Genomic DNA, 72089 nt, shown 5'->3' on the forward strand with positions numbered 1-72089 from the left:
ACATCAAGTCATTGTTGCAGTAGGTGGTGGTGGCGGCGGCAACTGGCTGGGACTTGAAGGATGCTGACTCACATCCAAGAATGCAGAAAGTCCGGCAATGAGTTCTGCTTGTTGATCCACAACTTATGCAAGTCTTTTTATCTCAACCTTGTAATCTTCAAACTCTGTAGCCAACTGAGGGGTAGGTTGGTTAAGCAGCCTGCTATAGCTCTTTCTTGGAGCTGGTCCAACTCCATAAATGAATCCAGCATTTCTACCTAGGACTTGTGCACAAATGTCAGCTTCTGTCAAAAAAATCGGAGCACCAGTATCATCAGGAGAAGCATCATCTTGTGTCTGCTGCGTTTGTGCTTCTTGTAGCCGAACCATCTCATTCTAACAACATGAAAGGTATAAAAATGTCATTATAAGATATTACAAGTATGTCAAACCAGTTAAGGAGTGATAAGTAAAACTTACATATCTTGATTCAGCTATAACATTATTCCATCCTTTTTTTTATGTCCAGTGTGTTCTCTTGAAAAACTCAATCTCACCAATTGGTTCATTTGGAGATGACTACAAAATAAAAAGAAAGATAATTTTACTTGCATGCTTAAACAAAGGGAAAGTCACCTTCACATTTGGGACTAAACCTTCTATATGTATATATATATATATATATATATGTATATATAGACACTTATATAACATTATAATCATAATCTCCAACTTCAATTCAACATCCCAATGAATCACCAAGATTCATAGCTTAGAAATAGCTCACAAACAAAGGTAACAACAAATCAACAGAATCACATAGAACTACTGCCAATATCAACAAAGTTGAAGCATAAAAGGTTTGTCGGAATAACAAAGGTAGTAATAGTAAATGTCCTTTTTAGCTGATACTGTTGACATTTTTGCCTTTTTATCATGGCAATGAAACTAAATAGTCATTAAAGCCATGGAATTCTAAGCTCAAACCCAATTCTGCTATAAATACATGACATATATTATAAACTGTCAAAGGACCAAAACTAGTAAAAATCCATTAGCATCCAATGACAACCAAATTTCAATAGACATAAGATGCATGAGCAAGAGGTTTATCCTTAAACTTGCTAAGTAAACACTAAGATATCAAAGATATTAATGCAATTGGAAATTTCACTTACCAAGCACTTTATGAACCGACTATTACCATAATATGGAAAAATAATAAAGAAAAAATAATCTATTCTCAAATATAACTAAAGTAATTGTTGAAGAATGTCAAACCAGTGCTGCCCTTGTTGCAATAAACGATCTTGATCCAGCATGATGATTATATAGCCTTTTAGCCCTATTACATTGCCCTGCTTTAGAACGTTTCTGTATATATAAAATAAATGGTTTAGAATATGATAAAATATAGACATGAATTTAAAAAAAGTTTGAGACAGTTTAAATAGTTCTAACTCACCAAAAATTCTGAACTCTCAAAATGAGCACACAACCACTCCCAATCTTCTTGACATCGTATTCTTTTTGGTCTAAATTGCAATGGGTCTTTGCCTTGCATCTTACACAGCTTGAAATGATTGTTGCAATAACTCCTATTGTTTTTGTACCTATCACGACAATGCCTCTCAACAATCTCTATCCATTAAGGATCATTCAGATCAATGTCAAACCGATCCTTATACACAAAAGGAAAATAAAACCTTGTTAGTTATTATAATACTGATATGGTATATTAATGATATGAGTCTAAGTTTTACTCACAGCAATATGTTTGTAGACAATTTTCCTTTCATCATCAGAAGCATATTTCCATCCCTTCAATCTTGGTGAAACAAAGTTACTGATACGAACCTAGGATGACCTGCTCCTAAACCCGTATTATATTAGCCCGGATCTTAATTAAGTTCAAGTTCTAATGGATTGGACCTCAACCCCTAACCAACCTGTGGTTAGAAACCTTGGTATAATGTAGACGCCACAATAGGGGATGGAAAACCTATTGATAAGTCAAGCTAAAACAACCAATTCTCTAATGGTGTTTTAGGTGTTCTCAAAGAACAAAGAGATAATTAATCTCATAAATATTTTCTTAATCAAATCAAAGTTTAAAGTTATATTATTACTGAAAAATAAGCCTTTAAATAGGCTTTGAAAGAAACAAAATAAACCCTAAAAACCCTAGGAAAAACCGGCCACACAAAGAAGAATTCTACCTTGGCCGAAACTTTCCTATTCCTAAACTAATTTGGATTAATTAATTCCTTTATATTGAATTTAGGAATTAATTAATTTACAATGAAAATAATAAAATAATAACTTTCCTAATCTTATTTGTCCAGAAAATAAATAAATAGAAACTAAAAATAATGGTAGTTTCCTAAAACAAAAAGTAGAATAAAATTAGGAAACTAAAATACTAGCTTTTTGACTAATTTGACTTTGACCATTCTTTGACCAAAGTGAGCTCCAAATCAGCTTCAATATGCTTTGTAGGATGCCAAATAAGCTTATTGTGAAGTTCCCCACGTTGCCCTTGCTTGGAAGCATGAGAAAAGCTTAATACAGTAAAATACAGTAAAACCCGCGGAGAATACAGCAAATCCGACCCTTTCCTTCTCCTTGCGCGCAAACCACCTTGTTGGTCGGCTTTGAAGCTGCTTTGGCTGGTTTCTATGACTCATCCTCCATATGAATTGAACCCATAAAGATGGGGTTCCAATTCATACAACCCGGCCTCCTTATTAGCACCAAAAACGTCACCCGACCCTGTTTTGGCTTCTATTGCTTGTATGAGTAAAACGGGCCTTGGTTCTTTAGATATGGCCAACCCCTCTTGGCTATGACTTATTCCTTGTATGAAGACAGCAAGATTGTCCTTGAACCTCTTGGCTTGGGCCCTAGTGATCGGTCCCACCTTCATTTGTAATGGGTCAGCACCCCAGCAGGTTGTTGGTCGAGCTGTCTCGGGTGGATTCGCATCAGTTACGCACAGCAATGCCAATCTGATTGGCAAAGGGTGAACAATGGTCACCATATGCATGCATATCCCCATCACTTACTTGGACGCGAAGTTTAGTATTGGATGCCATTGTTTTAAGAATTTCCAATCCTCGCGTAATGCCACATGTATTTTTCTTCATTAAACCTACAAAGTGAAATAATGTTAATTAATAATACTATGTAATATAGATTCTCAATTTACATAACATATATGATAGATTACCAACATACCATGGATACAGGTGTATCTTCAGTACTCTCATCTACAAGATCTATAGGAGAATGACCTCTAGATGATGTAATGTTTGGAATTGGTGTTTCCACATACTCTGGACCACTAGGTATTGATGTCTCACTAGGCGTTGCTGTTGTGGAACGATCTGGTGTTTGCATAGGTTGTCGACCTCTAGGAGATGGTGTCTCCATAGGCGATGCAGTCCTTCTAGATGATGCTGTCGTCCTTGGAAACCTCCTAGGAGCCAAATTCTCTCTTTGTGATGGTGTCCTCTTAGGGACTAAAGTCTCTCTTTCTGCTGGGGTTGTACTAGGAGACCTCCTACGGACCAAAGTCTCTCTTTGTGCTGGGGTAGTCCTAAGAGACCTCCTAGGAACCAAAGTCTCTCTTCCTGGTACATATCTTGATCTCTTAGGTGGCATATTTAAAGGAATATTTTGGCAATATTTGTTTCCCCTATATTACCATCCTGCAAGCATAAAAAATAATATCAATACTATATCTGAGGGATTGATTTTGTCAATAATCTTAATCATTCAATCCTTTTGTTATACGTATATATATATATATATATACATACATGTATATATGCATAAATGATGCAATCATCACTGATCTTGTGGAAATGTTATAGTCCTTTCTTATTCTATTTCTCAAACCCACATATTTATATATGTATATACATCTATATAGATGGAGGATGCCATCAGTATTCCAATCTCCACAAATTATGCACCATGCCTACACAAGGTGATAATAAATAATAATTAGACAATTAGTTATATATATTCAACAGGAGTTATTCTAATTTGATTTCTCCATTCAATTCCCAACATGCAATAATATTATATATTGATATTCAATTACATTTTGCTATGTTATGGGTGTTTATTATTAGACAAGTTACAGAGTGCATTATTCAACATTCAATAATTTAGAAGTTCTTAAAAGTCCCAATCCAGAAAAACCAAAATATAGTAAAAATCTAGAAACTGACTTATTTGTTTATAGGTTGGAAAACCATATTTACTTCTTTACCTCAAGTTTTTTTCCCATTTTTGGTTACCCTTTTTTTTTCTTTCTTTTTTCTTTTCTTTTTCTTTTTTTACATTTTGATTCAGTATCTCTCAAAAACAAAAAATCTCAAGCAATCAAATTACGATGCTTGTGTTTTTTTCAAAAGCAACAAAGTAGTTCAAGAAAATTCGAATCCATGAAAACTCGTTACATTATGTTAAGAACATAGGAAAAAAGATAAAAATGCAATTATGTATCAACATGTGGGAAAAATTTCTAGAACTTTATTGTTTGAAAATATCAACCAAATTGCCAAAAACCAATAACATATAGGGCCAGAGACTCCTCTCACTTAATATACCTATCTCTCACAAAACACCACAACAAACATAGAGGGAAAAAAAGAAGAAGTTATAGATGTCTTTTACCAAGAATAGATGTACTTCCTCTCACATCCCTAATAAATCCTTCAACCCTTCCTTTATCATCTCATTAAATCTAGTTGACTCTCTTTCATACGTGACAAAGAACTAACCCATCTTTCACCTACATTTCATGGAATGAGCAACTTAGGGAAAAATGAAGAAACAGAGAAAAGAAAAAGCACAGAGAGAAAATGGGAGAGGAAACACACCTGAGATGGAGCTTGAGAGAGATGCCAATCCAAGCAGTCAGAAGCAACGAAAGGTCAGAGAGGTGAGGCAATCCAAAGGGGGCAGCACAACTCTTGGAGAGAGTTTTAGAAAGGAAATAGGGCCGGTGCAATTTTATCATCTAAAGGGTTTTATAGGGATTATCCATCCAAAAATGGTTCTATGGGGATTGTAACCAAAAATACAAAAAATAAATAAATTGATCTATGGGTCTATATGGAGCATTATCAAACCATCCATTGGTTTTAGCTTTTCACCTAAAAAGGATATATTTGCAATTTGGTTGTAAACATTTAATTTTTTTATTTTTTTTTAGAAATGTCAATTTTGATATTTTGTATGATAAATGCTTCAATATAAAATATTCATATAATAATGTTATTAGTTATATATAAAGTATCAATTGTTAACTAAAATTATATGTGTGGACAGTGGTTAATATAACTACTTCACACAAATTTAATCAAGTATACAATTATTAAGAAACATCTATTGAAACAAGGTGGTTGAGTATACCATGATTCACACTTTGATTTTAAATTTTTTTTCTTATCATTTTACCCTAAACTCTATTGCCTACTATCATTAGTGCATAATGAATTTCATCCAAAAATATTGAAAAAATTGTCAAGTAAGTACAAACTAGAAGGGAGCAAAATGCAGCTTCATATAGGTTAGGGACTATGTATGTAATCAAATCTAAAATAATTATAAAATCTGTTTTTTTTTTAAGTAAATATTTCTTTACAAAATGAAGCTTCATTGTGGATTATTTTATTAATATTATTATTAACACCGTTTGTATCTATTTAATAGCCACTGACATGGTAGCTCAAACCATTAAATTACGAATTTCATGTTTCTTTTTCTTACATTTAGTCAAGGTTCTCACTTCCCGCCAAAATGGAAAAGCATGTGGATGGTTTCCCGCCCTTGCATTTACTCACCAAACATAGTTGGTCGCTGACGGCATTAAACTAAACCTATTATAAACTTTTTTTTTTTATATTTTATTATTTTATATTCTGTTTAGTGACCAATATTTTCATCACAAATAGAACATTTGACCACCCAAAATAATTTGGTCGTGGAATGCCTTATGCTAACATTATTTGCTATTTTTCCTTAAAAAAAAAATTTTAACTTATATTATTAGTGATTAATATATTGGTCCTTTATAAATACTTTTAGTGACCAACAGTGGTTGGTCGTTGAAACTTCATGTTCCCGCAAAAAAAAAAGGTGGGAAAGCTTCCCGCCCTGCCTTTTTAACCACCAAATAGTTTTTGGTCAGTGAAAATTTATATTTGTGACCAAATTTCTGGTCACCATAACAGGTCAACCAAAATTCTACACGTTTCTCTTACTATCGTTTCTGCGACTAAATATCGGTCATTGTTTTATTCATTCAGTGACCATTACTTTTTCGTCACTGACAGCATAGTTGCTAATTCCCATTTTTTTTGTAGTGAATCTATAGATAGATTAGCACCTGTAAATGATATACTTAATGTTTAAATTGTAAGATAAGGGAGTATATTTAGTTTCCTCTTGCTAGAACACTATTTTTTATTTTTATATTTTTGTTTAAGTTAGAAGGTATGACACCTCCTACTTTGCCATTACCATTAATAGACACCAACAAACCTTTGCTAATGACATCTGTATCTAGTTTTGTGAAAACCATTAATCCTAAAGCATTAGATGGTACTAATGAGTTAGTGACATTATTTGTGGACAATGGTAAAGCTCCAATGACAACTCATACGACAATGAATTCAATGATTACAACAACAACACATCTTATTCTTATGACACCTTCAATTCAAGAATCTACATCTCCCATTGATATATTGCAGAAGAAAAAGACTCCATGCATCATTATATTTGACTTTATAATTCTCAAAATTAAAATTTTGCTGGAAACTATATGCATATATGACTTACATGTGAACTTATTTTTTTTTTTATTTTTTTTATTTTGGGTAAGAAAACTTAAAAAGTTGAAAGAGTGATTTTTGTGTCCAAAATTTGTTTTTTTTACTTTTGACCTCCATGCCAAACAAATCCTAAGTCTTATGAAGCATCGTTCGGTCCATTCCCATGGCATAGAACACAATGCATTCCAATACCGTATTGGAAGTTCCATAGACTAGAATTTCCTAATTGCTATCACATTATATTTGTGTGTGAGAGGATATGTATCTATCTATTGTGTTGTGGTTCTCTGACCACTATAGAGAAGAAAATAAAAAAATAACTCTATTACTCTCTGGAAATAGATTGCAAAACACAAAAAACTTCTCTCTTGGATTCTCATGTGGAATATCTCTCTTTTCTATCAAACTCTCTCCTGGAGTTTTAACTCTTCTTTCAAGCTCTCTTTGGAGTCTTAAACACTACTCTCAACACTCCTCATTAGGGATGATATTGAGATTGCTTGGATTGATGAAAGCAATGGGGATGGAGCCTATTTATAAGCTCACAATGTCGGTTTCATGTCCACCATTTCCAACTGCTACTGACATTCACCACCGACCTCTGATAATTGCCCACAATTGTTGAGCAAGTTTTACCCCGGCAACGACAGCGACCATTGTCAACAATGGTGAGCTGTAGCAGTGCGACTGTGTTCACATTGGTGGTGTAGCTGGACTTCACAATTCTCCTCCTCCAACCGCATTTAAAACTGATGGTCATCTGCCATCTATTTCGGCTATGTCTCCACACAACTTCAGCTTCTCTTGAGTAACAACTTTTGTTAAAATGTCTGTTGGATTCTTCTTTCTATGGATCTTTACTAGTTTCAGCAATTGTTGTTCTATTATTTTGTGTATCCAATGATTGCAGATATCAATGTACTTTGTATGGGAATGATACATTAAGTTCTTGCTCAAATCTATGGCATTTTGATTGTCACAATGTATTTTGTAGTCTTCTTGCATGATGCCCAGTTTTGTGAGAAAATGCTTTAACCATAACATTTCCTTACCCACTTTTGCTGCGGCAATGTACTCTGCTTCTGTAGTGGATAAAACAACATACTTCTATAATCTTGACTGCGATGACACAGCTCCTTCTGCAAAAGTGTAAAGATAACCTGATATAGACTTTCTATTATCAAGGTCTTCGACCATATCTGTATCTGTATAACCTTCTAAGACTGGATCACCTCCTTCGTAGCACAAACATAGCTTGGATGTACCTATAAAATACCTGAGAATCCACTTGATTGCTTCCCAATGTTTCTTTTCAGGATTTGGAAGAAATTTACTCACGACGCCTACTGCATGGGTAATGTTTAGTCTGGTACACACCATTGCATACATCAGACTTCCTACCACTTAAGAATATGGTACTAATGCCATCTCCTCTATCTCCTCTTTCGATGAGGGGCAGGACTTCTTACTCAACTAATGCCATCTCCGCTATCTCCTCTTTCGATGAGGGGCAGGACTTCTTACTCAACTTGAAATGATTTGCAAGTGGAATGTCGATTGGTTTGGCTTTATCCATGTTGAATCTCTTTATCACTCGTCCAACATACTTCTCCTGAGATAGCCATAACCTTTTGTTCTTCCTATCATGCATTATTTGCATTCCTAAAATTTGTTGAGCTATGATACGAATCCACCCGAGACTGCTCGACCAACAACCCGCTGGGGTGCTGACCCAATACAAATGAAGGTGGGACCGATCACTAGGGCCCAAGCCAAGAGGTTCAAGGACAATCTTGCTGTCTTCATACAAGGAATAAGTCATAGCCAAGAGGGGTTGGCCACATCTAAAGAACCAAGGCCTGTTTTACTCATACAGGCAATAGAAGCCAAAACAGGGTCGGGTGACGTTTTTGGTGCTAATAAGGAGGCCGGGTTGTATGAATTGGAACCCCATCTTTATGGGTTCAATTCATATGGAGGATGAGTCATAGAAACCAGCCAAAGCAGCTTCAAAGCCGACCAACAAGGTGGTTTGCGCACAAGGAGAAGGAAAGGGCCGGATTTGCTGTATTCTCCGCGGGTTTTACTGTATTTTACTGTATTAACCTTTTCTCATACTTCCAAGCAAGGGAAACGTGGGGAACTTCACAATAAGCTTATTTGGCATCCTACAAAGCATATTGAAGCTGATTTGGAGTTCACTTTGGTCAAAGAATGGTCAAAGTCAAATTAGTCAAAAAGCTAGTATTTTAGTTTCCTAATTTTATTCTACTTTTTGTTTTAGGAAACTACCATTATTTTTAGTTTCTAATTATTTATTTTCTGGACAAATAAGATTAGGAAAGTTATTATTTTATTATTTTCATTGTAAATTAATTAATTCCTAAATTCAACATAAAGGAATTAATTAATCCAAATTAGTTTAGGAATAGGAAAGTTTCGGCCAAGGTAGAATTCTTCTTTGTGTGGCCGGTTTTTCCTAGGGTTTTTAGGGTTTATTTTGTTTCTTTCAAAGCCTATTTAAAGGCTTATTTTTCATTAATAAGATAACTTTGAAACTTTGATTTGATGAAGAAAATACTTGTGAGATTAATTATCTCTTTGTTCTTTGAGAACACCTAAAACACCATTAGAGAATTGGTTGTTTTAGCTTGACTTATCAATAGGTTTTCCATCCCCTATTGTGGCGTCTACATTATACCAAGGTTTCTAACCACAGGTTGGTTAGGGGTTGAGGTCCATTCCATTAGAACTTGAACTTAATTAAAGATCCGGGCTAATATAATACGGGTTTAGGAGCAGGTCGTCCTAGGTTCGTATCATTTGGTATCAGAGCTAAATTTTGTTCAGGTTTGATCTATCTTTATTTGGTTTATTTGTTTTTGTGTTATTCTGCAATTTTAGCATTAGATTAAGGTTGCTTCTATCATCATACACGTTCTGCATCTTAAAAAAAAAAAAAAAATTCATTCATAGTTGAATTAGGATTTCCTAGTTTTATCGTATTTTTGTGTCCTAATTTGTTGGTTGTCTTTTATCATTGTTCTTGTTAATTTGGTTTTTTGTTGATTTTTCTTTGCTGTTTTAGTCTTAGAAATTTGCATTCATATATTAAAAAAAAAAAAAAAAGAAGTTTGCGGCATCATTTAAAAAAAAAAAAAAAAAACTGCACATTGTGTTTATTTGAAGGTCACGGATTGGTGTTTGTTTTGGAGGTGGAATTGCAATTTTGGTAATTATTCTTGCTACTGCAGTTGTTTATGTTATGTGAGTGAAAAAAAAAAAAAAGAAAAAAAAGAAGAGGTAAAGCCGAATAAAAAAAAAAAAAAAAATTTCAGTTTGTTGGAGTTTGATTTGTTTGCTGGAAATTTGTTGGAGCTGCTGGTTTTTTGATTATTTATTCAATATTTGAGTTGCTGGGAAATTATTTTTGCTGTTGGATATTTGGATTTTGGGTGTTTAAATTTTTTGGATTAAAATTAGTTAAAGGAATTGATACAAAACTTGAATTACAAGAACAACAACCAACACTTTTCTATATTTTTGTTCTCCTTAATTCTTGTTCGTATTTGACTTTCTTTTTCTGGAATTTTAATCTTGAACTCATAATCTACTACCATCTGGTGCAGTTTTCAAAAATTCCGACGTTTTCCCATTATTTTGTGATTTCTTGTCTAGAAAGCCGAAAAATTAGGATTTGTTGGATTCTTTCGGTATTGCCTACTTTTTGCTACTGTCTTGTTGATAAGTTTAATTAAAACATACTAGTGATCTAATTGCTGTTTTGTGGGTGTTTTAATTAGAACTTTGAGATAATTCATTGAGTGGAAAAAGACAAGAGTGTGTGAGCTTAAAAGAGGGTAAAAGCCGAAACTAGTGTGCAAACACGAGTATCAAGACCTTGTTTGAGTGAAACACGTGAGGGAGTGAATATTGTGAGGGTATATTTTATTTTTGCAGTATTTTACTAACATGGCAGATTCTAGAATAAGAAGAGGGGATCCACCCTCGAGGATCAATGAGGAAGAGTCCGTAGCATTTCATGGCGATGACCGAGCTACCGGGAGTGGAGACCAAGTGGACATGAGAGCTATATTGGAATCAATACAGCGGGTTAGTGCTCAATTTGAGCATGTAAATCAAAGAGTGGGAAGACTAGAAGCCTCACAAGGAAGGCCGAATACAAGAAATAGGCAAGAATTCCATGGGAGATATAGGAGGGAATTTGATGAGGAGCCATTCGACGATGAATTTGAGGAAGGTATGGACGAAACCTTTGCTGTCCAAGATAGAGCTGGCCGTGGGAGATATAGGAGGGAAGATATAGATGAAGATTTGGGAAATATCAAGGTTAATATCCCACCTTTTATGGGTAAAAGTGATCCCGAAGCTTACTTGGAGTGGGAAGAGAAAATGGAGATGATTTTTGACTGCCACAACTATTCGGAAGGTAAGAAGGTGAAGTTGGCAGCAATGGAGTTTGGCCATTATGCACTCCAATGGTGGATAAATGAGCAAAGCACCCGAAGGAAGGTTGGTGATGACTTAATTACAACATGGCGACAAATGAAAGGAGCCATGAGGAAGCGGTTTGTGCCATCTCATTACCAAAGGTTGCTGCATCAAAGGCTTCAATCTTTGTCTCAAGGAAGTAGGTCCGTGGAGGATTATTACAAAGAGATGGAGATGTTAATGATGAGGCTAAACATGAGGGAGGATAGGGAGGCAACAATGGCAAGATTTCTTGGAGGGTTAAACCGTGACATTGCCAACCAACTTGAATTACAACAATACTTGGAATTGGAGGAGATGTTGCATGTAGCCATTAAGCTTGAGAACCAATTCAAGAGAAGGGGTGTTAGTACACGGTTTGGAGGAGTTTCTAGCAATGGAAGGACAAGTTCAAGTGGCTGGAAAAACAATTCCACTTATGAAAACAAGTTGAGGCCGAAATTAGGAGAAGAATCTACCAACCGGCCAAGAAGGGAGGTCAAGACCGAATCTGTCCAAGCACTTAGAGGTGAGATAAAATCTGATCCTAAACCTCAAAAATCTAGAGAAATAATTTGTTTTAAGTGCCAAGGAAGAGGACACATATCCAGCCAATGCCCAAATAGAAGAATCATGGTATTAAAGGGTGATGGTGAGCTGGAATCCGTAAGTGAAGAAAGTGGAGCTGAAACCGAGCAAGAGGAGGCTTGTAATGAAGATGAAACCGAACCTGTAGATACATCTAATGCCGAGTTAAGCTTTGTTTCAAGGAGAGTGCTTGCTGTCTACAAAGATGAAGAGCAGATACAAAGGGAAAACATCTTCCACACTCGCTGCGAAATACAAGGTAAAATCTGTAGCATGATTATAGATAGTGGGAGTTGTACTAATGTGATAAGTAATCTTGTAGTTGATAAATTAGGCTTGAAAACAATTAAACATCCAGAACCTTATAGATTACAATGGCTTAATGATAGTGGTGAGATGAAAGTAAACAAACAAGCCAAAGTAAAATTTAATATAGGTAGATATGAGGATGTAGTTTTATGTGATATTGTGCCTATGATTGCCGGACATATACTATTAGGTAGACCATGGCAATTTGATAAAGATGCTACTCATTTTGGTCGAGAAAATAGTATTGTTTTCAGGTTTAAAGGGAAGAAGACCAAGCTGGAACCATTATCTCCTAAAGAGGTTTACAAGGATCAATTACAAATGCAACAAAGGAGAGAAGCCGAAAAGCTCAAGGAAAGAGCAAGCATGGCACCAACGGCTTCACCATCCATTCAAGAAGGTAAGGTTGAGGTTGCTGACCAAGGTAAGGTTTCTAAGGTTCATATTGAGTGGAAAGACCAAGAAAAAGCCGAGAGAGAGGTGAGAAAAGAGAACAAACCCGAGAGCATACAAAATCCAGAAATTTCCGCCAATGAGAGCCAAACCGAGGGAAGAAAAAGAAAAGAAAGAAAAGAGAGGAAAAACCAGAATTTTTATTTGAGTTTAGGGGATATTAATAAGGTTATTGAGTGTAAGAAACCTTTGCTGGTCATGCTTTACAAAGAAAATTATTTTAATGATCAAACTAACTTTGAAGAACTTGAATTGCCAAGTTCTATTATTTCCCTTTTGAAGGAGTTTGGAGATGTCTTTCCAAGTGAGATTCCAAGTGGACTACCACCTATTCGAGGGATAGAACATCAAATTGACTTTGTTCTAGGGGCTGCCATACCAAATAGACCAGCTTATAGGAGCAATCCCGAAGAAACAAAGGAGCTGCAAAAACAGGTAAGTGATTTGCTTGATAAAGGATACATTCGTGAGAGTTTAAGTCCATGTGCTGTTCCTGTTTTGTTGGTACCTAAAAAGGATGGTTCTTGGAGAATGTGTGTTGATTGTAGGGCTATAAATAATATTACCATCAAATATAGACATCCCATCCCTAGATTAGATGATATGCTTGATGAATTGCATGGTGCTTGCATGTTTACAAAAATTGATCTTAGGAGTGGTTATCACCAAATTAGGATGAAAGAAGGTGATGAATGGAAAACCGCATTCAAAACTAAATATGGACTGTATGAATGGTTAGTTATGCCTTTTGGATTATCCAATGCACCTAGTACTTTCATGAGGCTTATGAATCATGTAATGCGTCCATTTATTGGTAAATTTGTGGTTGTTTATTTTGATGACATTTTAATATATAGCCGAAATTTAGATGACCATGTGGATCAACTTAGGCAAGTTTTGCAAGTTCTTAGAAAGGAAAGATTATTTGCTAACATTAAAAAATGTGACTTTTGCAAAGAAGATCTTGTGTTTCTAGGTTTTGTAGTAAGTGCTGCAGGAATCAAAGTTGATCAAGCTAAGGTGAAGGCAATCCAAGAGTGGCCGGTTCCTACTTCCATTACCCAAGTGAGGAGCTTTCATGGCTTGGCAAGCTTTTACCAAAGATTTGTCAAGGATTTTAGTACCATAGCAGCACCATTGAATGAAGTTGTCAAGAAGAATGTTGGCTACAAATGGGGGGAAGTACAAGAAAAATCTTTTAATTTGTTGAAAGAAAAATTGTGTAATGCACCTTTGTTAGTTTTGCCAAATTTTTCTAAGACTTTTGAAATTGAGTGTGATGCTTCAAGTGTAGGTATTGGAGCTGTTTTAATGCAAGAAGGAAGTCCCATAGCCTACTTTAGTGAAAAATTGAATGGAGCTGCCCTAAACTACCCGACTTATGACAAGGAGATGTATGCTTTGGTGAGGGCTTTGGAGACGTGGCAGCATTACCTTATGCCAAAGGAGTTTGTGATTCATACGGATCATGAGTCTTTGAAGCATATCAAGGGTCAAGGAAAGCTCAACCGAAGGCATGCTAAGTGGATTGAGTTTATTGAAACATTTCCATATGTGATTCGCTACAAAAAAGGTAAGGAAAATGTGGTTGCCGATGCATTATCCCGAAGGTATGTGCTCTTTTCTACCTTAGATGCTAGATTGCTTGGATTTGAACAATTGAAAGAACTCTATGAGCATGATAGTGACTTTGGAGAAATTTTTAGAACCTGTTTGAAACATGGATTTAATAAATTTTACATATTTGAGGGATATTTGTTTAAGGAAAACAAACTTTGTGTGCCTAATTGTAGTATTAGGGAATTATTGGTTCGGGAAGGACATGGGGGTGGCTTAATGGGTCATTTTGGTATTTTAAAAACTTTATCCTTGCTGCAAGAACATTTTTATTGGCCTAACATGAGGAGAGATGTTGAGAGAATTTGTGAAAGATGTGTGAAGTGCCGAAAAACAAAATCAACATTGAAACCGCATGGATTGTATAAGCCTTTGCCGATTCCTACCTATCCTTGGATAGATTTGTCGATGGATTTTATTCTTGGGTTGCCTAGGTCAAGGACAGGTAAGGATTCAATATTTGTTGTAGTAGATAGGTTTTCTAAGATGGCACATTTTATTGCATGTAATAAAACTGATGATGCATCCAACATTGCTAATTTATTTTTCAAGGAAATTGTGAGATTGCATGGAATGCCAAAAACTATTGTGTCGGATAGGGATGCTAAGTTCTTAAGCTATTTTTGGAAAATATTGTGGGCTAAATTAGGTACTAAGCTTTTATTTTCAACTACTTGTCATCGACAAACTGATGGACAAACCGAAGTAGTAAATAGAACCTTGTCTGCATTGTTGAGAGCATTAATTAGTAGAAATTTAAGGACTTAGGAAGAATGTTTGCCACATGTTGAATTTGCATATAATAGGTCTTTACATTCAGCAACTAAATTTACTCCATTTGAAATTGTTTATGGTTTTAATCCTTTGACTCCATTAGATTTAACACCTTTGCCTTTAAGTGAACGTGCTAATCTAGATGGAAAACAAAAAGCTGATTTTGTGAAGCAGATTCATGAGAAGACTCGAGCAAACATTGAGAGAAGGAGCGAGCAATATGCAAGGGTGGCTAATCAAGGCCGGAAATCAATGGTGTTTGAACCTGGAGATTGGGTGTGGCTGCACTTAAGGAAAGAAAGATTCCCCGAACAAAGGAAATCAAAACTCATGCCTAGGGGTGATGGACCTTTTCAAGTTTTGGAGAGGATAAACGACAATGCTTACAAGCTTGATCTACCGGGCGAGTATAATGTTAGTGCTTCCTTTAATGTTGCTGATTTATCTCCTTTTGCTGCAGGTGATGATTTTGATTTGAGGACAAATCCTTTTCAAGAGGAGGGGAATGATGCGAATCCACCCGAGACTGCTCGACCAACAACCCGCTGGGGTGCTGACCCAATACAAATGAAGGTGGGACCGATCACTAGGGCCCAAGCCAAGAGGTTCAAGGACAATCTTGCTGTCTTCATACAAGGAATAAGTCATAGCCAAGAGGGGTTGGCCACATCTAAAGAACCAAGGCCTGTTTTACTCATACAGGCAATAGAAGCCAAAACAGGGTCGGGTGACGTTTTTGGTGCTAATAAGGAGGCCGGGTTGTATGAATTGGAACCCCATCTTTATGGGTTCAATTCATATGGAGGATGAGTCATAGAAACCAGCCAAAGCAGCTTCAAAGCCGACCAACAAGGTGGTTTGCGCACAAGGAGAAGGAAAGGGCCGGATTTGCTGTATTCTCCACGGGTTTTACTGTATTTTACTGTATTAACCTTTTCTCATACTTCCAAGCAAGGGAAACGTGGGGAACTTCACAATAAGCTTATTTGGCATCCTACAAAGCATATTGAAGCTGATTTGGAGTTCACTTTGGTCAAAGAATGGTCAAAGTCAAATTAGTCAAAAAGCTAGTATTTTAGTTTCCTAATTTTATTCTACTTTTTGTTTTAGGAAACTACCATTATTTTTAGTTTCTAATTATTTATTTTCTGGACAAATAAGATTAGGAAAGTTATTATTTTATTATTTTCATTGTAAATTAATTAATTCCTAAATTCAACATAAAGGAATTAATTAATCCAAATTAGTTTAGGAATAGGAAAGTTTCGGCCAAGGTAGAATTCTTCTTTGTGTGGCCGGTTTTTCCTAGGGTTTTTAGGGTTTATTTTGTTTCTTTCAAAGCCTATTTAAAGGCTTATTTTTCAGTAATAAGATAACTTTGAAACTTTGATTTGATGAAGAAAATACTTGTGAGATTAATTATCTCTTTGTTCTTTGAGAACACCTAAAACACCATTAGAGAATTGGTTGTTTTAGCTTGACTTATCAATAGGTTTTCCATCCCCTATTGTGGCGTCTACATTATACCAAGGTTTCTAACCACAGGTTGGTTAGGGGTTGAGGTCCATTCCATTAGAACTTGAACTTAATTAAAGATCCGGGCTAATATAATACGGGGTTTAGGAGCAGGTCGTCCTAGGTTCGTATCAAGCTGGTCCTAAATCCTTCATATCAAAGGAGTTAGACAATTCATTCTTTAGCTGACTAATTTTCATTGTATCTTGTCCAATGATCAATATGTCGTCCATATATAGCAAAAGTGCAATGAAGTTTCCATATGAAATTTTTTGAATATAAACATATTGGGCTACTGCAGTCCTTTTATAGCCTTGACTCGCCATAAACGAGTCAAACTTCTTGTACCATTGTCTTAGTGCTTGCTGGAGGCCATACAAGCTCTTCTTCAGCTTGCAAATGAGGTTTTCTTTTCCTGAAATCTCAAATCCTTCTGGCTGCTCCATGATGATTTCCTCATGTAAATCATCATGAAGAAATGTTGTCTTCACATCCATCTATTCAAGCTATAGGTTTAGACTTGCTACTAAACCAAAAATAACTCTAATTGAAGTCAATTTTACCACTAGTGAGAAAATCTCGTCAAAGTCAATTCTTTTCTTCTAAAGAAAACCTTTGATCACCAATTGGGCTTTATGTTTTACCACCCCTCCGCTGCCATCTTTCTTGAGCTTGAATGCCCATTTATTCTTTAGTGCCTTCTTTCCTGTTGGAATCTTAACCAACTTATAAGTATGATTTTTCTGCAAAGATTCCATCTCATCTTGCATTGCTTGCAGCCACTTTTCTTTGTCTTGATGAGAAACAGCTTCCTGGAAACTCTCTGGCTCCCCCTCTTCAGTAAGCAGACTATACTCAGATTCTAGAAATCTCTTTGATGGAATTCAGCCTCTTTCAGATCTTTGAACTTGTATTCCACTAGTTTCAGAAAGTGTGCCATCATCTGACCGCTGTGATGATCTATAGTTTCTTGAGAGGATTGAGTCTCCCCCTGCTCAATGTCCCCTTCTTCCTCCTGGTCTGCTTCTAGCATATCTTCATGCACCTCGTTATCCTCCGTAACTATTTATGCTTGTGCTAGACTAGGAACAAAATGTTTGGCACTAGAACTACAATTAGGAGACATTGTGGGTTTTTCAATGTCTTCCATTGTCTGGTTTTCATAGAACACTATGTCTCTGCTTCTAATAACCTTCTTTGTTTTTGAGTCCCATAACCTATATCTGAATTCTTTATCTCCATATCCTATAAAGATGCATGAAATAGATCTTGTATCGAGCTTCTGTCTGAGCTCCTTAGATACATGTACATAAGCTAAACAATCGAACACTCTTAAGTGAGAGTAGGAGGGAATCTTACCTGACCACACCTTCTCCAGAATTTCAAAATTCAACAATACCGATGGTGATCTATTGATCAAAGAGCAAGTTGCACAAACAACTTCTCCCCATAATGGGTTTGGTAGTTTAGCCATATTAATCGTACTTCTGACCTTTTCCATAATTGTTCGGTTCATTCTATTGGCTACTTTGTTATGTTATGGGGTGCATGGGACTGTCTTCTCATATCGAATGCCATGTCTTCTGTAGTAGGCATCGAACTCCTTGGAAGTAGCAGAGACATTTCAACTTCTTTCATATTTCATGCTCTATCATGGCATGAACCAGTTTGAAGTAATCTAATACTTGATCTTTTGTCTTTAAGAAATATACCCACACTTAGGAAATACTTGTTGCCTCCTAGTGACTTCACCTCCATAGGACCACATACATCAGAGTGTACAAGACTGAGCAACTTTGATTTTCTTGATGCAAAGGAACTGAAAGAGACTCTATGTTTCTTATCAAACAAGTAGTGACTACAAGGATCTAAGATAGCATCCTTGCAAATAGTGATAAGCTTCTTCCTTACCAAAGAAGACAATCCTTTTTCATTCATGTGACCGAGTCTCTGGTGCCACAGATTTTAAGATGCCTCGCCTTCTACAATGTTGAGGCTGTCTGCACATATCTTCATATGAGTCTTGTATAACATTCGTTAAATGTATCATTGGGCGACAACTATGGCACCTTTCATCATTTTCCATGTGCCTTTGCTGAAATGGTTGTCATAGTCTTACTTGTCTAGGGCTGCTCCCGAAAGTAGATTAAGCCGAAGGTCTAGAACATGACGGACATTCTTCAAAGTGATTATACAACCAACATTCATTTTTACCTAAACATCATCAGTTCCCACAATCTTTGCAAAACTGGAATTTCCCATCTTTATCATACAAAGTCTTCTTCTTTGTACGTGTTGAAGAAATCTCTATGTGAAGTGACATGGTAGGATGCTATAGTATCAACTACCTACTTGATGTCTTGGGTTGATATATGAAGGCATGTCTCTTCTTAAGTGGACCAGAGCGCCACTTCTCCTATAACAGTGACTAGTGTCTCTCCATCCTTCTTCGGCTAATTACCTTGGAGTCTCAGCTCTCTCAACAACTTTCTGCAGTTCTTTTTCAAGTGATCCTCTAAGCCATAATGATAGCATTTCTATGCTGATTTCTTGCCATCTGTAGATTTGCATCTGGTTTTGCTATCTTCCTCTTTCTATGACAAGGGCATATGACTGGTCTATACCAATATCCTTTCGCTTGGCCCCCTCATTGAATAGGGCATCCTTAATCATAGACATAGTAAGCTTACCATTTAGAACCGAATTGCCGAGAGAGACTACCAACATCTCCCAACTATCTGGAAGAGAACTTAGAAGTAGGAGAGCCTGATCCTCATTCTTTAGTTAGCAATCCACAGCAGATAGTTGATTTACCAAGCTTTGGAACTGGCTGGCATGCTCGGTTACAGAAGTTCCACTCTGTAATTTTAAATTTACCAATCGCTTAAGCAACAATACTTTGTTCCGAGCAGTCTTGGCTTGGTACACATCCTCCAATTTCTTCCAGAGGACATATGCATCTGTTTCTTTTGCGACATAATGAAAGACAATGTGGTCGATCCATTGCCTGATTTGACCGATCGTTTTCTTATTTAATTTTTTCCATTCTACTTCTTTGTCGGGATCCGGGCTTACTCATCTAGCTTCTATAGGATCAAAAAAATCCTTACAACTGAGGAGATCTTCCATCTGAGGTCTCCAAAGTGTATAATTTATAGCAGTGAGCTTAACCATAGCTCTTGAAGATGATTCTTCCATTGACATAATGGCTTGATAAAAACAAAACTGAATTTGGAAAAACGGAGTTAACTGTTCCATCTGGAACAGCCGAAAATGGTGGACTTAACTATTTCAGGGTTAAGATATAATTATCAGAAATTCAAAGGCACAAATGCAATTTCCAAACTTCTGGGGTCAAACTATAAATGCATAAATTATTGGGGTCAATATGTAATTTCTAAAAATATAGGGGCTTTTCCATAAAATTATGATGACGTGGTAGATTGGCCTACCGACACATGGAAGATGACATGTCCCTGATGTGGCTAACATGTCGACTGAGTGGCGGTGATGTGGCAGCTGACGTGGTCGTCTTCAAACTCTAGATGGCACATGCAGCGCATGTGGTGCATGGCTGGCTGCAGAAAAGTTTGAGTGGTGCATGCGGTGTTGCGTTTCTCTCCGACGAACTTCATTTTTCTCGTCTTGTTGTGTTCTTTCACCTAGTATTCTTAAACCTTGGTTTTGAGCAACTTTTCAAAACACCAACTTGAAGAATAGAGGCTCTGTTTCTTCAAATTTGGAACCCAAGCTCTCAACTTGGAGCTTTAATACCACTTATTGTGGTTCTCTAACCACTATAAAGAAGAAATATGAGAAGAAAATAAAAAAAATAACTTTATTACTCTCTGGAAATAGATTACAAAACACAAAAAACTTCTCTCTTGGATTCTCTCTCTTTTCTATCAAACTCTCTCCTGGAGTTTTAACTCCTCTCAAGCTTTCTCTGGATTCTTAAATACTACTCTCAACACTCCTCACTCGGGATGATATTGAGATTGCCTAGATTGATGAAAGCAATGGGATGGAGCCTATTTATAAGCTCATAAGGTCGGTTGCACGTCCACCATTTTTAACTGCTTCTGACATTCACCACTAACCTCTGATAATTGCCCACAATTGTTGAGCAAGTTTTATGCCGGCAACGACAGCAACCATTCTCAACAATGGTGAATTGTAGCAGTGCCACTGAGTTTACACTGTTAGTGCAGTTGGACTTTACATATTGTTCTTCTTAGATCTATCTTCAAGCTTATAAGGGACGGCAAAATGACATAAAAACAAGTCTAATAATTCATGAGAGTGAAGGAGCAAAAGTGGTGGCAATCTAATAGAGATCATTTTTCTTTCCAACAGTGTCTCCAGATGCTTCAATCATGTCCACATTTTCTAGTTGTATTCCATTGGGAAGGTTCCAGTTGAAATGGTAGACTTGCAAGAGGAAGCTCAACATTTTCCATCCCAAATGCTATGCCATACACATCCTTGTCAGGACCCGTCCAGAATTCCTCCTCCGGAACCCTAGACAGCCCTGATCCCAGGGAAATACCACCGAACCTTCCAACGGAAAATCCGGCAGCACCTCCCCTAAGGGATTTACTTACCACAAATTTACCTGCACTGAAAACACACTTAAAAAATATCCCCTTATTCCTCCCACAATACTACAAATTGGTTCCACAAATTTCAGCACTTCAAAATAAATACAGTAATCCAGTGCATAATAAATACAACAAGAATGAAAGAAATAGTACAACTGCAATAAAGAAGAACAGGGTACTTCACGAAGTAAAACAGCGATGAAGATCAAGTCCGCTCCGGATGAACACCGACAACCTGGAACCTAGAGGAACGGAATTTAAGAGTGTGAGATGCTAATCATCTCAGTGAGCGACCCTACTACTATACCATATAATATCACAGTAATAAGTATAAATAATAATTATTTGGAAATAATAATTTCTCTCAAAACCCTTACAATTCTCTCAGTTGGAAAGGTTCCCCTTTTAAAACATTTTCACAAAACCCTTTATTCATATTCCCCGAAAACCAAGACATCAAATAATTAAATACCGGAAGCAGTAATAATTAATTTTGTTTTTTTCAATACAGTTTCCAAACATTTTATTTTTAAAACACAGTTCTGAAAATCATTTGATGCACCCACTATATACCAGTGGCGCCAACAGTACCCAGCGTCCCAAGGTACCGCCAGACAGGAGGTTATAGAGAGAAACCGGCATACGGTCGCGTGGCGTCCCACTGCGCCGCTGCTAACCTGGTGTCCCGGCCAAAGGGGGGTGGCCGCCCTCTCCGATGGCATCCACAGGACACCCTCATAATATCAACCGCGCGCTACTCACACCCACCTACGCGCTAATCACATCACCTGCGCGCTAATCACAACCGTGTGCACACTAATCATATCACATATAAACAGAACACCAGTACGTGCACGGTGCATCTAAAAATCATAAATTTCACAATTTTAAATTATATAACAAATTTCACATTTTGCATAAACATAGCGGGCATAGTCCATCCGCTTGAACCCGGAAATTCTCCGTAATTTCTTTATAATTAATACCATAAATTCCATGATTTTCAAATCCACCAACTCCCAAATCCATCAATTCAAATATCCACATTTTTCCAAGCATAAATAATTTCTCGAAATATCATAATCAAATCTCATAATATTTCATGGGCATGTTTTATAAAAATTGAAATCACCAACATAACCAAATATTTTCTTTGAAATATTTGCAAATCAAATCGTGCCCAATTTACCATTAAAACCACACCAATTTCAAAATCCTCAAATCCATAAAATAATTTCACATGGCATAATTTGTAAAATGCACATTTTTTTTTTTAAATCCAATAAATTCATAAATAATTCCACAATAAATCCAATAAATATTTGGCACAAGAAATTAAATTCCAAATATTTAAATCACACATAATATATATTCACAAATTAAATTCCCCAAAATTAATTTGAAGGTGGGTCACTCACCTGGAGCACGCAATTAACCCACGATCCACTACGGGATCAATTCTACGACTCACCGGTGCTCCTAGAACAAAATTCACAGACAGTCAAATAAATTAATATTTTATTCGGGTAAATAATACCCGGTACCCGGGGGGTTAAAACACAAACGATATCTAGAATTTACGAGTTATATACCGAATCGAAGCTCGAGTGATGCTAATCACAGATCCGGTCTTAATTTTCGAGGTTCGTACCCGACGGGGTCGGAATTTCGTCGGGAAGCTTTTCGGGTTTCGGTTCCGCAATTCTCCCAAACCGTCGCGAATTGGCGGAAACGGATGCCGGATTCAGGAGGTCAAACATAGCGGACTGGAGCTGGCCGGAATTTCGGGTACTCGCCGGAACAGTAATTTCTGGCGGGCCGCCACGGTCACCGGCAACCGTCGCCGGCGGCGGCGCGTGCGGTGGCCGTTGGCTGTGAAATTTTGCAGACTTGTAGATTGTGAGGAGAGCAATCCAACGGGACCGGCGGTGAGCAAAACGGAGGTCGGACGGCGGAGAAATCACCGTTTGAAGATTTCCGACCCCTCGCCGGAAAACGCTCCGATCCCGGCGCGTCGGTGGTCCGATGGCCGTGATTTTTGGTGGGTAGGCCGGACTTGAGGAGAGGATGATGGGTGTACGGCGCGTGTACTGTATATCGGCCGGAATAGTGCCGATTCGCGGTGGCCGGCGGTGGAGGGGCAAAAATCGCCGCCAAACTTCGGACGTCCGATCCGGGCAGCCGTTCGCCGTGAAATTTGGAGGTTTTGCCGGAAATGAGGTGGGCAATCTGGATGGCCGGCGCGTGTACAGTAACTAGGCCGGAAAACGTGAAAATGACCGGCGGCCGGTGACTCTCTCTCTTTCTCTCTCTTCCCCGAGTGTTTTAACAAATAAAACCCCTGCGTTAAACTGTTCATGCCACGTGGACCAATCAGAAGCTGACACGTGGCGTTTCACTGTTCACCGACCCAAAAAACATTAAAATAATACGGTATCCGGTAAACTTCAAACGTCCATAACTTTTTAAACAGATGTCCGTTTTGAGCGTGCCGCTAGTCTGTGAACTCGTATCGACGAGCACTTCACAACCATGCATGAGTCAAAGCTCAATTCGCCATAAACAAAAAGTCAACTCCGACACCCCCTGGACAGTTTGGACTGCAACTTGTTTCGCCCATAACTTTCAAACCGTAGCTCCGTTTTTGACGTGCTACTAGTCTACGAACTCAGGGCGTCATGCACTTCACCACGGTACCCTGGTCAACTCGAAATTCCCACCGAGTCAAAAAGTCAACTTTTGACCCCTTTCGGTCAACGGTCAACGGTCAACCTCGGTCAACGTGCACGGATTCCGGTGCGATTTGGGACGGGGTGTTACATCCTTCTTCCTACTCCAAAAGGAATATATTCAATGTCTGTGCCCTTATAATTAATGGAACTTCCATCAAAACCTCTATGGTATGAAGCTCTCAGCATCATCCCAATATTTTGCATCCGTTCCAATCGCCCATGCATTCATGATGACTCTGGTTTTCAATGGGATTTCATTGCCATCAATTTTGTAAAACTCCCTTCATTTTCTAGGAAGTAATAATGGAACATGAGGGTGTGGCCTTAGAGTTTCTTTGATCACCAACTGCAAATAGCTCAATTTCTGAATATCTTTCTCAAGGATTGTCTTTTATTTCCTTGGCAGAGTTTTCTTACCTCAGCTTGTGCCTTCTCCATCATTGTTGGGTATTTCATTGATTCAGACATTGCCCACACCACTATTGTTGATGAAGTATCAGTTCCAGCATTGAAAATGTCCTGCATATATATATATATATATATATATAACTGATTAGAAATGTACTAACGAATGCATAATAAATTGTGTCCTTCAAATGTTTGTTAGGCATTGAACACAATTATATATTAAAAAAAAATGCTTTTTTTTTCTATGAGGTTTGTGCAAAATGAGCTAGAATACTATTATAGCACGTATGCAGAAGATGTACACAAACCTAAATCACAACTTTTGTGTTGTCAGTTGTGATTGGAAATTCAATACCACCACTTTGCTGAAATCGTAACAGAACATCAAGCAGATCTTCTTCCTTCGGCAGACTTTCATCCTCACCATTTTTTGCTATCGTCTGTTTCTGGCTGTGTTCATGGATGATATTTTCCAGAATCTGATCGGCCTTGCAGTGAACCTTTTTTAACTTATTAGTTACTCTCCACCTTATCATTTGAGGAAATTTATTTGAAGGGAACAATTCGGCTGAATCAAATCCTCCTGCCGATGATATTCCTCCCTCCGACAATGATATAAAGTTATCTTGATTTTGGCGTTTGTTACCAAATGTTGTTCTACATGTTATGGAACTTGTTAAAGAGAAAAGCTTTCCAGTAAAATGGATTAGCCCTGCAGATGAGCGAATAGACTGAATAAGGTTCCAAACCTCAGCTTCTCGAATAGAAGAAAAAGACTGAACCCTCTTGACAATGTTGTGGCAGAATTTCATTGATGGTCATTGCCTATTTTGTTGGAGACCAACTAAATAGAAAATAACAGTGCACCTTACAAAATCTATTATGTACACAGTTGGAAAGTTATCACAGTTTCACTATTTAAAAAAATTAAATAGACTATGAAAGCATATTCAAAAAACTACCCGTTTTTCTTTTTCATATGAAGTTTATTCATATATGAAGAAAAAAATAACTTATTCAGAGAAAAAGAGAGAGAGAGAGAGAGAAGGGGGGGTGTGTGTGGAAAGAAGTCTCAAATTAGTTTACAAAATGTTTCTATTAGCTAGCCACCAATTAGTCTAGCAGGGTTTCCACTAGCAGTAGCATTGGGAGGTACTTCTTTCAGGACCATTGACCCTGCACCTATTTTAGCACCTTCTCCAGTTCTGATATTCCCTAAAACTTTACTTCCTGCTCCTATAAATACACCATCAAAAATCATAGGATGTCGATGAATATGATCTTCACTAACTTTGCCTGTTCCACCTAATGTTACATCATGCATAATTATAACATTGTCTCCTAGAATTGCTGTCTCTCATATCATAATTCTAGTTCCATTGTCAAGCAACAACCTGTTTCCAATCTTTGCTCTGGGATGTACATCCATTGCAAAAACCTCCGAAACCCTGCTCTGAATCAACAATGCCAACCTTGCGACCATAACTTATGTGCTGCTCTATAAGCTTGGCGTGCTTGGAAGCCTTTAAAGTTCAACAAGCAATGGACATAGCTTATACAAGTCGAGTCTCATTCTTTTGCTGCTTTAAGGTCATCTCTTAGAACTCTTCTGATATCATAATCTTCAGAGAAAATGCTCAGAAATGTTTCAAACCATGCATTCCTTGAGAGGCTTGAATTGCTCAGTTTGATAGCCAACAACTTTGCCAATGCGGTTTCTAGTGAATTGTGTGAGAAAATGGATGAGAAGTAGTAATTATGCAGGAGTGGGTCTTGTTCTGTATCAGATACGGCTTCTTCTTGAATCTTCAACCACAGATCATCAATATTGATATCTCCTGGAATGATTTCAGAAGCACAAACAACATCCAGAATTTGCTCGCTAAAACCAAGTTTGCAAGGCCAGAGAGTGCACCTCATGAGCACCAATCATATGGTAATATTGGGTGGATTCCAAAAGGCATGGACTTTTTGAGGTTTGACTTCTGCAGTTTTCAATACAAGCTGCCATTTTTTCTATATACAGGTAGTTGGCAAATGGCTAAGAAATAGTATATGCAGAAGAAAGAAAAGGGTGATAGCTTAGACTATCGCTATATAATGAAGAAGATGAAGTGAGAATTGTAGTTAATCATGGGAAAGTTGAAACGAAGGTATATATAACAATTGGGGTGGCCATGGCATTGAGCAAGATCCAGAAGTTTCTTTGCAGTTTAAGTATTAATTAATTATGCCCTGAAATTGGATTTATCAATTATTAATGACTATCTATTACTGGTAGCTAGAAGAAGAAGATAAGGAAAACAGCCAACAGGTGACGTTTGCGGTGACAATTGTTTTAGTGACAAAGTAGATTAATTTATTCGAGTCAAAGATTGATCGGCATATATGATATATGTGATACTTGCCCAACACTTCAGCCATATACAAAAAGCTTATGAACTTTTATATTAGAAGGCATAAAATTGACCTCCATATATTGATTTTTTTAAAATTTTTTATTTAAAAAAAAAAAACACAATATTGACCGCCATGCCCAATAAACCCCAAGCCTTATGAAATAATTCGGCCCATTGCCACTCCCGCATAGCCTAAGTCTTATTTCTTTCTATTCACATTTCACCCCACTATAATTTTATGGGGAATTTGGCCCAATACCCTCATAGGGATGAGGTTAACAATTTTTTCCCCCTCATTTGATATCTTTTTTTTTCCTACCCCTTCAGTTTTTGATAATCCCAAAATGCCCTTATATCAAAATTAAATATTTTTATTCTTTTTTTTTTCTATGTTTTTTTCTTTCTTTTCTTCATCCGACTTTTCTCTTCTCCTTATAATCAATATCCAGCCCATTAGGAGCCCTCTGTTTCCTTTCGCATCGGCCGGATTGTAAGCTTGGAGACTGTGCGTTTTGAAGGAAATGGTGAAGAGGCGACTCAGAGAGAAAACTGTAGGATTTTAGAGAGCCCTAGGAGCAGAAGTAGAAGCAACAGGTAGGCAACAATGAAGTAGGAAAGCATGAGGCTCATTCGATCAATCACTGGTAATATTCTCCTCTCCATTTTCAAATTCTTAAGCTTTTCTCCAGACATTTTCTTACTCGTTTCACTAATAATGAAATAGTTTTTTTTAAAATAAATAATATATTTTAGATTGTTATAATTTAGGGCAGCATAATTCACTACTGCGAGAGGTGGGACGGCGATACTTCAGTGCGGTTTCAACAGAGGAATACACAAGGAGGAACTATGCAAGTAATGTCTTTGAGTATAACACTGTTATCGGTTCTCTCACCGCGTAGAGAAGGTAGATTCTAATTTTGATTTTCTTTTTGTGGTTTTGGGATTTTTTTTTTTTTTTTGGGGGAGAAATTGTGAAAGTTGTGTTCTTTGGTTTTTTTTTTTTTTTTTAATAACGGTGGTGGTAGGCATTTCTTGCTGAGAGATGTGTATGATGATATGATGTTGGATGGAGTACAACCAACTAGGGATACATTCCATTCTCTCATCATTGGAACCATGAAAAACTTTTGCTTGCAGGACGCTTTCTACTTTTCTGACCAAATGAAATCCATGGGTTTGGTCCCTGATGTATGTATTTGTATATATATGCTTCTTTTTTTTTTCGTTTTTGTTTTTTTTCACATGGATCTGCATTAATTCTTATCTGCTGACTATTAGATTCTTTCAAGATTGGAAATTTTGTATAAAGTTACGTTATGTTTTTTCTTTTTCTTTTTTTTCCCCCCTAGCTATTACAATGTATTGCTTTGTGTTATAGGTTACTTTATACAACATTTTAGTTTCTTGATGTAGTGCAGATGAACTCTGTCACTGTTGACTCGAGGCCAAAGTGCTTGGTTGGTATTATTTTTTATGGTTACCCTTCTTATTCTAGAATGTATGTAGAAGAAACAAGTTACTACTTTTTCTCTAGGTGATTGATGAAATAGATGGAGCTCTTGGTGATGGCAAAGGTGTTGTGAAGGTTATTCTAAAGATGGTAATTGTGTGTTTTATATTATTATTATTTTTTTGGGTCTTGTGTGTTTTTCATTATTGAATGCTGCTTATTTATTAAATTTAATTGTCTGCATGCTTATTTGTGTTTTAATATAATTGTAGTTATAGTTATTTTATTATAGTTATTTTATTACTATAATTGCTGTTGGTGATTAAATATAGCTGCTTTCGTTGTTATCAGTTATTGTTGTCATGTATAATTCTTGTTTTCCTTAATGTTTAATGCAAACTATCAGTTATTGCATTTACTTCATTATCAACATGAGAATCATAAGGGAAATTTACTGTTTAAACTCCATGGTTGCACATTCTATACGTTAACAGAAACCTCCATTTCTACTGAGGGTAATATATTCAGTTATGGTGGTTTTTATTTCCCAGTGCTCATTATATTTTTCACTTTTATTTTATGTTGTTCATATAGGTTTCTGCAGATAAGAAGTCTGATACAGGGAAGGAGAATTTTCCAAATGAAGAAAATCATGAAAGTACATAGAAAGTTTATCATTCATCTAGAGTTTCCTTTTCATGATTCCCTGGAAAATGGTACTTAGAAAGTTTATCATTCATATGGGGTTTCTTTTTCATGATTCCTTTCATGTAAACTAGATAGTATTTTTTGCTTATTGACAACTATTGCTTTCTGCAGGGTTCATATATTTGTTCAACCAACAGTTAATTGTGTTGTCAGCAGGTGATCCTTGACTACCATGGCTGATGTTTAATTGTTGTGACAATTTCAAGCCTTTCCATTTCTGATTTCATCTGTTTTATAGACATTTTAGATACTTTGTTGCTTTCATGATTTCTGAAATTTCCTTAGAATTTCTGATATGAAGTCAGTGAATGGAAATAGGATCTTTAGATGGAAGACTTAATTATTTTGATTATCCAATTCAATCTTCGGGACAACATATCCACTTGCATACTTACTACTTACAAGACAGTTTGATAATGACTCGCTTTGTGATATTTTTCTTCCTTTGTTGATGTCTAGACCAATAATTCTACTCTTCACAGTTTGCATATAGCATTTATCGCATATGAGGACAGCTAAGGTCTTCAGTTCTCATTATATTTATTTAAATTTTTTTGAGGGAATCCCTTATTTTATTAAATCAGAGATGCTTTTTTGTCAAGTATTAAAAAAAGTTAGTCATTTTTTTAGGTTGAGATTTAAAACAAAACGCTTTTGTAATTTTCCTTAATTATTTACAATAATTATTTTCTTTGAAACTTGTATGCTAAATATTGTAATTAACTGCAGATATTTCGTTTGATTTCATCCAGGTATCAAATCGGTCTCCGTTTTAGTGGAGGTGCCCCGTATGCTTTTAATGCCGTCACTAAAGTTTGGCATTATACCAATTGTGGAGCCAGTTGGTGTTCGAGATTTTGACATTGATGGGGAACATTGGGTCAATTCGAGATTGATACCAATAGAGGCTTTTGTAGGAGCTGTAATATTCTCTAGGAGCTGTAATATTCTCTAGTTTTTATTCATAAAATACTTGTACAATTTCCTCTTGCTAATTCAGATTTTGTTTGTAGTTTTTGTACATGATTCTCGTGTCAATATGATGTGTAAGGATCCAATTTCGTTATTAAATTTTCCATATTATTTGATATGTGGAAAAGCAATAAATAAAAAGGATGATAATTTAAATGGATGGTAATTGAGTTCTCAAATATTGGCTCTCTAGTTTCTGACCATTAGAACTTGTTTGAATGGTATGCATTGAAATGTAGTTAGTTTTAGATTGTAAAATGTGATTCCCAGCTTGCAAGCTTCTTCCAATCACTTTTACATGAACGGCTCCATGGTAGTATGTCCAAATGAGAGTTGTTAGGAGGGAATTAATTGTGCACTTGTGGAAACTATTTAAATAAATGGATATGAATGTGTAAAATAAATGTAACAGTTTCCCATTTCTCATCTACCCTCATTTCTCATTAACTGTCGAATAAAGTGGAAAATATTAAAACAATATTTTTTACCATCTCTCATTTCTCATCTACCCTCATTAACTTCTATCCCTCTCTCTTACTCTCCCTGCTACCACATTAAATGAATACTTTGTGTCTTCCTCTCTCTTTTTCTTTTGTTGGTTACGTACCTTTCAGCCTTTTTTTGCATTGACGAACATTGCAGAAAACACAATACCACCTTCAGTTCAGTTCACTCTCCCTGCATACCCCCAACCTTTTGTGATAACAACAAGACTGAAAATCTTCATTGTGGAGCCCATACACTTCAAAAGGGTGTAATTAAATTGTACAGTTCTGCGGATCAGAGTTAAAGATTACCTGGTATGTGGATATATATACATATATATATACATATTTATATATATATATATATATATATATATATATATATATGTGTACAGATATGTATACATTTTTCCCTTATATTGGATTCATTGTTTGTCACATTTTAACATGATATATAAGTGCAAGTTCTATGTTGGTGCTATTTTATGTAAAACAATCCATAAATGGTTCGGAAATTTCCATTTGAAAATTACAACCTTTGTTTGTTACATACGATCCATCAGTAATTATGAAACACTTGCTAGTTGGAAAATTTAACGGCGGTTCCATCGGAATAGTTAATTTTTCCATTTTCTAAAAGCAAACCGATTGGACAATCGAATTTGTCCACTTCTCTAATGTTATTGTAAACGAATGACATGCTAAATGTAACTATATTTATGATGTTTAATAAAGTAATCCACAGAACACCACATTGTCAACATTGCATCCATTCAAGCTAACGTTATGTTATGATTTAGCACATGTGCCATAAATTTGACATTTTAATCTACTTGATCCACTATGTCTGTCAAGAGTAGCTATTCTACTAGGTGTTAATATGCAACATTTAAACATCATTTGTACTCATTTACATAAAATGCATTTGTATTTTATCTTTACTCATTTACTGAAAATGCATTCGTATTTGTATTTAAAATGTTATTCTACTCATTTGCATTTAAAATGCTATTCCACTTAGCGTTAATAACATAATTGTTTGGCTTATTTTCTGTACTCATTTACTGAAAATGCATTTGTATTTTTTCATTACTTTTGCTTCAGGATTATAGTTAAACCTTCCAACAAAGATTCTACGATTGCAATTATTTTTAGTCATACGACCTCACGAATTACCACAAGCTCATGACAAGTAGATACTTAGTATGTTTTGAATTGGTAAATCCTTTGTGCTCAATGTAACAAATTTCAGTTTTACTGTTCTATGATGGAACATGGAGTGTATGTTCTGAAGGTACCTAGAGATACCAACGTCAAAGAACGAAGATTATACGTATCAAAAGGAATTGTATGTTGGCAGAACTTGAAGATGTTGTCTACAACGCTCTCAACTTAGATTCTACACAACATCAATTAATCTTCAAGTTCATATAACATGTGTGTTTGTCATGTGAGCTGTACGTTGTGGAAAATGATGAAGACCTACAAAGTTTTATAGAAGAGTATAGTTCACACAGACCTCAAGACAGATCTCCACTTATTGTTGATGTGTTATCCAAGGTTCCATAGAGTATTAATATTGCTGGATGTGTTGTGAATAGGATACCTATAAGTTCAGGATTTATGACTATTGCCCCACTATCTACAGTTCCCGAGACAGCTACTTGTACCTCTGATGCTAACATGCAGTCCCCAGCGACCGAACTTCATGTGCCGAAAACTCAACCTGGATTCTCTGAAAATCAAATTTGTGAAAACAATGTGCAATCTGTGGAACATGATCATGATAATGAGCGCTTCGACATTAATGATATGAATGAATATCGTGGACATGGTTACGATCAAGATGAACAATTTGAGGTTGAGGTCAACACTGATCGTAGTGAAGATGGGTTACGAGACATCTGTTGGACCAACATTCGAGACTTTCAGCTGGTGATAGTCGGCATGGTGAGTCTCCTTATGGTAGTAGCCTAATTGATAATGTGAATGATGATGTGCTTGCCTCTCCTTGTATCGAAAACCATTTGGACATTCGACAGGATTCTACCGCAACCATGGCTGAACTTAGGGTTAACCATCGCTTCTCATCCGTCAATGCCCATGAAATCGTTCGAATCAACCAAATCTTTGCGAGTAAGAATGTGCTACAGAAGAAGATTAGTCTTTATGCACTAAGGATAAATTTTGAATTCAAGCTCAAGAAGTCAGATAGAGTTCGATATGAGGTTCTATGTGCAAACGACAATTGCATGTGGCGAATGCGTGCTACCAAACTACATGGTGATAATACAGAGGCCTTCATGATTAGGGCCTTCAAGGATGAGCATATTTGCTCTTTAAATATCATGAAAAGGGATCATCGTCAAGCAACAAGTTCAGTTATCAGAGACATCATTGTAACATCCCACATCGGTTGGAGAGGGGCACGAAGTGATCTTTATAAGGCTGTGGATACCTCTCCCTTTAGGACGCGTTTTGACAAAACCTTGAGGCCAGGGGGGAGAGAGGGTGTGAACCCTGGGCCAAAGAGGACAATATCCTGATGCGGGTGGTCTGGGCTGTTACAGTGGTATCAGAGCCAGTACCCTGATCGGTGTGCCAGCGAGGACGCTGGGTCCCAAGGGGGGAGGATTGTAACATCCCACATCGGTTGGAGAGGGGCACGAAGCGGTCTTTATAAGGCTGTGGATACCTCTCCCTTCAGGATGCATTTTGACAAAACCTTGAGGCCAGGGGGGAGAGAGGGTGTGAACCCTGGGCCAAAGAGGACAATATCCTGATGCGGGTGGTCTGGGCTGTTACATCATCCAGCCAACATTTGATGGGATTTCAAGGCAATACAAACCTCGAGATATCATGCATGACATTCGCTCTAATTACGGAGTAAACATAAGCTACAACAAAGCATGGGCCGCTAAGGAAGTTGCACTATCAGGTTTGTGGGGCACGCCAGAGGATTCATATGCAAAACTTCCTTTATGGAGTCACGTTTTGAAGAGCAAAAATCCGGACACGTTTACTCGAATTGAAACTGACGATCAAAACAGATTTTTATATTTTTTCATGGCACTTGGAGCTAGCATTAGAGGGTTTCAGCATATGCGGAGAGTCGTAACTATCGATGGAACTACACTGAAGAATAGATATAGAGGTTTGTTATATATTGCATCATGTTTGGATGGGAATGATCAAATTTATCCATTTGCTTATGGAATAGGCCCTGGGGAGACGGATGCGGCTTACACGTGGTTTTTTGAGAGCTTTAAAGAAGCGTTTGGGGATGATCCGAATATAGCTTTTATATCGGATAGACACAAGAGCATTGCAAAAGCAATACGTACAGTTTTCCCTAATAATCACCATGGCCACTGCACATATCATCTTGGTACAAATTTACGTGCTAAGAAGTTTAAAGGTAATGTCAATGCGATTATATCAACTTTTAATGATGCAGCTAGAGCATATATTGTTGAGGATTTTGATAAGGCCATGCAGCTTTTAAAAGGGGTTAGTATTGAAGCTGTACAATATCTCAAGGATGCAAGTCCTTCAAAATGGGCTAGATCACATTTTCCGGGCAATAGATACAACATAATGACAACTAACATTGCAGAGAGCATGAACTCTGTGCTTATTGATGCTAAGGATAAACCTGTTTTGCCATTACTAGATCACATTCGTGATGTCTTGCAAAGGTGGTGGTATGAACATCGAACTAACGCAACTGCAATGCAAACTCCTGTTACTAATTGGTTCAAAAAAATCATGCAGGAGCGCTCAAATAATGGCAGAGGCTTACGTGTTATGCCAATGAACTTATATGAGTTTCAAGTTGTTGGCCATGGCATGTTCGTTGGAGTTGTTAACTTAGAAAATAAGACGTGCTCATGCAAGGAATTTGACATTGATGGATTTCCTTGTGTCCATGCAATTGCAACATGTAAGCATCGACATATTTCTCCATATTTCCTTTGCTCGGCGCATTACTCAGTTGACTCACTCCGTGATGCATATTCGGAAACCATATATCCACTTGGAGATAAATGTCAATGGCATGCTCCAGATGATGTCATAAACCAGGTTGTACTTCCACCTTGAATTGGCAAACAGTCAGGAAGATCGAGAAAGAAGAGGATTCAATCTCAAGGAGAGGAGCGTCATCAATATAGATGCGGGAGGTGCAAACAGGTTGGTCACAACAGCCGATCATGCTCCGCCGCCGTACCTCTTGATAGCACTACCAACCAACAGCACCACTGAACCGAAGGCCCATCAATCGCTCGATGCTATATTCAGACAATGGGGCCATGTTATGTGGTATGCATGTGTATGCAATGTCGTCAGGAATGCAATTAGTTGCTCAACTCCATAACATGTGTTTTGGCATAATAGACGTTGGTTTTATGTGTTCTTTTGTTGTTAAATTCATCTGTCGTATTGTTTTGATAACATATCATTCCATGTTCAATGTTTAGTTCAGTTGTTTGTATGTTTCTTACTATTGCACGGATGATATTACTGCCCAATGGTAATGACCGATGCATCGTCGGTAATTGACATTTGTACACCGTCGTAAAAGAATCACCACAATTCCATCCGACAACTTCAATCATGTGTGTTCCAACCAAAAACATGCTAAATGTAGCATTATTAATGATAAATTCTGACAAAGTAAACGATCAAACGGCATTAAAAAATGACAATGTTCAATTTGTTTTTGCTTCAAAAATTACAGAAAGTTTCGTCGGTAATTACCGAAACCCCTATGGCAATCACATTTTACCAATTTTTTGGGCCCCACAAGTCCCTTTACGTGTGTTAAATGAAAAAACATGCAACATATGGATTGTAAAATTATCCTAAGGAGAGAAAATCCCAAAATTACTTAAAAATTTCTCAAATTGGCCAAAAAAAATACGATGACAGTAGACCTTCGGTAATTCCCGATGAAACCCTCGGTAACCAACATATACCCTCTGGAAAAATTACCGTAGGTGTCATCGGTAGTTACCGAAACCCCAGTGGTAATCACATTTTACAAATGTTATGGACCCCACAAATCCCATAATGTGTGTTAAATGCAAAAACATGCAAAATATGGATTCTAAAATTATCCTAAGGAGAGAAAATCCCAAAATTGCTTAAAAATTTCTCAAATTGGCAAAACAATTACGATGACTATAGACTTTCAGTAATTCCCGATGAAACCCTCGGTAACCAACATATACCTTCTGGAAAAAGTACCGTAGGTGTCATCGGTAATTACCGAAACCCCAGTGGTAATCACATTTTACAAATGTTATGGACCCCACAAGTCCCATAATGTGTGTTAAATGCAAAAACATGCAACATATGGATTATCAAATGATCGTAATGAGAGAAAATCCCAAAATTGCTTAAAAAGCTCTCAAATTGACCAAAAAAATACGATGACTGTAGACCCTTGGTAATTCCCGATGCAACCCTCGGTAACCAACATATACCCTCTGGAAAAATTACCGAAGGTTTCGTCAGTAATTACCAAAATCCCTATGGTAATCACATTTTACAAATTTTTTGGGCCCCACAAGGCCCCTTACGTGTGTTAAATGAAAAACCATGCAACATATGGACTCTAAAATTATCCTAAGGAGAGAAAATCCCAAAATTGCTTAAAAATTTCTCAAATTGGCCAAAAAAATATGATGACTGTAGACTTTCGGTAATTCCCGATGTACCCTCGGTAACCAAAATATACCCTCTGGAAAAAATTACTGAAGGTTTCGTCGGTACCAAAACCCCTATGGTAATCGCATTTTACTAATTTTTTGGGCCTCACAAGTCCCCTTACAAGTGTTAAATGAAAAACCATGCAACATATAGATTCTAAAATTATCCTAAGGAGAGAAAATCCCAAAATTGCTTAAACATTTCTCAAATTGGCCAAAAAAATATGATGATTGTAGACCTTCGGTAATTCCCGATGAAACCCTCGGTAAACAACACATACCCTCTGGAAAAATTACCGAAGGTTTCGTCAGTAATTACCGAAACCCCAGTGGTAATCACATTTTACCAATGTTATGGCCCCCATATGTAACACCCCGTCCCGAACCATGTCGGAATTTTTGCACGTTGACCGAGGTTGATCGTTGACCGTTGACCAAGGGGTCAAAGGTTGACTTTTTGACCCGATTGGAATTCTAGGTTGACTGAGGTACCGTTACGAAGTACACATTGGCACGAGTTTGTAGACTGGTAGCACGTCGCAATCGGAGCTACGGTTTGAAAGTTATGAGCAAAACAAGTTGAGGTCCAAACTGTCCAAGGGGTGCCGGAGTTGACTTTTTATTCATGCAAGGTTGAGCGTTGACTCATGCATGGTTGTGAAGTGCTCGTCGATACGAGTCCGTAGACTAGCGGCACGTCCGATTTGGACATGTGGTTTGAAAGTTATGGACCTGTAAAGTTTTTCAAATATCGTATTATTTTATTATTATTTTTACACGCATAACGATGTGCCATGTGTGACTCAATGAAGGTGACCATGTGTCACCATGGTGAAAAGCCACTGTCAACCATGTGTAAAAATCAATTATTTTTATTATTATTTTAAATAATAATATTATTATTTGATTATTTAATTATTTTTATTTTTATTCCTTTTTATTTTCCTTTTTCTTTTTCTTTTTCTTTTTCTTTTCTCTTTTTCTTTTTCCCCACGTGGGAAAACACCTGTTTTTTTTTTCTTTTTTTCTTTTCCTTTTCTTTTCTTTTTTTCCTTCTTCTTCCCCGAGCCCATCAAAACAACACACACAGTTATTTTTCTCTCCCTCCGGCCGTCCCTCTCTCTCACCGTATTTTTCAAATTTCGGCAACCCATACTGTACACGCGCCGGCCAGTGACGTGCGGAAGGAAGAGGCGACCTCAGCCACCAAATTTCCCGGCCAGCCGCCGCCGGACGCGCGCCGATCGGGCTGGAGAAGCCGCCGGCTGGCCAAATTTCTCTCTCCTCTTTTCTTGTGTTTTCCGGCCATCCCAGTCCGAATTAAACCCCTCTCCCCCTATTTTCGACCCCTCTGAGTTCAAATATGGCCTCCAATCTCAAAAATTCGAAGCGGTTTGCGAGATACGAGGAATTGAAAACCGGCCGAAACTTCCCGACCAAATTTCGGCCACCTCCGGCGGAATTGGGGTCGATGGAGACCGGATTTGTGATCCTCGTTCCACGAGCTTCGATTCGGTATATCATTCGCCTATTTTGGTTAAAGTTTGTGTTTGACCCCCCGGGTACCGGGTATTATTTATCCGAATAAAATATTAATTTATTTGACTGTCTGTGAATTTTGTTCTAGGAGCACCGGTGAGTCGTAGAATTGATCCCGTGGTGGATCATGGGTTAATTGCATGCTCCATGTGAGTGACCCACCTTTAAAAATATTTTTGGGGTAATTAATTGTATTTATGTGGTATTAATTGGATATCTGTAAATTGTGCTCATGTGGCGTATTTTAAATACAATCGGGAAAAATATTATTTTATATATATATTTATCCATTGGTTCTAAATGAAATTTTGGGGTCATTAGAAATTCCCGATTATTATTTTATTGTGGTTTAATTTATTATTTATGCATGAGCAAAGTGTATTTCGGTAGTATTTGTACGTGGATTTCAGTATTAATTTTTCGGGCATAATTGGGTTATATATTTTACGAAAATATTTGTTTAAATTTTATAAATTATGCCCGTGGTATTTTTATGGTTGCATCTCGTATTTTGAGAAACTGTGGTTTGTTGGTTATCAATGTTTCGTACCGGGTTATTTAATAAAAATATGTGGGATGGTGTTTTGTGAAAATTTGGTATACTTCCCACGGTGGTTTTTGGAAAAACGGTATGGTTGGTTATTATTGTTTATTTTTAGACGCACTCATACAGTATTGGTGTTCTGGTGTATGGTGTATGGACATGTGGTAGTGCGCGGTTATTATCTGGTTTAGCGCACGGTTATTACTTCACCCGTGAGTTGCCATTGGACCGTGGGCAGGCAAGGTTATTGTTGTGCACAGCCGCCCCCCTCCTTGGCCGGGTGATGGTTTGTAGCAGCGGTACTGTCGGGACGCCGAAGTGACCGTTGCAGGTTTCTCTCTTTAACCCCCCGCCAGTCGGTGCTCAGGATGCTGGGTATCGGAGGGCATCACCGGTATATGGTGTGGTGCGTCGGTGTAAATTGCAAATAATGTTTTAAACCCCAAAGGTGTTCTAAAATTATTTATTATAATTTATTGCAGTTTATTTATATTTGGGGTATTTATTTATTTATTTATTTATTTGTTGCTTATTAAATTATTTGGTTCATTGGTTTTCGGGAAGTACGTACACGGGTTTTGTGAAAATGTTTTAAAAGGGGAACTTTTCCAACTGAGAGAATTGTAAGGGTTTTGAGAGAAATTATTATTTTCCAATTAATTATTATCTATCTATTGTATTACTGTGGTATTATATTGTATAGTAGATAGGGTCACTCACTGAGATGATTAGCATCTCACATTCTTAAATTCCGTTCCCCTAGGTCCAGGTTGGAGACGTTGATTGTCCGGGGCGAGCCCAACGTCTCAGTTCGTTGCCGAAGGTTCAAGCAGTTTTTCTTCCCTTTTTCCTCTCGACCTTGTATTGTTTCTTTATCTGTCATTTTATAAATTCCTCATGTATCTGTATAATGCTCTGTATACTGTATTGGACGTGTAGTTTTTCTTTATGCACTGGGTTGCTGCTGTTGTTTTATTTTGAAGTGCTGCAATTTGTGGATCAATCTGTAGTAATGTGGGAGGAATAAGGGGATGAGTATAGAAGTGTGTTTTCAGTGCAGGTAATTTGTGGTAAGTAAATCCCTTAGGGGAGGCTCTGCCGGATTTTCCGTTGGAGGGTTCGGTAGGGTTTCCCTGGGATCAGGGCTGTCTAGGGTTCCGGGGAAGGAATTCTGGACGGGTCCTGACACCATAAGTCCCATAATGTGTGTTAAATGCAAAAACATGCAAAATATGGATTCTAAAATTATCCTAAGGAGGGAAAACCCCAAAATCTCTGAAATCGTTCTTAAATTGGCCAAAAAATTATGATGACTGTAGACATTCGGTAATTACCGATGAAAGCGTCGGTAACCAACATATATCCTCTGGAAAATTTACCGAAGGTTTCATCGGGAATTACCGAAGGTCTATAGTCATCGTATTTTTTTGGCCAATTTGAGAAATTTTTAAGCAATTTTGGGATTTTCTCTCCTTAGGAAAATTTTAGAATCCATATTTTGCATGTTTTTGCATTTAACACACATTATGGGACTTGTGGGGTCCATAACATTTGTAAAATGTGATTACCACCAGGGTTTCGGTAATTATTGATGACACCTACGGTAATTTTTCCAGAGGGTATATGTTGCTTACCGAGGGTTGCATCGGGAATTACCGAAAGTCTACAATCATCGTAATTTTTTGGCCAATTTGAGAAATTTTTAAGCAATTTTGGGATTTTCTCTCCTTAGGATAATTTTAGAATCCATATGTTGCATGGCTTTTCATTTAACACATGTAAAGGGACTTGTGGGGCCCAAAAAATTGGTAAAATGTGATTGCCATAGGGGTTTCGGTAATTACCGACGAAACCTTTGGTAATTTTTCCAGAGAGTATATGTTGGTTACCGAAGGTTTCATCGGTAATTACCGAAGGTCTACAGTCATCATATGTTTTTGGCCAATTTGAGAGCTTTTTAAGCAATTTTGGGATTTTCTCTCATTACGATCATTCGATCATCCATATGTTGCATGTTTTTTCATTTAACATGTAAAGGGACTTGTGGGGCCCAAAAAATTGGTAAAATGTGATTACCATAGGGGTTTCGGTAATTACCAACGAAACCTAAGGTAATTAAATATTTTTGCCAATTGGAGAACATTTTCGGAACATTTGGGGGCATTGATGAATGTAAAATTTGCATGTTATTGCCGGAAACACCCCATTAGCTGAGTATTTGGAGAAAAAAAAAATGTTAATTCATATTACCAAAAGCGTTTCTGTAATTATCGATGGTGAATCGGGAATTATTGATGCACCATCGGTAATCATTTTTGCTTTAATTTTTACTGCAACCGAGGGTCTTCTTTTCTCTTTTTTTTTTTTTTTTCAACGGTTATCATTACTAAAGATAGGTTCAGCATATTAAGATAACAATAGTATAGAGTGTCATAACATTAAACATACGATCTACATTAAAAGTTTATTAAAGTACAAATCAACAGCATATTTTTTTCTAAAAAACATCATGTCTTGCGGGCCAAATGAAGGATTCTCCTCACTACTCTTGTATTCAATAAATTTCAAAGCGTAGACGCCATAATCACCCCTGCAGAATAGCATTAATGATTAGCATTAATGAAAACCAACCACATGTATTTCCACACGTAACCACAATAAAACAGCAGCAATAATAGTTGTTTGAAATGACAACACATTCATACCCATTATCTTGGCGTGGTGCATTTTTGTTCATGGTCATCGTGAATGGATCTAAAGTGGGAGGCACGTCCAGATTCTTCTCGTAATATCCCCCATCCCTCAATAGGTAAGGCAACATATACGTAAGGCATTCTGCATTGTTCAACTCTTTATTCTGGACATATTTATTTCCCATATTTGGATCGTATAAATCAATATGTCGGCCTTCAAGTCCACACATGCTGCCAACCAATGCGCGCCTCAATTGTTGACAGCGATGTACACCTGCAAATTAGAACATAACCTCATTATCCACAAAATGGGAAACTTAGTGAGAATTTTTTTAAATATATGTAGGGACTTACATAATCACATATCCGCCACGGCACGCTAGGTTTGGGTGACTTCTCACACACATAGCTACAAAGGGTCGCATCACATGAATATGTGCTACGAGATGCCCTCCATATGGGATAACGCCCTTTGATGGATGACTGCCAAATAATGAAATATATACAATATAAAATATCATCAATATAACATTAAGTAATGCAGTAACATCCCATCATCTTACCCAAAATAACACGTCTAATATGGCACAGGTGTTGGTGAACATCTTCTCATTCTCAAACCGCCTTTTTCGTATGAAATACAAAATAGTGTCAATATGATGCAAAACCACATTAAAGGAAATAAGTAACAAGTGCGAGGTGATAAATAAAACATCATTCGAAACGTAGGAACACAATGATTTTACATGAACATAAAGCATATAACTTACATCGGAATTCAACGATCCTTCAGAGGTAAGTAGCTCAACAAAAAATTTCTTTCCCACCATCATATAAGATGTACACACGGTTGCTTCCTTCGGTACCACCCTATACCACTCACCAAACGCCCTCTCCTTCGATGCATCAATATGTCGATTAAGATTAAATTTGACCTTCTTTTTACATGGGTCGGTGTAAGGAGAGATGACGTGATGTGACTGGTGGTAAACTCTACCGAATCGGCTTGTATCACCAACGTTATACGTCCAATCTTCCACCTCAATCTCAGCTGATTGGTCATGATGTCGACTGTCAGCTGAAGCACTGATATCCCACCCGAAATGCAAAGGCCGATATGGCACCAAAGCCCAGGAATCCTCCACATAGGGTCCTCCAGGTACGATAGGCTCAAACAGTGTAGTACAATCATCATCTTCCTTCCTACCATTGGAACCGTCTATGGGTGCATCAAATTCTTCGGCTTGCTCTCCAAATGACGGTGCCACAGGGGATGATGGTCGAACCGAAGATGACGGTGAATGGCTGTGCATATGATGTTCGGCCTGCAAAACACAATGGTTATTTTGCAGTTCCCAAACTCTAACAACAAATAATTGCTGAATTACAATATATAATTTAATAATGCTGAAACACTAAAGTATACTAAGTTGTCTAAATGATACCTGATGCTTTTATTGGTCAATAACAGAACTAAGTATCTTCTTTAACGCTGCCATCTCTTTATTTAATTCATCAAATTTTGCCTCCAAGCAAGCAAGCTAATCAATATCAATATCCAAAACATAAGTCAACATATATTAGTACAACATATGAAATATAAATTTGTGTGCAAGTAACAATTGCATACCCTGAAATTAGCATCTGGAAGGCCACTAGAATGCTCCTCAGCTTTGGACGCATCTTTAGCACCAACATCTTTAGCGCCAACTATTGGTGCTACAAGTGGAGGTGACGTGTAGCGAACTTCATGTATGTTAACTGCTATTGTTCGCCAGTAATCCATAGTCTTCTCCTCATTGGTAGCATCTAACCTCCAGTGCATAACATACTACATGAAATGAAGAAAGGAAAAAAAAGTAAATTTGGAAACTGACTATGGTAATGTAACTTGAATGTAGTCGTACCATGTAGTTTAAAAACAATTTGCCTTACATTACTATTTGAGGTGAACCAATTATGGACAGCAAAATGGTTCGGTTGACTTGTAGCATGCCATCCAAGGATCCTCGGACAACGGGTTTCCCACCGGTCGGCAAATTGGTTACCAAAATCAGGGATTGCTTCAAACCCCCACAACTACAAAATATAAATTATAGATTATTAAATATAATTTTTAAGTAAATGCTACATGTATTAAATATATTACCGTACCTGAAACGCCAATGGAAAACCTTTTAGGTCATAATATTGTGATTTATTATTTACTGCACGTCCTCTATCCTGGAATGCATTGTGGAATGAGTTGATCGTCTCCTTGTAGCTCAGAATGCCCCAAGGGTAGGAATTAAATACCTTGATATCAGCAACCAAATCAATGAATTTTCTATTTATTTGAACCTTCGGATCCATTTCGAGTACACCATGAACTAAGAAATATAGCAACGCAATTCTTACAGCATCCAAATCATCCACAAAAAGTGTACCCTTGAATAGTCATTCCAGTTCAGGCGGTTTCAAGTCAGTCCTGTTTTCTAGCAACCTCGTGAGCAGCTCCTTTCCTTTGGAAATTTGCATATCATACATCGAAGGGTACCTACAAAACTTTAAGCCACTAATGAGTGCGAATTCTCACTTTGTAAACCGCACTCCAGATCCGCCGAAGTTAAACTCCAGTACTTCTGGATTGTTGGACATAACTTGTCTGCAAAGCAGGTGATGCACTACCTGACCAGAGAACCGAAGGTTCTTCATGTCAAGTAAGTGTCCAAAACATGTTTGTCTATAGTTTTCCAGCTGCTCACTTGTGAGGACACTTGTAATTACTTTGTTCGCTTCTATTGGATTCCCAAATGAATGTGCCCTAACTTTAAATATATCGACATCCTGAAAGATCCGTTCCTTTGGAGCATCGATGGGCTGCAAAATGAATTACATAAATGGAACTGACATCAACGATTTAATCATACCCTATTTTTCCACCCTAACTTGATAATAATAATTTCCAACTAAATCTTAAGACATATGGGTTCACATTTTTGCACAAATGGTAATTACCGATGTAACCATCGGTAATCAACCTAAAATGAACTAAAAAAAATCCCGATGGCCTATCGGCAATTACGGATGGCCATCGGGTGAAGTTTTTCTTGAGTTTTCACATTCATGAATAAATACTGACAGATGTCTTATCATTTACCGCACAAAACAACATAAATGAATATAAAACTTACCATATCAAATGGGGCAGAGGAAAGTGGAACGTGCCCTCGAAGTTTGGCGCTTTCCATCTCAGCTTTGGATTTCTGCCTAGTCGTCGACGCTTAGAGTCGGGTGCTGCTGTTCTACCACTGCGTCTCTTACTTTCCACCTTGTTAACTCCCTTCTTCGGTTGACATCGCAAGTTCCTCTTTGGTGCCATTATAAAGTACAACCTATAAATGTACATTGACAACATTAATAAACTTTTATCTACCTTTAACAACATTGTCAACTATGTATACATACATATATAAATATCCGCAATCCTCAACTTTATACGCTCTCTTCCTAAGGATATTGTGTGTGCCATCTACAAAACATTTACTGAACATTTACTGTATAGCAGTGTGTTTACTTCTAAATCTTTCTGTTTTCTTCTTCTTTAATTTTTTTTTTCTTTTTTGGGGATAAAGTGTTAGCGTGTTTGCTTCTAGCTAACCATGTACCTAAAATTTTATGCACCGATCTTCTCTCTCTCTCTCTCTCTATATATATATATATATATATCTATACCTTTAGAAAGTACTAACTCTAGAATTCTCAACTTCAATTCTAATTAATCATGAAGTATTTTTCTCTTATCTCCAAGTACTGATTTTTAGTAATAAATTACCCTAGCAAAAAGGAAGAAGAAAAAACTTAAAAGAAAAAAGGAGGTCTGAAAAGCAACTAAGATTTCTAATGCAGCTATAGTCTAAAGTGGGGTTTTAATAGAGCAATCCACAATTGTGGCCAATTATGATGCTACATGCAGAAGCAGATAAAGTGAAATATTGAAATGACTGGAGAGGAAGTAGTCAATTCACCCAAAATAAAAAAAACGAGAAAGTGAAGCATAGAGGTGGAAGACTACATAGAAGCTACGCAATAGACAGATTGTTATAAGCCAATCAAAAGCAGCCCTTAGACTGTATATATACATATCATATTCATGTTATATTTAATTATTTCTTACCATACAATATATGTCTAAAAAATGTGCACAGAAAGTTGCAGACTATAATCTGAACATATAGGTTAAGCTGGACTGCAACATGTCCACCACTTCTATATGAGTATGTCAACTAATGTAGCTACATCTCTTCCCCATATTGCTTGTGTTTAACCTGATTTGGTTATAAAAGCTCAGACCTACCGACACCTATATATGCTATACAAATCATTCACTTTATATTTATTTTATCTGTATACAAATCCAAAAAGAAATATAATTAGTTTCCTAAGGGTCAAGTATGTTTTTAAAAAAATTCTTCTTTTCAACCCACAAAAGCAGTTTTCTAGACAGAGTTTGAGTATCATGCACTAGTGAGATAACACCTTTAGGTTTAAATCCTTTAGCTTAAGGATTTAAACTTCGATCAGGGTAAAAATCCTTATATCCCTAAGTTGTAACAAATATATATATATATATATATATTATGTTTTTTTATTACAAACTAACATTATTCTTCATCAAATTCATTGATTTCCCTGCCTTCATCCTTTGTTTATTTTCCATGCTCAGGGATGTCGATGGAACCCAAAAAAATTAAAAAAAATTAAAAACGATGTGTCATCTGGGTGTCGTTCATCCCAGGCGACATGTCGTTCGATCCATCTTCAACCTTTGTCCGGGTTGATCCGAACCCGCCTGAACTGGTCCCAATCCGATTCTTGACCCGGTTGTTTCTCCTACGTCCGGCCATCGTTCAAGGCCAAACCAGTCCCCTTTTTTTCCTCTCTTCATTTTCTACTAATACCCAATATCAATCTATCCTAAAACCTTGGTTATAATCACTTCCATACAAAAACCTAAATCTTCAAAAATTCCACATTTTTAACTGGTTCTAAACACTAAACATAAATCACAAGTTTCAATGTCTCATTGTACTAAATTTGTAAGTATTTAACGGTAAGGTAACAAATAAACACAAAAAATAAAAATAAAAATGCACACGGGTCCACGGCAAGGCAACAAATAAACACAAAACAAATCCACACCGGTTACGGCAAGGCTAAAAATCCACACAAAAACAAACCCACAAATAAACAAAAATATTCAACCAATTACCTCAGACAGTGCTGAGATGAGATGAACTTTTGTTTGGCTTTTCCGCGGCAACTTTGGTTTTTTGTATTTGTGTGTATTCGTGTAAAAACAACTTTGTTTAGAAAAAGTAGATTTTTGTTTTGTTTAAAATATAACAGGATATGTAAGTAATTTTTTTTGTTTTAAGGTTAAAATAGATATTGAGGGGTAGAAAAAAAAAAAGATACCAAATGAGGGGGCAAAAATCGTTAACCTTGTCTCTATGAGGGTACTGGGCCAAATTCCCCTAATTTTATTTGAGAATTTCTGGTTGCATACAAAAATGACTTTACACAAAGCTAAAAAATTTATATTACTATAATATCCTTGTTGATTTTTTTTTTTAATTAAATTTTTGGCTTTCAAAAAAACCACCTGAGAACATTGGAACTTCCTCTGGAGGCAGAGTATGGTTATCAATTTTCTTTTCCCAGCTGCTACCTTGGATGACAATATTGGATGGGTCATTCTTTATCTTTCATAATTTCGTTTACGAACAAATCAGAGAGTAATTATTGGAGAAAAATGGTGTCCAAAGATAAAGTCAGTTATATAGGATCTAGAAAATAGAGAAATTTCAGGGAGAGAAAGAAGCTATTGGATCAAGTTTGGAGGTTTCTTCTTCTTTTGATATTGACATTGACGGCTCTTATTGGATGGTCGGAATTCTTTTTTGAAAAAACTACAAAAATTATAAAAGTTAAAAAATATATAGAAAATAAAAAAAGAAAAAGCGGCACCACTGAAGTGCACCAGTATATCCGCTAGTTTCAGACCCACGATGTCTGAAGTTATGAGTGTTTTGAAAGGTGAGAAAACCATTGATGATATTTAGAAACCCGCCTTCACCCAGATTCTTTACCAAAACTGTTTCTAATCTCTAAATGAAGATGATGGTGTTGGAGACCAACTCCACGCTTAGCTTCTTTGGTAATTAAGAATAACTAAAGATTCGGTGACTATCTCCAGCAGATTGCTGAAGTGGTGGCTGTTCTTTTTTGTTTTCTTTGGACAATGAGAGGCCCCTTTTTATTTTATTTTATTTTATTTTATTTTTTTTTCAAGAAGAGAAGAAGATATTAAGGGGGAAAAAAAAGAAAAAAAAAGAAAGGAAATTGGATGGGTACTTTGGTAATTTAAATGTTTTTGGACCGTATGTAGATTTTTTTATATTGCAAAAAGAATTTCTCTTTTATTTTTCAATTATAGTTTATGAAGGATAAAATACTATTTATTTCTCTTTTTCTCCTAGAAAAAGGGACTCTCGGAATTTACACCCAAAAAAAAAAAAAAAAAGTAACTCCAAATTAAGATCTAATTTTATTTCAGAAAAGAATTAAAGATAATTAATATATATATATATATATATATATATATATATATATATATATATTGTTTATTAACATGAACCTAGAAAATCTAGTATTTATGAATTTGTAACACAAAAGCCTCTGTTTTTTTTTTTTTTTTTGGGTCTTAATTTATTATTATTATTATTATTATTGTTATTATTATGTTTTTTGAATGCCTTAATTTATTAATAAATGTGAACAAAATTTGCTATTTTAAGGAAATCCAACTCAGCCCAGGTGAGCCCAAATGTCCAATGAATGATTGATGGCTCAGACCAAATTTATTAGTTTTCTTTCTCACAGCCAAAAATGGGACATAGGTTTTCTCAGCCACCGAACATTAATTTTCTTTCCTTAAAGAATAGAACTCAAAATTTCCAACCCTAGTTTCCTAAAGTAAACAATTCAGAACAAATTTCACCTGTACGTAATTAACATTTTAGTACCCTAAAGATTTAGGGCAAAAAACAATTTACTATTTTTATTTTCATAATGTTTCATTTTGAGGGTTATAAAAAAAATTTAACATTTAATACCTTTTTACTTTTAAAATATTACATTTTGATCTAAATGCGGACCCCAAAAATAATTTTTCTTTTTCTATCCAAAATTTTTATTTAAAATTAAAAAATTGTTAAAAACCCAAACGCACAATTTTGAAAACCCTACATCTTCTTCTTTCTTTCTTCTTCCTCTGCTCAACCAGGCAAAATGAAATTTACTTTGAATTCCATGCTCAATAAATTCATTACAAAATCAAACCCCCCCCCCCCCCCTCCCCCCCCCCACAAAAAAAAAAAAAAAAAGGAAAAAAGAAAAAATCTGAGGTTGAATCACTGAGTTGCAAGAATTAAATAGAAAGCTTCCAATTTCATCTCCAATGTGGTGATTGCCAAGGATGGCAGCTAACAATTTCAATACCATTAGTGCTACCCTCAAATCCTACCCTGAGAACCACAAAGGCCGATATATCATCTACGTCAAGGCCGGGGTGTACGACAAGTACATCACCGTCAAGAAGAACATGGTCAACATCTTCATGCACGGAGATGGCCGGAGAAAAACCATTGTCACTGGCAACAAGGGCAACCGTGAAGGATTCTCCACCTTCAGGACGGCCACTTTTTATAAGAACAGCCATCCATATTTATAATATAATATTTACTAAATACCATGTATAATATTTACTAAAGACCATATATAATATTTTTACATTCTTGTATATGCAGCCGCTATTGGAGCTGGATTCATCTGCAAATCGATAGGATTCCGTAACAAAGCATGTCCCGAGGCACACCAGTCAATGGCTTTGCATGTCGGCCTTCTTCAACTGCAGAATGGACGCCTACCAGGACACGTTGTACGTGTAAACAGGACGTCATGAATTCCACAGGAACTGCGTGATATCGGGGATGCAACCTGCTTGATCTAGAACTGCAGGATCATAGTGAGGAAACCCATGGACAACCAACTCAACACCATGACTGCACAAGGAAGAACCCAATCCCACGAGCCAACAGGGCTGGTGATCCACAACTGCAACATCGTGCTTGAGGCGAAGCTGTTCGCTATGATATTCAAGATCCAAACAGACAGACTTAGGGAGGCCACTGAAGGAGTATTCCAAGACCGTGATCATGGAGTCCACACTGGCAGACTTCGTCAATCTAGCTGGTTGGTACCCATAGGCTGGCAACTTCGCCCTCGACACCTAGCAAATCATTTTTTTCTGTTAATATATGTAACAGAAACAATGAGCAGAGGAGGAAGAAGAAAGAAGAAGATGAAGGGTTTTCAAAACTGTGCATTTGGGTTTTTAACAATTTTTTAAATTTTAAATAAAAAATTTGAAAAAAAAAATTTAATTTTGAATATCACATGAGATGCACGTGACCATTTTCATGGTTTTTGTCATAAATTAACGGATTTTGATTAAAGTGTAATGTTTTAAAAATAAAAAGGTATTAAATATTAAATTTTTTTTTACAACCCTCACAATGAAATATTGTAACACTAAAAGGTACTAAATTACATTTTATCCAAAGATTTACTACTACTGGACAAAATTTTCCAACATAGGATGTCTTTTTGCCCATACTAGGTATCTCTGATTATACATACCTGCTACCTTCTAAATTGAAAGAAATAGAAAAACAAAAATATTTTTATAGAAATCATTAATCTCAAATATAAAATTTATTTTTTAAATAAATAAAAAATAATTATAGAAAAACATTTAAATGAAAATAATCAATATAAAATTATACTTAATTAATGGTTAATACTTTTAAAAATAATCATAATAAAATACTATGTTTACAAAATTAAATAATAAATAGATAAACTATAATATTATATATAAGAAAATAATATTAAGTAATATCAACATGAAGTATTATATTACAACAATAACTATTTTAACAAATTAACGAGTTGTTATCATATTTCACTACTAGCAGTCTTTTCAATTAACTCACTTAACGTGTCTTGTTATATTAGCATTGTTATGAGTTCAACACTATTAAAGCAAATTCAAACATTGATAATTTCATATGGGGTTCGTATTATGTAGAATTTTGTAGATTTAGGTGAAGCAAGCGAAGAAATCAATAACAGTGAGGATATAAACACTAAAGAAGAAAAGGCTAAGATTTTTTGTGTAGGTTTTCTACCTGGAAGCTAAAATCAAATGGGAAAATTATTGCAAAGAAGAGATGAAGAAAGTTGCAGTGAAGCAGCCACCCGCATCAATGAGGCAATAAAGTGACCTTCTATTGAATGAGAAGCACAAAGATCACCTGAGGAGTAATGTTAGTATATCCGAGATAAAGGCACCAGTGAATAAACTCCACTCACCAACAAATTAAGGGGCAAAGTGGTCATCAACTAATATAAGCTAGATAAATAAACTCTAGTATGGTTTTATTCCCACTATGAAGTTTGATAATCATGCTAAATTTTTAATTATATTTTTATATTTGCAAAATACCTATTGATAAGCACTTAAACAAAATAAAAATATAATACTATGCACACTTCACACACTATATTTTACATTCTAAGAAAAATAAAAATAGAGTTTAGCGATGAAGGTGAAAAGATAGACTAGAATGATTGACAAATCATCCCCTTCAACCTTGAAAATTGTTATACTTTATTTGTAACATCCCGTCCCGAAGTACACTGAAAATTCCTCAAATTTAATCAAGGTTGACCGGGTTTGACCATCGTTGATCAAGAAAGGGTCAAATATTGACTTTTTACCCCTGTTGGAATTTTACATTGACCAAGGTATCGTTATGAAGTACACATTGTCATGAGTCCATAAACTAGTAGCAAGTTGAAAACGGAGCTACGGTTTGAAAGTTATGATCAAAATAAATTGAGGTCCAAACTGTCCAAGGGGTGCCCGAGTTAACTTTTTGTTCATGAAAGTTGAGCTTTGACTCATGCATGGTTGTGAAGTAGTCGTCGATACGAGTTCATAGACTAGCGGTACGTCCGATTTGAACATGTGGTTTGAAAGTTATGGACCTGCAAAATTTTTCAAATACAATATTATTTTAATATTATTTTTAAATATATGAACAATATGCCGCGGTGACTTAATAAAGGGAGCCATATGTCACAATGAGAAGATGCCACATGTCAACCATATTAAATACTGTATTATCTTAATATTATTTATTTATTTTATTATTTTATTACTTTTATTATTTTATTATTATTATTAAAAAAAAATTCTTCTTTTCCTCACGTGGGGAAACACCCACGAAAATTGGGTTTCTTTTTCTTTTTCTTTTCTTTTCTTCTTCTTCTTCCTTCTTCCTTCTCCCTTCCTTCTCCCTCTCGACTCCACCCCATTTCTCCTTTTTTTTCAACCGTATGAAGCCACACGCACCTGATGGGGAGGAAGAGGGGAAAGATTTCGGCCAGCAGCTGGAAAATGGTGGCCAACCATCGCTAGATGCGGCCGGATCGGGCTTCGTTGCTGGCGACGGCAAGATTAGCTTCATCGGCGATCCGGCCACCACCCGGCCAAATTGATACTCCTTTCCACCTATTTTGGACCTCCTAAGCTCGATTTTGAGGTCCATTCAGCTCAATTCCCTGTCGTTTGAGAGATACGACAAGTTGAAGTTCGGCCGAAACTTTCTGTCCATTCTGCCGGTCCCTGCTGATCAAATTGGGTCCAATGAAGGTCGGTAATGCAATCCTTGTTCCATAAGCTTCGATTCAGTATATTACTCACAAATTTTGGTTAACATTTATGTTAAATCTCCTGGGTATCGGGTATTATTTACCTGAATAAAATATTATTTTATTTGATTTGTGTAATATTGTTGTTTTAGCAGTACGTGTGCATCGTGGAATTGATCCCATGGAGGATCTTGGATTAATTGCATACTCGAGGTGAGTAACCCACCTTCAAACTTAATTTCGGGTGTTAAATTATATTTATTTTATGAAAATTAAATGTTTAGATTTAATATTTATGTGTTAAATATTTAGCAAAATTATATTTGAAATTTTGATGGCACAATTTGAATAAATTGAAATGTATATGTGCATTAAATCATATATGATTTTTGACAAATTATGGAAATTTAGATTTTATGGAAATTTGATATTTAAAGGAATTGTAAAAGTAATATTATTTGATTTATTACGGAATTTATTTGTGAATTTATTTTGATTAATTAAAAAAATGCATTTACATAAATTTATGCATTGTGGAAATTATTTTATGGTATTGAGTATTTGTGGAATTAAATTATATATGAAATTCATATGGTTTTAATATCATTTTTGGTACAGCTTGATTTTAAGGATTTGAAGGAAAATATTTGTTTTAAAAGTATTATGCTTCAAAAATATATTTATGCACTTGAAATATTATCTAGTTGATTTTATGATATGAGAAAAATTATATATTATTGATGGATTTATGCTGGTGTTATTAAAGAAAAATGTGGGATGGTGAATTTGAAAAATAGTATAATTCCCATTGTGAATTTTGGAAAAATTAGATATTTTAATAATGAACTTGGTTATTTGTTTTAGACGCACTCATACAGTACTGGTGTTCTGTACTGTATATGTGGATAAGTGCGCAAGTTATAATGTCTCCCTTGAGTTGCCATTGGACTGAGAGCAGGCAAGTTTGATATTGGCCATAAGTCGCCCCTTTCCATAGCCGGAATGACGGTTTAAGCAGCAGTGCTGTCGGGACGTCGAAGTGACTGTATGCAAGTTTCTCTCTTTAATCTCCCGCCAAATGGTGCTCGGGACGCTGGGTATCATAGGGCATCACTAGTATATAGTGTGATGCATCAAGTATTATTTTTCAGATATAAATTTCAAATCTTAAAGTTTTAAAGCAGCATTTAAATTAAATGTATTTAATTTGTTTATTTACATATTTCCAATTAGTATTTTCTAAAATGTATTTATTCATATTTTATGTCACTTATTTTAAACTAATGTTTTTAAAATGCATCTTGCCATAAAAATATTATATAGATTGGTTGAGTATTTCAAAATGAATAGTATAGTATTTTTCTACCACTTATTTTACATGATTGTTTGTAATCATTTAAATTATATTTTTGGTACTGTTTATTTTGATTTATTAAATCAAATTTTACGAATTTTATATTAAATTTCTCTTTTATGTTATATTCCTTTAATGCAAGTATTCTAAATTTATTTGATTATATTTCATTACATTTTATTCGTATTTGGATTATTTAATTATTTATTAGATTAATTATTCTTTGATTTTTGGGGCATAAAATATTGGGTTTTCGAAAATGTTTTAAAAGGAGAACTTTTCCAACAGAGTGAATGATGAGGTTTTGAGAGAAATATTATCTTCAATTAATTATTATTTATTTACTTATTTATTCTTAATTAACCAAATGTACTATAATTATCGTTGCTTTATAATTCTACAGTAGATAGGGTCACTCACTGAGATGATTAGCATCTCATATTTCTAAATTATGTTCCCCTAGGTACAAGGATTGGGAGACGTTGATCGTCCGAGGTGAGCCCGACGTCTCAGTTCATTGCCGAAAGTCCAAGAAGCATTTCCTCTCTTTTTCCTCTTCATCTTGTATTGCTTCATCTGTCATTGTATTAATTTCATATTTATTTGTATAATACTCTGTATATTGTATTGAACAAATTTTATTAAATACTGCATTAATTCCCTGTTATTATTTGAAGTACTGCAAATTTGTGGAAACAAATTGTAGTAAGGTGGGAGGAATAAGGTGGTGTTTATAGAAGTGTGTTTTCAGTGCAGGAAATCTGTGGTAAGTCCAACCCTTAAGGGAGGTTTTGCCGGATTTTCCATTGGAAGGTCTGGTAGGGTTTCCTTGGGATCAGGACTTATCTAGGGTTCCGGTGAGGAATTTTGGACGGGTTCTGACATTATTTGTGTTCTTTATATGTTTATATATATAGACACTATTCATTCTATCTATTTGTCACTTTAATTGCTTTCAAATTGATAAAAACAAATCCTAACATATATTATTAGGTATATATAAAATGAAATCATTTGGTATATGTAATCCATCTATTTAGATTATGTAATTTGGAGTAGTAAATAAGATCCGCTTCATATAAATCGAAAAAATTCAATAATAAATGAAGTCAGTCAATTTAGACCTTCTGAATCCAGCTAAGTTATATGTATTAGAGAATGCAATGGAATTCGATTTATATAAACCAAGCAAATTAAATTGTAGGTGAAGCTGTTAAGAATACATAGTTCAGACGTTTGAATCTATCCAAGTTATGTATACTAAAAAAGACTATTGGATCTGGTTTATGTAAACCAAACAAAAATTCAACGATAGATAAAATTGTTCAGCATACATAATTCAAATATTTTGAAGTTGTTCTAATTATCTATATTGAAGGATACAAAGTAATTCAGTTTACATAAATTGAAGAGAGGTTGAAGATGAATAAGGCTACTAAATAGTGATAGGCGATCAACTTTAATGGGAATTAGGGCAACTTAAGACAATCAACCATTTTCAATGGGAATTAAAAGTAAAATATAAGTAATATATGTAATTCTATTTTATTTTATCGTAATTATAAATTATGTATATTTTGTTGGTATAGAAAGTGAATTAATTTTTTATTTCAAAAAAACCGAGTATATCTAGAATATAATGTAGTTATTAATTTTTGTTGTTGTGAATAAAATCTCTGATAAGTGAGCTTTTTAACTTACTTATTTGACCCTTATATGCTTAAATTCTTTCTTGGAACTCAAGCTTTTTGATGCTTTCAATGGGTTTTGTGTTCTTGTTGTAGGTGAGCCAAAAAAAAAAAAGGAATTAAGTCTAGTTTTAGTAGAAATGTTGGGGATTTGAAGTGAGGCTTTATTAGCAACTCCATGGGTGCTCAAGTTGCTAGCTTGGTGAGCTATCATGGCCAACTTGTTAACTAGCAAGTCAAGCTTACTAAAGCTCACTCAAATACACTCCAACTTGCCATCCAAGCATGCCAGCAACTCCAACTTGCCAAGCTTAGCATGCTCAAGCCTCCAAGTACTCATGCTCCAAGCTCCTATCATGTAAGCATAGCGAGTTCGTGGAAACTCCAACTTGCCATGCCCAAATTCTCTTCATTGTTAGTGTGCTCAAGTAAGAAGCCTTAGTAAGTTAGCTTGCTATATGGCAAGTCCTAGTTGCTGTCCGGATTTTCTTAAGACAAAAGCATATGCTCTTCTTCCTAAGTCACATGCCAACTTATATTTTTGATAATATGATAATTTATGGAGCCTTGATGAATAATTAAGGGTTGGATTTCCTTTTCTAGTAGGCTTTTAGAGAAAGCAAGTTAGGGAGGCTCACATTGTTTTCCGCGGGGGGGGGGGGGGGGGGGGGGGTGTGGTGGGGAAGAAAAAAAGAAGAAGATACCCTTGAGTGAAGAACACAATTTCTAGTGAGAGAAAAAGGTACTGTAGAGAAAGAGTTTGAACTTGGAGGGTTTTTGAAGATTGCTAGGAGTAGAGCTTCCAAGATTTCCTATCTACTTTGCTTTCTCAACTCTTGTACTATTTCTTTTCTATTTTGGATTCATTAATATAGTTTATTATTGCAAATATGCTTGGATTAATGAATTATTTTATGCTTTTGAGTATGGTGATTTGGAGGAGCATGTTAGACTAGATCAGGTATCTACGATCATGATGCAATCTATACATTGAATTATGTGTGAGGGTTTATTGTTAATTTTATTTATCATCTAATTACCTTATGCAATTCTTATTTTAATGCAAATACATGCTTGCAAGTGGAGATTTGTTTGGGTGTTAGGCCAATTTGTTGATTTAGATTTGAGAAGGACCACTTTAACAAATTGGAAATAGACTTGCGTATCCTAGGCCTTAATTGGATGTTGTGATACTAAAATTAGGTCTTGGATAGCCATGAAAGAGGGGGCTCAACGCATAGGAAAATTAGGGATTTAGGAAGAGATTTACTAAATACTTGAGTTTCCCATAAGCTCTAATTGAACTTGGAAAAGGGAATTCGAGTAAAATAGGACACCTCTAGGCTAGGCATTGGATTACTAATTGGATCTTTAATCAACCTAATCACTTAAATTCACCAAAGGTGTAGCAGTAATCATAATCCTAGAAATTTTGTCATAGTAGTTCCATTTTGAGCACTTGAATTGTATGTTGTTTCTTAAAATTTCCTTATCATATTAATTGGTCTTGTTAATTTACAATTTTCATCATTTAAATTTCTTGCCTTGCTTTATTTTTCTTGTTACATTTAATTTGATAGCTTAGATAAAATTAAATAGAGAAAAAACCATAGTAATCAATTTAAATTTGTCTAAAATCAATCATTGTGGGACGAAACTCAATTCATCGCTTTTATTACTTAATAAGACTTGTTCACTTATGGTTTTCAAACAATTTTTAATTCAAATGAATTTGCTTATAGCATAGGTGTGTGTTCAACATTAATACAAGTAAAGAATGAGAGCAACATGATAACGAGCCTTTTTCATATCTCCCCCAAGTTGAGTTAAAAATTTACTGTACTTCGTGAATAACCACTCCCTTCTTTTACAATCAAATGGTTAGGAATGGCAATTTGATTCGCATGCCCTGAAACCCACGGTTAGGGATGGTTTTTCCCTGAAAAATCGGGGTTACGGGGTGGGGGCGGGGCAATATATTAAAATCCTGATAAGGATCAGGCTGGGCTCGGGACATGAAAACCTCGGCCCGAACCCGACCCAGTATATATGTGTATTTTTTTTTATATAATTTATTTTATATTAAAAATGATGTAACCCTAAGAAAAACAATTTTTTTCCTTTTCTTGCTGCCGCACCTTCACCTAAACAACTCCTTTCCTTTTCTTGCTAGCCCACCTTCACCTCACCACCTCACCTCACAGCTGAGCTACTGTCGCACCTTCATTATCTGATGATTCAGTAGGTTTTTAAGAGTTGCCACACCTTCATATCTTCAAAAGGTCAGTCCTTCATTTCCTTTTTCAATGCATGAAGCGTATGGTTCCTTTATGATCACTTAGTTTGTAAGAATAAATTGGTCAATCTGCATTTTGGATCCTTCTATGAAGATGATGAACAAATTAGAATGTAAGATCTATGGAATATATGAAATTAAAGCCCATATATGCCCTGCAATTATACGAATTTGATCAATCTCAAACAAATATTTAATCCTCCTTAAAATCTTTAGCTCGTGGGAAAACAGCAGGAAAACATCAAAACCAAATGCAAGTAAACTATTAATCACAAAGACCCAAAAAAAAAAATTAAAAATTAAAAAATTAAAGGAATCGTCGAGATCCTATCCATGGGAAAGCCATGTGCTAGCCAGTGAGGATATCTTTACTCTGAGCATTGCTTCAATTTCTAATTAGTAGAATTATCAGCCGAATTGTTACAGTTTCTTTTTTTTATTGTTATTAATTTACGACTTGCTTGGTGTTCCATATTGGTCTGCAATAATAGTATTAGTTAATGAAGATTGACAGGAAGTGAAGGAGGCGAGCTTTGGAATAATTACATATATGTGTCGGCAATAATAGTATTAGTTATAAACTTTATGATTTTATATTTGGATACATTGTATTGTATTTTTTTTAAAGATGTATTTTATTATACTTATAAATTTAAACTTTGATATATTTTATTGTATTTTTATTTTGGACCTTGATGCATTTTATTGTAATTTTATTATATTTTAGTTAGTTTATTTAAAAAAAATTCCTTTATATAAATTTTTCAAAAAAATAATTAATTATGACAAACGGGGAAAAACTGCCCCTCCTAGCCCCGAATGGGGAATCCCCGTCCCTGCCCCGCATTTAAAGAAATGAAAAAAACCATAGGGATGGGATAAAAAATTCCCCACGGAAATGGAGACCGGATTTTAAAAACAAGTCCCGCCCCATCCCATTGACATTCCCTACAAATGGTACCCATAGGCCCAGAAGATATTTCCAATACATTTGAAATATGGCTTCCGCTTCTAATACGGGAATGGAGCCCATACACATGGATTCCACCGTATAATAGAAGCAGGTGCACATGCTCCCGAAGTAGCATAGTTTTTTTTGGTCCGGAGAGCGATATGGCAGACGTGTCAAGGGGGAGCGATTGAGAGATAAGAGGTATGATGTCTGGGTGAAGCTCCTCGAATTTGACAGATAGGAATATCAAGTGTCGAAGTCCTAAGGACTTACTGACTTTCATCTGCCCTGGGCCCGAAGGAATGGAAAATGAGACAAGACGGAGTAAGAAAAGACAAAAGAGGAAGAACAACTTTGAATTCCAACCAGCCCAATAATAATTTTTTTATTTGTCCAGAACTTAATTCTAACTTGCAGCCGCAAATTTAGACTACCATACAAGCAATTCTAAAAGTAACTGTGTCTTAAGTTTTGTTTTATCTTATATTAAATTGAAATTTGTTGAATGCATATATATGGTTGGCTTTTTTTTTTTTTTTTTCCTTTTGTTTTGTAAATGTTGTTTGTATTGCTTTGCTGCAATAATATTGAATTTAGTAATATTGTTCAATCATCAAACTTTCTTATATATATATATCTTGACAATTCCACAAGACAAGTTAAAAATATCAGAAAAATTATGCACTTACTAAAATCACAAGTTCACAAGTCTTCGCTGCATACTAGTTTGAGTTTACATCTTGGGATAACTTTAGGCATATTTTACGTAAGTGTTGTTGCTGTTGTTGGTTTTATTATTATTATTATTATTTTTCTTCAGTGATGCATAGGATTATGAATAGAATTTGTCTTTATGAGAATTTTACTTCTTTAGAAATTAAAATAAGCAGAGAAAGAATAAAAACACAAGCACAAAGGGATCATTGGAGGCTCCCTGGAAAGAAGACATTCTAATTGCTATCACATTACATTATAACTTTTACTAATTTCAATTTCTTAATAACATATATATAAATATACATACAGAGAGAGAATTGTTCTTTTGAAAATTATCTTCCAGTTTATAGTAGACGGGGACACGATATGACGACATGACTGTTTCATCGTTCAAATTCATGAGAGTGAAGGAGTGAATGGGATGGCAATCAAATATAAATCGTTCTTCTTTCCCACAGTAGCTCCAAAGGCTTCAGTCATGTCCACATTCTCTGGTTGTATTCCACTGGGAAGTTGCCAGTCGAAGTGGTAGAGTAGATTAGCAAGAGGAAGCTCAACATTTGCCATCCCAAATCCTATCCCAGGACACATTCTTCTTCCTGCTCCAAAAGGAATATATTCAAAGTCTGTTCCCTTGTAATCGATGGAATTTCCATCAAACCTTTCTGGTATGAAGCTCTCAGCATCTTCCCAATACTCTGGATCTCTTCCAATCGCCCACGCATTCACGATGACTCTGGTTTTTAATGGGATTTCATAGCCATCAATTTTGCAAGCCTCCCTGCATTCTCTAGGGAGTAACAATGGAACTGGAGGGTGCAGCCTCAGAGTTTCTTTGATCACCAACTTCAAATAGCTCAATCTCTGAATATCTTTCTCATGGATTAGTCCTTTATTTCCTTGGCAGAGTTTTCTTACCTCAGCTTGTGCCTTCTCTATCACTCTTGGGTTTTTCATCATTTCTGACATTGCCCACACCACTGTTGTTGATGAAGTATCAGTTCCAGCACTGAAAATTTCCTGCATAATTATAATTGTTTTAAGGTTTTTCAATAAAACTGCATTAAAGGTTTGTCAATATATATATATATATATATATGTTTTGTTTTGAGGTTTGCGCGAGTTAGCTAAATTATACCATGTATGCAGAAAATATATACAAACCCAAATCAGAGATTTTATGTTGTCGATTGTGAGTGGAAATTCAAGGCTGCCACTTTGCTGAAGTCGTAGCAGAACATCAACCAGATCTTCCTCCCGCGGCCGACTTTCGTCCCCACCATTTTTTTGTGTCATCTTTTTCTGTCTGTGTTCATGGATGATATTTTCAAGAATCTGATCGACCTTGCCGCGAACCTTCTTCAACTTATTAGTTGTCATCCGCCTTGCTATTTGAAGAAATTTATTTGAAGGAAACAGTTCGGCTAAATCAAATCCTCCTACTAATGATATAGCTTCCTCTGACAATGATATAAATTCATGTTCTTCTTGGCGTGTATCACCAAATGCTGTTCTTCATGTTATGGAACTTGTTAAGGAGAAAAGCTTACCCGTAAAATTGATTAGTTCTGCTGATGAGCGAATCGACTGAATAAGATTCCAAACCTCATCTTCTCGAATAGAAGCGAACGATTGGACCCTCTTGATGCTTAGGAGCTCTATAGTGCAAACTTTCCTTGTCTGCCTCCAGTAATCTCCATATGGAGCGAAGGCAATGGCTGAGGCACCGTAAGTCAAGAGTTGCATTGCAAAAAGTTCTGGCCTCTGTGCGAAGCAAAGGTCATGGGACTTCATTATCTCTCTGGCCATCCTTGGGGAAGATATAATTACTTGTGAAACTTGGCCTAGTTGTAGATGCATGAAAGGTCCATGTTTTCTGGCTAGTTCTCGAAGAGCATGATGTGGTAGTGAGCCTACCAAGTTGTGTAAATTCCCTAAAACAGGTAGCTTCCATGGACCTGGAGGTAGCTTAGTAGAAGATCTGCTTTGTTTTACAAACCAAAACAAGCAGAAGAGGATAATGAAAATGCTGAGGGATAATGAATATTGGAGCTCCATAGCTAGATAGATTACTCAGGAAAAGCAGAAGTCTTTTAAGTTGCTATTCTGACCAGGATTTTTGGCATACATATAAATGCTCTTGTGGAGGAATATTATATTATCTTATAAGTTCCACTTTAACTACGAGTCTATTATCACAATTAATGCATATATATAACAATTTACACAGCAAATACATGAAAGATAGATGGATGTAGAATCATTCCAATACTGGGAGGACTTATCTTCCGGCGCCTGCAAGTGGTATCCAATCGCAATCTTAACAATGTAGTGGTACAATCCCATCGATAGTTGCCTATTTTGTTGTGGACCAAACTAAAGTGAAAAGAACAGCTCGATGTACATAGCCAGAAAGTTACCACAGTTTGAATATTCATAAGAATTAAAAAAGATTTCAAACCTTATCTTGAAACCAATCTCTATTTCTTTTAATAAAGTTTATTTATACTGTGATGAAAAATAACTTATATTTTAAGGGGAAAAAAAAATAGAGAGAGAAGAAAAAGTAAAAGAAGTCTCAAATTAGTCTACAAAATGTTTTTGTTATAAGGGAAAAGAAAAAATAGAGAGAGAAGAAAAAGTAAATGAAGTCTTAAATTAGTCTACAAAATGTTTTTGTTAGTTAGCAACCAATTAGTCTGGCATGGTTTCCAACAGCAGTAGCATTGGAAGTTAGGGAGGCTCCAATTTTGGAAAAATAAATAAATAAATAAATAAACTTTAAGGGAAGAACACAATTTCTAGTGAGAGAAAAGGTACTGTAGAGAGAGAGCTTGAACTTGGAATGATTTTGAAGATTGCTAGCAGCAGAGCTTCGAGGATCTCCCATCTACTTTGTTTTCTCAACTCTTCTACTATTTCTTTTCTATGTTGGATTCATTAATATAGTTTATTATTGTGTTTGTACCAATATTTTCAGTCTAAGATAATAACGAAGCATAAGAAAAAAAATATCCCATATGGATTAGGAGAAGAAAAACTAATTGGGTTTTAGAGATAAAAGGTTTTTAATTATCCCACATCGAAAAGGAAAGAGATTTGTGGGTGGCTTTTCTTACTATATATTGAAGCCTCATTTGCTCATTGAAAGGACCTCAACTTCTACTATATCTCTTTACACTAGAATAATTCTCTCATTTTTAATTCTAGTTTTCAACGTAAAGCAGGCCTTTTGGCTACTTATTATTTAGTTTTTATTTAGTGCTGGCCCTTATGCAACCTATTATTTAGTTTTAGCCATTTAATTTTGTACTGATCCTTAGATTGCCTATTTTATTGATTTTAATTTTTATTATTATTAGTATTGTTCTTATTTATTTTCTTAGTTGATTAAAGTCCTTTAATCATTAAAGCATTAGAACCTTCTTAATTGTTTGTTTTCTACAATTAAATACAATCGTCTGATTTTATTTTATTTTTGCATTGTTATTATTATTTTTCTCTATTTCCTTCAATCTAGAAAGTGGTACACTAGCATAATCTGAGACGTCCGGTGTTGGATTTTTTACCAACATTATTTTTTGGCACGCTTGGTGGGATCCATCAACTAAGAAGCTAAGATGACTTCATGTCAGGACCCGTCCAAAATTTCTCACCGGAACCCTAGACAAGCCCTGATTCTAGGGAAACACCACCGAATCTCCCAACGAAGATCCGACAGTATCTCCCCTAAGGGTATGACTTACCACAATTTTTCTGCACTGAAAATACACTTCTATATACACCACCTTATTCCTCCCACCTTACTACAATTTACTTCTACAAGTTTGCAGGACTTCAAATAAATGATGGGGAACCAGTGCATAATTAAATAAATAAATGTCCAAATAGTATACAGAGCGTTATCCACTACAATTGAATATGAAATTTAATACAATACAAGATAAAAAGAAATAACACAAGATAGAAATGAAAGGAAAAGCCTTTTGGTCTTCGACAACGAACCAAGATGCCGAGCTCGCCCCGGATGATCAACGTCGACTAATCTGGACTTAAAGGAACGGACTTTAAAAATATGAGATGCTAATCATCTCAGTGAGTAACCAAATCTATTATACAATAATAATAATAATAATAAAATGGTAAATAACTTAGTTAATTGATTAATAAGAAATAAGTAAATAAATAATAGGTAGTTAAAAATAATATTTTCTCTCAAAACCCTCACGATTCACTCAGTTGGAAAAAATTTTTTTTTAAAACATTTTCCCAAAATTCAATATTTTACGCCTCAAAAATCCAGAAAATATTTAATTAATAATTTGCAAACAAAAGACAATAAATTAATAATCCAAAAATTTTAGTGAGAAATAATTATAAAAGTAAGACTAATGACAAATATTAAATTGGAAATAAAATGTTGTAAACAATTAATATGAAAACACAATAAAATTTACATTAACAAAAATGATCCAAGAAATATTTAAATAAATAAAATAAAACCAAATAATTAAAATAGAACTCAATTTAGATTACCGAAACAATTTAATTTATAAAACACTATTAAAAACATTTTAATTTAAATAAAATTCTAAAATAGTATATAACTAAAATCATGTCGTGAAAACCATATGATGTACTCACTATATATGTCAGGACCCGTTTAAAATTCCTCACCGGAGCCTAGACAAATCTTGATCCTAGGGAACACCACCGGACCTTCCAACGGAAAATTCAGCAGCATCTCCCCTAAGGGTAGGACTTACCAAAATTTTCCTACACTGAAAATACACTTCTATATACACCTCTTATTTCTCCTATCTTACTACAATATAAGTTCCACAACTGGCAGCACTTCGATAACAAATTATATCAAAGGCATATGATGGAATTAATTTAGTAAATAACCAATTAAAATATACCATCATAGATTCTCGTCCGCCCACACCACCCGCTTAGTGCTGCACATGTCAATTACACTTCAAACATCATTTTACAAATATGCCAATGCGTAACATAGAAAGAAAGGTAAAACAACATCACATTTACAATAAAAAAAAAACAATAACAAACGTTTTAACGATAATGGTATTAATGTAACTTGCCTGAGGGCTATCATATTCCCATGCATGCCCGAGGCGATCACCTATCCAAAGGCTATCACATAACCACACCTGTCCAAGGACTATCTCACCTACCCAAAGGCTACCACTTGTCCGAAGACTATTATAATTACCCGATGGCTATCTTCCTTGCCCGTACGCTGTGATACTTGTCCGAAGGTACTATATGATACTAATAATAATAAGAACAATAGCAAAATTAATATTAAAGATCTAATAATAGTGTTAATAAAAATAAAAATAATAATCAATATTATTTACTAAAATCTCAATAACTGAGAATAGCAACTGCGATAATACTTAATAATAGTTTTGTTAATAAATACCATTGATAATAACAATAATAACAACTATAATTATAATAATGATAATAATAGAAATTGGAATTACAATAAAAATAATCATTATAAATACTAATAACAATCCCGATAATAGTGACAATAATGAATAAATAAATAAATAGTTAAATACAATTAATAGTAATAAGAATATAATAACATCGATTAAGAATATTAGTAAGAAATTAAATCACAAATAGATAACATAACATAAATACACAAAATCATATCTTCAAATCCATAGCATAAAATGAAATATGCACGCTCGTAATGAAGATACGTACGATACCTTCTAACATGCTATGTGATCTATGATTCCAGCTGTCGCCGACACTTTGCTACCAATACAAACCAGGGTGGTTGCCTATATAGGCCATCTGATCCCCTGGACTCGTAGGCAACATGGTTATGAGGCTAGCTCTACATGGACCACATTTGTTCGCCACCTCCGTATGGTGCAGTATATACAGTATAATAGCAATTAATATAACATACAAATATATGTATGAACATATATAAAAAAAAAAAAATACTTGATGCACCATAGTATATACCAGTGGTGCCCAAAGGTATCCAGCGTCCTAAGCACCGACTGACGGGAGGTTAAAGAGAGAAACTTGCATAAGGTCGCTTCGGCGTCCCGACAACGCCACTGCTTAAACCGTCATCCCGGCCATGGAGGGGGGCGGCTTATGTGCACTATATCAAACTTGCCTACCCTCGGTCCGATAGCAACTCACGGGAGACATTACAACTTGCGCACTTATCATAATCACATATACAATACAAAACACCGGTACGTGTATGGGTGCATCTTAAAAAGAACTATAAATTTCATAATATTATAAAATATTAAATTTAGATAAAATATAATCCAATTCATATGCTTTTATCAATTACATAAACAATAATAATAAATAATAAATAATTAAATATACGGATATTCTTGATCACAATAATTTAATATAATTATTTTTTTTCTTCTTAAACCTTCAATTCAATTTATACCAAAATTATCATCAAGACCACATACAATTTCACATGCAACCAAAGATACAGAAATACATTAGAGATATAGCAATACAGTTTATTATAAGTCATCCATAGCTATCTACGTATATATTCACATATATATATTTACATTTTCACACATTTAAATATATATACACGGTAAAACTTTTAACAAACAATTTAACAAGCGCAAATGATGGCTTTCCCTATACAATAGACCCAGTAGATCCAGTTGATTATGCCCGCAAGGACACTAATTGCTTTCCTCCCCCTCCTTCCCTGGAACACCCACTATAACAGCCTCTTACCTCTTAGCTACCCACTCCGCGGTAAGAAATAGGAATTCTCTCATTTTATATACCCATTCACACATCTCAATACATATTCACATATCACCATGTATGTATATACATTACCACACATGTATATATATATATATATAGATGCATGTATATATATATATATATATTTAATTTAAATCTTCATTTTTCATATATAATTTAATAATTTACTCAAAAATAACAACCTCTCAATTACACATCCATAATTTACAAACGAGATATAAATGGGAAGCTAAAGATACGGGGAATACAATTCTAACCTTCGATTGACTTGAAACTACCGGCGGTGACCGGAAATTTCGTCGGAAGCCGCTGCCAACTTACCCCTCCTTTGTGCGCCATGAAGGAGCTTGAATTGAGGCAAACGGAAGTCACCATTAGCTTCAGAGGATCCAAATTAAGGGGAAGGGACCGAGAACACAGTCAGAAATAGCGGAAATCCGTTGACTAGATGGGATGCTGCCGCCGGCTTCCATGGTTGTTTCCCGGTGCGTCAACGGCTTACCCAGCGACTAGAGCACACTTCGATGAAGCTCACATGATGGACTGTCAATTGGTGTGGTCGATGTAGCTTAGCTGTGCCGAAACATGGCGGAATCGACCGGAGAGAGAGACGGCTGCCGCCGCTTCCACTGCCCGATCTGGGCACGTCGCCAGCTGATCGGCCACCAAATTTGGCAGCCAAGCTCGCCGGCGACTGAGCTATGCCTATGGCCAGCGCGTCTGGGCAATGGGTGGCCGGAAATGATGAAAGCCGATGGACCCGAGGGAGAGAAGAAAGGAGGAAGAAGGGAAGGAAAGGAAGAGGAAGGAAGAAGGCCCGTGCCGCCCCTTTTTTCCCGTGGGGGAGAAGAAAAAAAAGAAAAAAAAGAAAAAAGAAAATAAATAAATAAACAAATATATAAAATAATTTTAAAATAATAATATAATATAAAATATAAAAAAATAAAATGATGATAAGAAAATAATGTGATATTTAATTATTGCTGACATGTGGTATTTTCTTATCGTGACCCATGGCACCCTTTATAATGTTACACGTGGCATCGCTGTTCATCACACTCACATATCGATGAATAGTAACAGCTGTCTTAAAAAACTTGACAGATCCGTAACTTTCAAACCACACATCTAATCCAAGCGTGCCGCTGGTCTACGAACTCGTATTGACGAGTACTTCACAACCATGAATGAGTCATAACTCAATTTTTCAAGGATAAAAAGTCAACTCTGAACCTCTCGAACAGTTCGGACCTCAATTTGTTTTGCTCGTAACTTTCAAACCATAGCCCTGTTTATGACGTGCAACTAGTCTAAGAACTCGGATTGATGTGAAATCTATAATGGTACCTTGGTCAGTGCAAAATTCCCTTTAAAGCAAAAAGTCAACATTTTGATCCATTCGGTCAACGGTCAGCCTCGGTCAACGTGCAAGAATTCCGATGTAGTTTAGGATGGAGTGTTACAATATACCAGTGGCACCAATGGTACCCAGCGTCCCAAGCACCACCAGACAGGAGGTTAAAGAGAGAAACCGGCATATGGTCGTGTGGCGTCCCACCGCGCCGCTGCAAACAGGCATCCCGTCCATGGAGGGGCGGCCTACCCTCATCCGATGGCAACAACAGGACAACCCCATAGTCACCCGTGTGCTACTCACACCCACCTGCGAACTCACCACATCCACCAGCAAGCTAATCATATCCATGTATACAAAACACCAGTATGTGTATGGTGCATCTAAAAATCATAAAATCAATATATTTTTTTAAATCTCAAAATTTCATGAATACCACTAGGTTTATTCCATCAAATTAAACCCGTAAACTTTTCCACAATTCCTTTATAAATCATCATCATAAATCCATCACATAAATTCCATCAATTTCAAATCCATCAATGAAATTAATAATAATTTAAAATAAATATTCCTTCAATTCCTCAAAATTCAAAATATAATTAAATTCCAAAATTCATCAATATATAAATACATTTTTATAAAACATAAATAAATTCACAATTAAATTCAATAACAATTCAAATTCATAATTTCTTTAAAATTGAATTTCATAAAAATAAAATCTCCATAATTTATCAAAATCAAAATATGCTTTAATGCACATATACATTTCAATTTATTCAAATTGTGCCATCAAAATTTCAAATATAATTTTGCTAAATATTTAACACATAAATATTAACTCCAAACATTTAATTATCACAAAATAAATATAATTTAACATCCGAAAATTAAGTTTGAAGGTGGGTCACTCACCTCAAACATGCAATCCAACCAAGATCCTCCATAGGATCAATTACATGACTCAAACGTGCTCCTAGAACAACAATATTACACAAGATCAAATAAATTAATATTTTATTTGGATAAATAATACCCGATATCCTGGAAAGCTAACACAAACGGCATCCAAAATTCACAAATAAGGTATTAACGGAAAGCTATGGGGACAAAGAATACGTTACCGATCTCCGTTGGACTCAACTTGACCGGAGATGGCTGGAAAGTGGACAAAAGGTTTCGGCCAAACTTTCCCTTCTTCTATCTCACAAACGGCTCGAAATTTGGGCAAATGGAGGTTATTTTTGGAACCAGGGGGTTGAAATTTAGGGAAAGGACCAACCACGGGACCGATGGCCCCCGGAAAACCAACCAACCACCATCTCACCGACCGCCGGCTTTGGGCGTCGATCCTGGCGCTTCCATCGGCCAATTGGCTGGTGACTCGGCACCTAGATTCGTCCAGCTGTGGGTCACCACACCGTCCGGCGCATGTAGCCATGCGACGACAGGAAGAGATGCAGCAGGGAGAGAGAGAGATTGACGGGAAGGAGAAATGAAGAGAGAAGAATAAGAAGGAAGAAGAAGCCCGTGGGGGCATCTTCCCATGTGGGGGAAAAGGAAAAAGAAAAAGAAAATATATATATATATATATATATATATAAAATAATATTAAATAATATAATATTTAAAAAAAATTTATAGATCCACAACTTGTAAACCACATATCCATTTCGGACGTGCCGCTAGTCTATGAACTCATATCGACGAGTACTTCACAACCATGCATGAGTCAAAACTCAACTTTGCACGAACAAGAAGTCAACTCCGACACCCCTTGGACAGTTTGGATCTTAACTTGTTTTGCTCATATCTTTTAAACTGCAACTCTGTTTTCAACGTGCTACTAGTCTATGGACTCGGGTCGATGCATACTTTGCAATGGTACCCTGGTCAAAGAGAAATTCCATCCGAAACAAAAAGTCAAATTTTTGACCCCTCTCGGTCAACGGTGATCAAACCCGATCAACCTCGGTCAACGTGAAGAAAATTCCAATGTTGTTCGGGATGGGGTGTTACACTTTAAATAATGATAAAGTAATTCGAGGTATTTTATGTTAGATGAGTAGCGATGTAAAAAAGCACAATAGAAAGATGGAAGCATCGTTTGAATTCATGCACCAACAGCTGCAGGCCCTCCAAGCCTCACTAAAATGCATGTGGCCAATTTATGATTAGAATGAGTATCAAATGCAGGACTCCAAGGCAGCCTTTGCCCCAATGCTGGCCTCTCATGCCACATCTATCCAGTTGCAAGCCCCCCAGGTTGCATTGACACCTATAGGAGTGCTGGCCTCCAAGGCCGCCTCTGCCCCAATGCTAGCTCCCCAGGCTAGATCCATTCTGATGCAGGCCATTTAAGCAGTATCAACACCTATCGGAATGCCGACCTTTAAGGTCACATCCATCTCGGTAGCACATTCAGTCATATCTATCATGGTGCTAGCCCTTTAGGCCGTATCATTATGATAGTGACTCCATGGACTGCATCTACTAGAGTGTATGTCTTTATGGTTACACCAACAATGATGAAACAGGTTGATGACATGGGACAGAAGATCCAACCATATGTTCCTCCATCGACTAGAAATAGAATTCAGGCCAGAGGCAACAGTTTATGCACCAAAGTAGTAATCAGAAGCATTGTCGATATGGAATCCCTCAACCATGTCAGGTCAGTGTCAACAACTTTAGGTGGAGGAATAGGCATTATAACCTTTAGACCAACCAAGATTTTGGGTAGTCAAAAATCAAGAACAATATGAATAAAGGCTTGAGTATAGATCTAAAAGCTACTGGAAAAGTCATTTTAAAGATGATTGGTTGCTTGACTACAAAGCATGACTCAATGGGATTTTGATCTGGACAGAAGACCAAATGCCGTAGACGAAAACAATCGAAGACCAAAATGATCATGTCAATGACTATCGTAGGGTACTAGTATGGAGAGTTAAGATCGAAAAATTGAAATATTACATGTTTTATCAAATTATTCTAATTTAATGAAACATGGGGGGCAATGTTTGTACCAATATTTTCTGTCTAAGATAATGAAGAAGCATAAGAAAAAAATATCCCACATGGATTAGGAGGAAAAAAACCAATTGGATTTTAGAAATAAAATGTTTTCAATTATTCCACATCGACAAAGAAAGAGATTTGTGGGTGGCTTCTCTTACTATATATTGAAGCCTCATTTACTCATTGAAGGGACCTCAACTTCTACCACATCTCTTTATACTAGAATAATTCTCTCATTTTTAATTCTAGTTTTCCACATGGAGTAGGCCTTCTAGCCGCTTATTATTTAGTTTTTATTTAGTGTTGGCCCTTAGGCCACCTATTATTTAGTTTTAGCCATTTAATTTTGTGCTGGTCCTTAAGCTGTCTATTTTATTGGCTTTAATTTTTATCATTATTAGTATTGTTCTTATTTATTTCTTAGTTGATTAAAGTCCTTTAATCATTAGGATATTAGAACCTTCTTAATTGTTTATTCTCTGCAATTAAATACAATCGTCTGATTTTATTTTATTTTTACAATTGTTATTATTATTATTTTCTCTATTTCCTTCAATCTAGAAGGTGGCACACTCGCATAATCAGAAACGACCGTGTTGGATTTTTTCCCAGCATATTGCAAATATGCTTAGATTAATGAATTATTTTATGCTTTTGAATATGGTGCTTTGTAGGAGTATGTTAAGCTAGATCACCTATCTAGGATGGTGCAGAAAGAAGTTTACTTTTCTGCTATCATTTAGCATTTCATTAGTAGTTTTAGTTTTCTACACTAGCAGCCTTAAAACTCATCGTTTATTGATTTATTTTACGACATTTTTAGGTTGTAATAATTGGGCATTCTTTGTTTTAATGTTTAAATTGGGCCATCTCTTTTGAATGGAGATCTCTCTGTTTTGCTATGTATTCAGTTTTTGAAGCTCAGACTACTGTAATGGAAAGATACCATCGTTTTCTCCTCTTAGTGCTTTGAAATTCTCAAAGTTTCTAACTGGAATTATCTAATTACTCTGTTTGCTGGATCAAATTGGTATTGGAGCCTTGGATCTAGCCAAGCTTGATGGCCAACTTTGATGAAGGAAGCAGCCAAGCTGCTAGAAATGAATAGTCAAACCAAGCAATTTGGGCAGCAATCCGAGGTTTAAAGTAGAAAATTAAAGCTCTCGCTCTTGAATTATGTTAATCCCGACCTTACCTAGCTCAACCCATTCTATTTCCACCTGACGTTGTTAGACAGTGAGACCAAGATGTTGCTCGACCCCCACCGGCACGCACCCATCCTCAATGTCCTCAAAATTTTAATTCAAGAGCATCATAACTCACTGATGACACTTCGTATTACCCATCAATCTATGATAACTTGGGTTTTGATTATGAGATCGAGGCTGCAATTTAGCCAGGGATGTAAAGGTAAATTTGACCTATGTATGGAGAACCACATGTGAGGCACCATTTTGGGATGCCAAACAAGGATGGACCGAATCATGAGATCTTTGAATACAAGATGAAAATTGATAAACTTGTTTTTTATGGACATTTGAATATTGAAAACTTCTTAGATTCTTGGACTCTATGAACATTCCTGAGCAACAAAAGGTGAAATTAGTTGCCTGTAAGTTGAGAGGAGGAGCTTCAGCTTGGTGGGATCAAGTTTTGTTAAACTGAAGGAGGGAAGGAAAGGATACTATTAGAATATGGCATTGGATGAAACAATTGTTAAATGATAGGGGCCTGTTTGGCCACTTGTTTTAAGAATTATTTTTTGTTTTTGAAAACAAAAAATTGTTCTCAAAACAAAAATGTGTTGTTTGGCTATCAGTTTTTAAAAACTATTTTCAGAGAACAAATAAAAAAGAAAACAAAAATGTTTTTCATAGTTTTCAAAAAAATTAAAAGTATGTTGGTTCACTGCATCAAGCACTTGAACGTTGACAGAAGAGAATAAGAATGAGAATTTACCTCACACAATCCAAAACCGCTTGCACCACCCCTAAAAGTATGTTTTTAGTTTTTAAAAATTGTTTTCGAACACAATTGGACAAACACTCATTATTTTCATAAAACAATAGAAAAATATTTTTGTTCTATATTTTGAAAAAAAAAAAATAGAATACATAGCCAAACAGGCCCTAGATTTCTCCCTCATGACTATAATCAAATTTTATGTTACCAATTCCACCATTGTTTACAAAGAGCTAGAAATGTAAATGAGTATACTGATGAATTTTTTAGGCTTAATTCTAGG

At 35.9% G+C, this 72089-nt stretch overlaps 3 protein-coding genes and 1 pseudogene across 3 annotated transcripts; 1 reads left to right on the forward strand and 3 right to left on the reverse strand.

Annotated features, from left to right (window-relative positions):
- Positions 1 to 3124: 3124 nt before the first annotated feature.
- LOC125422753 (uncharacterized) lies at positions 3125 to 3642 on the reverse strand. Its single transcript, XM_048474904.2, has 2 exons — positions 3217 to 3642; positions 3125 to 3130 (listed from the first exon to the last, which is right to left on the reverse strand). Exons 1-2 carry the CDS (start codon positions 3640 to 3642, stop codon positions 3125 to 3127), a joined length of 432 nt encoding a protein of 143 aa, XP_048330861.1.
- Positions 3643 to 4816: 1174 nt separating this feature from the next.
- Positions 4817 to 14531, forward strand: LOC132804417 (uncharacterized; the record flags this gene model as incomplete). Its single annotated transcript, XM_060818764.1, has 5 exons — positions 4817 to 4924; positions 6483 to 6633; positions 12916 to 13485; positions 13648 to 13736; positions 14163 to 14531. Coding segments are annotated over exons 1-5 (1287 nt in total), but the record flags the coding sequence as incomplete, so codon positions are not given.
- Positions 14532 to 25420: 10889 nt separating this feature from the next.
- On the reverse strand, positions 25421 to 48584 carry LOC132804426 (serine acetyltransferase 1, chloroplastic-like; annotated as a pseudogene).
- Positions 48585 to 58853: 10269 nt separating this feature from the next.
- LOC125421907 (desmethyl-deoxy-podophyllotoxin synthase-like) lies at positions 58854 to 60809 on the reverse strand. Its single transcript, XM_048472007.2, has 3 exons — positions 60201 to 60809; positions 59815 to 60038; positions 58854 to 59670 (listed from the first exon to the last, which is right to left on the reverse strand). The coding sequence occupies exons 1-3, from the start codon at positions 60706 to 60708 to the stop codon at positions 59047 to 59049; spliced, it is 1356 nt and encodes a 451-aa protein (XP_048327964.2). The 5' UTR covers positions 60709 to 60809; the 3' UTR covers positions 58854 to 59046.
- Between the last annotated feature and the right edge of the window lie 11280 nt (positions 60810 to 72089).

The sequence above is a fragment of the Ziziphus jujuba genome, chromosome 1 (assembly GCF_031755915.1).
Source record: "Ziziphus jujuba cultivar Dongzao chromosome 1, ASM3175591v1".
NCBI lineage: Eukaryota > Viridiplantae > Streptophyta > Magnoliopsida > Rosales > Rhamnaceae > Ziziphus > Ziziphus jujuba.

Bases quoted from the DNA above. Each gene is read 5' to 3' on its own strand.
- LOC125422753 (XM_048474904.2), bottom strand. From the start codon at position 3,642: ATGCCACCTAAGAGATCAAGATATGTACCAGGAAGAGAGACTTTGGTT.
- LOC125421907 (XM_048472007.2), bottom strand. From the start codon at position 60,708: ATGGAGCTCCAATATTCATTATCCCTCAGCATTTTCATTATCCTCTTC. The intron at 60,039-60,200 runs GTAAGCTTTTCT...TTCTTCAAATAG, and splicing joins AGAACTAATCAATTTTACGG to CAAGGCGGATGACAACTAAT. The intron at 59,671-59,814 runs GTTTGTATATAT...ATAATTATGCAG, and splicing joins ACATAAAATCTCTGATTTGG to GAAATTTTCAGTGCTGGAAC.